This window comes from Cucumis melo, chromosome 12 (genome assembly GCF_025177605.1).
Source record: "Cucumis melo cultivar AY chromosome 12, USDA_Cmelo_AY_1.0, whole genome shotgun sequence".
NCBI lineage: Eukaryota > Viridiplantae > Streptophyta > Magnoliopsida > Cucurbitales > Cucurbitaceae > Cucumis > Cucumis melo.
In genome coordinates this window covers 14,620,413-14,692,501 of record NC_066868.1, presented here as the reverse complement: position 1 = coordinate 14,692,501, position 72,089 = coordinate 14,620,413, and the positions used below count along the sequence as shown (strand labels likewise).

Here is a 72,089-nt window from a genome sequence, read left to right as displayed (position 1 = left end):
ATTAAATTTGATGGATAGTTGTTATCGTTTAGACATTAGATATATAAACGATCGCTTAATATTTTTTATGTTTATTAAGAAGATCGTTTAGACTTTGCTAAACGATCGCTTAATATTTTTCACCTATACGTTAGGAAATCGCTTAATATTCTTTTAGATATTAATGTGGTTTATATAAATGATCGCTTAATATTTTTTTATGTTTATTAAGAAGATCGTTTAGACTTTATTAAACGATCGCTTAAAGATATATGTGCGATGAGTATTTCTGTACGCGAACGTTTTTATATTTTTATACAATTGTTTTGTGATATATATCTAAACGAATACAAACATTAACTCAAAAATACAAGAACGAAAAAATATATATATTTACCAAAAGTATTTATTTGCCCAAAGTTCTAGTACATACTATTGTCTAAAAAGTTTCATGTTTTTTACAATTAGACAATCATGGTCAGCATTTTTTAGAAGACATTCGATAAATTTAGAACAGAAAATGCCACAATTCAATGAACGTCCTTTCTGTAAAATGGTAGTTGATCTAAGCACTAGCCAAGGGCCATATTTGAATCGTTTTGAATGGAGGTCCACTCCAATTGCAATTGCGAGTGAGGCGATGCATCGTGCATGCATTTCAAGAGCTTGATCAACAAGTTTCTTATCAACATAATTTGGCATCGAGTTGAACACGTAGATCTTACATTTTCTCGTATTAGCTGCAACAGCCAACCAGTGTTCTTTTATGTTGATGCAGCCAATCACATAGTTGACATCTCCCCACCCTGGCTTTTCTTGGAAATCACCAACAGCTGTATTGAAATAGTATTCCAAATCTTCTTTTGTCCATAGATTTAAGTGTGTTGTTGTGTCTTTCCAATAAGCTTTTTTATTGTCCACTATCAGCAGATGAGTATCAAAAAGACGTTGCTAAGCTATGCAATGTGGCTTATTGATTCCAGTATTAAAGAACAAGTAAAAAAATTTAGTCAGAATATAATTATGCAGTATAACTTCTATACAAAAAAAATTAAAGAATAACAACTTACTATAAACGCGGAATCTATTGCTCTAAAAGTATACTTGCAAAGTTTCTTGATATACAATATTTTTTTCTGCAAGTGGGATAATATCAACTCCATGGTCTACAAAGAAAATTAAAGGATCGTTTAGTGAATGAAAGAAGAGTATAAGCGATCGTTTAGAAAATATAAGTGATCGTTTACTTACTAAGCAATCGTTTAATATATATAAATGATCGTTTAGTGAATAGAAGCGATCGTTTAGAAAATACGAGTGATCATTTACAACATTTTTTTTCTTACTAAGCGATCGTGTAATGTATATAAACGATCGTTTGGTTTAGTTAAAGTATGTTGTATTCGATCATGTATTTTTATATATAAAATGAAATTTGGAAAGAGTACTTACGTCTCCTATTATTCATGTGTTTTCTTCAAGTTTTTTGAAAAAATCTTTCTTTCTGGTTGTGGAGACTACTTTCCTTTCTTCATGAGTTGTTTTTTTTTTTTATCTTTTCCATTCCAAGTATTCGTTCCATAAATTTTCATCCACTTGCCACATGGGATTATATGTATCTACATCAATAATTTCGACATCTGGTACAGGTATTGTCGGTTCTGATATGATCTCAGTAGATGTTGTGGGTGGATTAACTTGTTGATCTTGATCAGGCAAGTTTTTATTTGCTATTTTACATAGCTTTCTTCTCTTCATTGGTTTTTGTTGATCTTCATTTGTTTCCTATAATGTACAATGTTGTTAACTAAGGAAAAAATAAAAAACAATAATAATTGATGCAAAGTACTTTAAAGTTCTTTTATATACATACCGATATAGGTTCTAAATCAATTGTAGAACTTTCTTTCTGCGTTACTGGTTCATTTTTAACCAAAGTAACTGCTTCATTATTTTTTTGAATCTCAACTTTTTTTTTTCTTTTTTTGTTTCATGTAATGTATGCTATTAGACAAGTAACAAACTATTAATTTAAAGTACTATACATTTTATTGTGTATACATACCAATTGAGATTCTATTTTTTCAATTGAGGTAGATTGTTGCACATTTCCAATTATTTGATCCTCAGTTACTTGTTCATTTTCTTTTTCTTTTTCTATCTCAACCAAAGTAACTGGTTGATCATTTTTTTGTATTTCCTACAGTGCATAATATTAGATAAGAAACAAACTCTTAATTCAAAGGACTACATAGTTGTTGTGTATACATACCAGTTGAGATTCTTCATTTACAATTGAAATTGATGGTGACACCTCATGAATTTGTACAGTTTGATCCAATGAAGCCATTGCAGGTTGGTTGAGAGTACTACTTGATGATGGTAGTATCTCACAAAGCGGAAGAGGTTGGCTCACAAGTGGAAGGGTAGTAATCATTTATGACAGGTATTTTCCTTTCTGAATTTGAGCATTTAGATTATCCGATATATCTCTTATAGTAAGTAGCAAGTCTGCATCCCTGCCGTCTATGCTTATATCACTACCAAATTTCTCTTTATGTTCCCTAAACAAAATGAGAAAAAAATGAGAATAAGAAAAAATACAATTGTTACTTATTCAAAATGTAAGCAAATTTAAACATTATAAAGCAGTAAACAATGAATGAAATGTTAACCTTTGAGTTTCCACTTTATGATCTTGAATGTGTTGTTCTTCAACATATGGCTGGTCATTGCTCATCATATCTTCTCTATTCTGATGATCATCATTTTTGTCCATATTGTCTTGATTAATTCCATCATGAAGATCATCTTGGAAGTGATGAGTATCATCACTGCCTTGATTTTCATTTTGATTTTGATTCTAATAAATAAAGAAAAATGAAAATAAAATTAAAAAAATGATTGCTAAACGATCGTGTATAAAAAAGTAAACGATGATGTATAATACCTAAACGATCGTGTAACTATGATAAATGATTGTTGAAATTTGATAAGTGATCGGATATTTTAGTTGCACGATCGTTTATTTAAACAACTGATAAACGAAATACTTTCTGAAAACGAAGTTTACCTGGAGCAATCTCTCCAGTATTTTCTTCATTTCAGACAGCTCCAATGGCTGCTTTCTGATTGTGTCATCCATCCTACAGACTATAGAAGTTAACACGGATACATCCTTATGAACTTCTTTAATGTTCTTTTTCAGTCTTTTGTAGGATTTTGAATGACTTTGTTGTTCTTTGTCATTGGATTTACGACTTTTCTTCTTGGTCATTGAATGCATGTCAGACTCATCAACCACTGTTTGTCTTTTTTTCTTTCGTGGTGACAGTTGTGGAGATGAGGTTGACTGTAAGTTGTTGTTATCCAATGATTGATTGTTTGTTGTATCATCAGGAGTAGCGTTATCACTGTTGTTAATATCTGGCATGGATTCATCGTCATCCATTTCCATGTTATCATCCCTTCAAATCGACTTTCTATGAAAACTTTCTCTTGGGTTGTAACGCCCCAAATTTTCGAGGTAAACTTTTACCGCCTTATTTAATTTTTAGGGAATTTTAAATTTTGGATTAATTTCTGAAATTCTGGAATTTATAGTTGTAAATTTATATAATAATAATATAATAGTAACTATATTATTATTATTATTGTTTATTATAATCTTTATATATAAATCAATATTAATATTATCTTTTATTTATTATTATTTTTTTTTTTATATATTATTATTATTATTAATTTCCTTAACTTAATATATATATATATATATATATATATATATATATATATATATATATATATATATATATATATATATTTTTAAAAAAAAAAAAAAAAAGAAGGGGAACCCTACTGCCGTGCGCGAGCCCCCCCCATCCATCTTCTTCTTCGTTTCATCTCCCTCCCGCGCCGCAGCCGTCTCTCTCTCTCTCTCTCCTTTTCGTCTTGCGCCGCCGCTCGCCATCTCTTCTCCGTGCACGCCGCCGCCCGTTTTTCTCTTCTTTTCCTTCCGTCGCGCACGTCTCCGTCTCTGTCCACGTCGTCGAAGCTGTCCGCCGCGGCCTCCCTCTATTTCGGATCTCCTCTAGGACTCACGACGCCAGCCACCGACGTGCGCCCCACCTTCCGCCGACGCCCAGTCGCTCTCCGTCGCGTTGAGGCGAAGCTTTTCCGTCGTCGAACGCCGGAGGCCGATGTTCGTGGTCGCCCCGGTTCCAAGCTGACCCGACCCGAGCCATAAACAAATCCAGCCGAGCCGCGAGTCACCAGCAGATCCAGCCGAGCCGCGACCCACAAGCCGAGCCGAGCCGTAAGTTGACTTGAGCCGAGCCGCGAGCCGAGTCAAGCCGAAGACCTAGCCGAGCCGCCGAGCCGCGAGCCACAAGCCGAGCCGAGCCGAGTTGAGCCGAGCTGAGCCGAGGCCAAGCCGAGCCGAGCCGAGTTGAGCCAAGCTGTGAGCCGAGGCCGAGCCGAGCCGAGCCGAGAGTGAGCCGAGCTGTGAGCCGAGGTCAAGCCGAGCCAAGCCGAGAGTGAGCCAAGACCGAGCCGAGCCACCTAAGCCTTCCTTCCTCCACCCCGGGTCACGGTGAGTTTTCGGTAAGGATTGTTTTGATGAATTCCCTAATGTTGCTGCATCCGATGCGAGTTTGAATATTGGAATAAGCTTTGGTCCTATCTTTCATCCCTTTGAAGGTATTAAGGATTGACGTTTAAGTTCTCGGGTTCTGCGGCAGGCTTGGTTGGAGATAGCTTCCTTCTCCTTGGGTAAGTCAACGAATGTTGCTTAGGACCATTTAAAATGAATTCTACTAGTATTATCGATTAAAAACCTTCGTGTCTTCGTTAGGTGGATCCGTTGAGCGTGGACTCGATCGAGGGGCATAACCAAGTTTCAGGTAAGGGTTTTTCCTACTATTGGACCTCGGAGCGAGGCTGGAACGTAGTAGTCCGCAGGGGATTACACGTTAGTAATTGTACCGAATAAATATATATATGTGTTTGACTTTTAAGCATTGTTATTATATTCTTGTTTGATGTAAGAGAAATGCGACCGCTAGTTGTAACTTGAGCGCTATCGGGTATAAGGAGCTTCTTGGTAGTAGATCCCGATGTTAGATGTCCGGTATAGTGTGGTTACGTTAACGGACTACGTGGTAGATTGGAATTGCATGTCGATGGACCTTGAAGTTACGGTTACGCGTATGGCAACTGAGGATGTAGTTGTTTAAACCTGTACTATCTGACTGGCAAAGCCTATGGCGAAATTGTATTATGAGTGTTGATGGGGTATGACTGTTGTAGACGGTTTAGTATGGACTGAGGGGTAACGGTTAGCTTCATCTATAGGGTAGTGTGCCTTACTGATATGTGCATCCTTCGGGAGCACTAGACTGATGTGTGCATCCTTCGGGAGCACTAGACTGATATGTGCATCCTTCGGGAGCACTAGACTGATATGTGCATCCTTCGGGAGCACTAGACTGATATGTGCGTTCTACGGAACCACTAGACTGTTATGTAGGGTACCCCTGAATATGAAGTTAACTGTTGTTCCCTAACGGGCCCAGTAGTGGGTCCCTTACTGGGTATGTTTATACTCACCCTTTTCTCTTCTTAAACTTTTCAGGTAAGGGCACAGCGAGGGGCAGACCGACGAGAGGCAGGAAGGACGCGTGAAGGCCATATGGACGCGTCTGGTTTTCTTATTGCTTCCGCTATGTATTTTTGTTAGAGTATTTGGTTTGTGATTTTGAACTGACGACTTGAGTTTTTATTTGAGACTTTTATGATTGATTTAAAATAGGGCCTGAAACTGTCTTTTGTAATGTTTCTAACGTTTTTAATGAATCGTAACCGGTCCGTTTTAAATTTTATGTTGTATGGTCGAGTTTTGGTATTTAGTAGTGACCTCAGCTTAGTCCGGAAAGTTGGGTCGTTACATGGGTTGATAGCTTGAGTTTAGCTTGAACAACAGTCTGCAATGTTACAATAAAAGAATTGTTAATACGTTGTATATCAAACAAGCTAGTAAATGATCGTTTATAAAATAATATGATACTCAATATGGTATTTGACATAAACAATATTGCATTAAGCTAAACTATCGTTTAACAAATGTAAACAATCATGTAATTGGTTTACACGATCATTTAATTTTTGTTAAACGATCGCTGAAAAGTTTTACTTACATTCTTATTATCGAATATGTTCTTCTGCAACATTTTGTAAGATGAAGCTTGTGTGCAATTCCATCTTAATATTCTAGAGATTGATCCCTTGCTATTTTTTGTGGCTAGGTGATCACTTGCAGGTTAGAGTATTTCATAAGCCCATACCTAAAATATTTAAACAAATATGTTAAACTTTGATGTTTAATTTGTATTTAATTAAAGTGTATAAACAAATAAAAATTACCTGAAAAGCAAGTACGTAGCCTTTTATGTTGTAGTATGCCACGACTTTGGAACTTTTTGCCCTCTTTAACTCGTATGCTTCTTTTTTCCCTTGTAGAATTTTCTTCAAACTGTTGAGCAAACGAGTGTAGAAGAAAGTTGACTAATAAAAGTTCTTGAAAACTTCATCATCATCAACTTTTCCCAAAATATCCATATCAAACTGTGTTTTTTTTATCCTTCCCAACCATCACAGTTTCTATAAAAAGGGTCAGGGAAACCTTCACAGCATCTTCATCATTTGTAAACTCAAAGTTTTTGAAAATTTCTTCAAGTTTCAAGCATGTTATTATTTTCTTATTCTCTGATCCAAATAGAAGGGTTTGTAGGCGCTTATTATCAGTCTTTCTCCAATGTTACTCTGGTTGGCCACAACCCGGTTATGATGTTAAAATTCATTTTGGGTGAAACAGACATTCTTCCCCAAAACAGAAAAACAGATTCCAATTGCATTGGCTTCTTCAGGTATCTGCCTTAGCAAGAAGTGATGGATCAACTGACCGTTGAAGACCATGTTGACATTCAGTAGTGGACCGAAAATTGATTTATGGAACATCTGCAACTGTTCCTTGGTCAGTTTATCTTTAATAAGATAGCCAATCTTGTGCACTTGGCATGAGACAGTGGCAGGAAAGTATTTGTTGATAGGTACAGTCATCCTGAAAATAATGATCATAATATACTTTTGTTATGTACACGATCTTTATAAAAAACTAAACCATAAGCCCTAAAATTAAACTATTGTTTACTTTATGTAACAGATTGTTTAATCCAAACAGAAAGTAATAATAAATTGAAACATTTATCAATATGGAGAATAGAAGTTTAAACGAATCCTAAAACCTAATCGATAGTAAGAACAGAACGATAGTTTTTCAAGACAGAAGTCGAAATGTTTGAAATATAAAGAAGGAAAATTATAACATTATAGTAGGAAAAGTTCAGCAAAATACCTTTTGACATTGAAGAGAAAAATGTATTGAGAGAAGAATGAAATTGGAAATCTTTGAGACGATATGTTGAGTGATCAGTACGTTTATGTATTGCGAAGTGACTGAAAATGAAGAAGGCGGAACGTATATATTGGTTGTCCTTATCAAAGGGGTAATATTGTAAATTTGCTTACATTTTTAAAATGTTTAATCGTATTCTTTAGTGTTTAATATGTATATATAAACGATCGTTTAATTAAGTCAAAACGATCTTTTAAAAAAATGTAATTGATCGCGTTGTTAAACGATTGGAAAAACATATAATGTTAAACGATGATGTCGTACAACTAAATGATTGTGTAGGATATCATTTATAAGATGTACTATTTACGCGATCATGTAGTATATTATTTAAGCGAATATGTATGTATGCGGTTAAACAATGGTATTGTTGAATATGAACGATCGTGGTAATAAATGTAATTGATCCCTTTATATGTGTTACAAGATAGTGTAGGATATAAAGAGTGAAATGGAATACGAATTTCTCGAGTATAAAATAAAGAAAATTTTTTAAGTTAAATTTAATGATTTGAGGTTTTACAAAGATTATAAATCATCTCTAAAATATTGAGAAATTTGTAGGTTGAAGGATGGAGTAGTATCGATGTATTCTTGAGTTGACATTCTTTTTTCGTTTCTTTTTCTACTTTCTCCTTGTGTTGAGACTTTTGTCTTTTTTTTGCTGACTAACATTATTTTCCTTTTTCATTTCTTTAATTTCTCTCTTGTTTCCTTTTGTTTCAACTTGATTTTCTGGTTCTTCACTGCTGTCAGTGTCAATTTCTTCTTGTGGTTATTAACTGCTATCAATGTCAATTTCTTCTTCAGTTTCAGTTTCATTGTTATCAAATTCATCTTCATCAATTAACTTTTGTTTTTCTTTTGTTGTATCTTTTGTATTTTCTTCCCCTTGTTTTTCTATATTTTTTTCTTCAACGATTATAATATTTCCCAATTGAATTTGGCTTCGTTTTGTTTTGTCTTCTTAGCTCCTCCTATTTTCCACTTCTTCTTTTTCTCCATCTTTAAATTCAATTATTTGAATGTAAAAAGAGAATGTGCTGTCAAAATGATCGTGCAACAAAATGTAGACAGGCATGCAATATAAAGATCGTTTAGTTATATTAAACAATCATTTAGTTATGTTAAACGATTTTTTAATTATGTAAAATGATCGTTTAGTTATGTTAAACGATCGTGAAACCAGTTGTATATTAAACAAATTAAAATTTGTGTCAATACATGTGTTTTAGTGTTCCTAAATGAATAAGTCAGTTGTTGTTTTCGTCTTCTTCATCTAGCTGCAAGCACATAAAGTAAGACTATTCAGATACATCATGAAGAAAACACATCCAGACAGATAAATTATATCTTTCTATACGAGTTATTTTTATTGTTTGGAAAAGAGTTAAACCTGCGGCAATATTTGTGTTTTGGGTGTTTTTAAATTTGTAGTTGCTATTGTTTCCAAGCTACTTTGTGTTTCCAAACCAGCAGTTTCTTGTAAAGAAAAAGAAACGACATAATTGTGTTTTATTTTATTTGGAAAGTGAGGAACATTAAACAAAACAAAGGAGTGGAAAATGAATAAGGCACTAACCATAGGGCAATTTGTTGTTTCATACTTCACCATTGTATTAACTTGTTCATCATCATCAAGAAGATCAAGACTACAAGTAGGTGGTCTATTTTTCTCCATGACTTTTGTATATGCAACTTTTTTATCATTATGTTGTTGTTGAAGTTTGGCTGATGGTGGTGGAACATATTACTTCTTTTATTCCTTGTCTTAATAATATTTGTTTTGTTTCTATTTTTTCTTGATTTTTTCTGATTTCACTTCTTTCATTTAAGATTTTATTTGTTTCATTGTTTTTTTTTCATTTCTTTCTCTTTTTTTGTTGTTGCTCCGCTTTTTCTTTTCTTTTCTGCTTCTCAATATTTTTGAAATATCTCAAAATTGTTTGAGACTCTTCTTCTGATGAGTCTAGAGGTGTCATGGAGAACTACAAATAAAATGATATTACATTATTAGTGAAAAAGTAGTGGCAAAGGTATTGATAAACAGTGATAGATTTATATCATCATCTATTCAAGATAGAGATGGATAGAAAATCTTTCATTGTCTATCTAGATAGACATATATATAAGCATGCTCTAAGTTTACTTACATTTTCAGATTAAAAAATGTCGATGTTTAGAGTCCTCCAGTCACTTGTTTCCAAACATTCCCATGTTACAATTGGTGGCCCTTCCTTTACAAGCTTTCTTCCAAACCCAACATCTAAATTGGAAAGTCTTGGTATTTTCTCAAAAGCCCAATAGACTAAAGCTAGGGGAAATCCTTGAAGGTATACAACATCCTTGTCACTGTAGGATGCTTTTTTCAAGAACTGATATGTTGGGATGTATGATGACCTCCCCCATGGATAGCCTTCGAAGATTTCTTCATTATCTAATATGTCTAGATGTAGGAGATTTATGTGGTTGTGTTACTGTTTAGGAATTAAAAATGCTTCTAAGACATAGAGGTTAACTAGTTTTTCTTTCAACGAGTCTTCCTCATTGCACAAGACTTTGAAAGTTCTTTCTATATCTCTTCTTGTTATAAAGTCATCATAACGGAAAAGCGCATTTTTCAGACCATTTTCTTTTCTTTCTCCTAGATTTAACTCAGGGAATTTGTGACCTTTTAGTCTAGTCACAAAAAAAAGTCTTTCAGCACAAATTCTACTATATGTCCATTGAAGTTGAAATCAAGAACATTAGTTTTTTTTTTTTTGTATGACATTGTTTTCTTAATAGAAAATTCAGGAATTATGTTGGTATTTTGGCCATTTTAATGTTAAGGAACTGGCCAAAAGGGTTGTTTGTCAAAACTCGAGACAGAATCTTTTGTCTATTTTTGACTTGATCTGATTCGATGTTTCTAAGCTGTAGTATACAGTAATTCTAAGGTTTTTTTTTTTGTTTATCTTCCATAATAATGTCATTTGGATAGTGTTTCACGTGTTGAATGACATAATAAATGGTATGTTTCAAACAAGGGCAAGTTTAAACAAATTTACAAATACAGAGCTCTATAAAGAAAAAGATACAAAAATATACAATGCTATACCGACAGATATTCACATTCTAGTTTGTTACCTTTCTTTTCTTTTTCTTTCTTTATTTTTCTTTCTTCTGTCTTTGCTTTACACCTTATTGATTTGCTACATGATGCTTGTTGATTCTTGCTCACCATCTATTTGTAAAAAAGAAGACTAATATAAATTATACAAACAATATAGAAACAGACATGTTTGTATGTGGCATAGATCGCGATAGATATAGATTGAACGAAATGAATATAGATTAAGGCATGTTTGTATGCGATATAAATCGTGGTACATATATGTGGATGGTGAGATAGATCGAAATGAATATAGACTGAAACCTTTTTGTATTCGATATAGATGGTGCTAGATATATGTGGATGATGGAGATAGATCGAAATGAAAATAGATTCAAACCTTTTTGTATGCAAGGCATATCGTTGATCGGGACAGTTTTGTTGAAGTAGTTACCAGGATGTAAACGATTGAGGACGAAGACGATGAAAGAAAAAGTCTGAGCAAGTTCCTTCACCTTTTTATAGCCTCTTTGTTTGGATGGCATTTTTGTAATTACGATTTATTGGAGTTTCTGTAAATTTTCGTTTATAAACGATCGTTGAAATTTCTCTACACGATCGTGTATACTTAAACTTTTTCGTCAACTTTTACTATTTATTACCTTATTGTTTATATATATGATTATCATTTATATAATGTACAGAATCGTGTATGCTTATTGTTTATATTTACAAATGTGATCGGATGTACAATCGTTAAAGTATATTGAAAAGATAAATTTGAAGTCCAAATACAAGCATTTTTTTTGTTCAATTTGACATATCAAATTAATCAAACTATGAACTTAGTGCATGAGTTTTATTTAAATTTGAAATAAAGGTTGGAATATGGCCAATTCTTAATTTGAGAAAAGTTTAAGGTTTTATCCTCAACTTACTTTGATTTGAGAATAAAAATTTAAATTTGTTGATTCTGTTTTTATAAAATTTGGAACCATGTTTTAATTTGAGGCAAAGATGAGGTTTCTACCATACCCTAATTTGTCTTGAGGATGCACAAGAATATGGAATTACCAATTTTAATTTTGGGATAAATAAGAAGATCTCAATCTTGGGATAAAGTTAGATTTATGACTCCAATTTAAATAAGAGACCTCAAGTCAAATTTAAAATCATTACAAATCCTCTTAGGAATTGGACTTGTTAGCCTTATAAATAGACCCATACCTTATCTTTTATTCCTCATTTAAGCATAACAAAGGTGTGAGAAAAAAAAAACATATATTCTCCCTCTTTTTTTCTTTCTTTTTTTCCTTCTTTTTTAATATTTTTTTTTAACTTTCTATCTTTCTTTTATAAGACATAAAGTTGTCGTATCTTTCTTTGCTTCCCCAATGCGTCTTTAAAAGGTGAGGATGTTTTATATTCTTCTTCTTTTTTTTTTTCGTAATCGTTTGCAGAGGTGACTCTATCGTCAACAATCCAACTTCTACCAGGGGACGATCGGGCATTTACTGTGGATCTACCGCCCTGGTAGGAGCAGAAATCTTTGTCGTACTTTGCCATTAACGATCCAACTTCTATTGGAGAACGATAGGGCATTTGCCATCAGATCCACTGCCCTAGTACGAGCAATTATGCATCTTTTTCATTTGGAAAGGTGACTCCACCATCAGCGATCCAACTTCTTTTAAGAGACGATCAGATATTTACCGTCAGATCCATTGGTTTAGTAGGAGCAATGGGACATTTTCATCGTTTGAAGAGCTAACTCCACCGTCAAGGATCCAACTTCTTCTACGGGATGATCAGACATTTGCCGTCAAATCCACTGCCCTAGTAGGAACGATCAGGCATCTTCGTTGTTTGAAGAGGTGACTCCGTCGTAAACAATCCAATTTCTTCTGAGGGACGATCGAGCATTTACCGTCAGATCCACCGTCCTAGTAGAAGCGACTGGGCATAAAAGGTGAGGATTTTTTCCTTCTTTTTTTTATTCTTCTTTTTTTTTTTTGCAATCATTTGCAAAGGTGACTCCGTCATCAGCGATCCAACTACTACTAAGGGACGATCAGATATTTGTCCTCAGATCCACCACCTTAGTAGGAGCGATCAGACATCTTCATCGTTTGGAGAGGTGACTCTACTGTCAGCGATCCAACTTCTTCTAGGAGAGGATCGGACATTTACCATTAGATCCATCGTCCTAATAAGAGTGATTGGACATCTTCATCGTTTAAAGAGGTGACTTCGCCGTCAGTGATCCAACTTCTTCTGGGAGACGTCGGGCATTTGCCATCAGATCCATCATCCTAGTAGGAGCAATTGGACATCTTTGTCATTTGGAGAGGTGACTCCGCCGTCAACGATCCAACTTCTTTTAGGGGATAATCAGGCATTTGCCATCAGAGCCACCACTTTAGTAGAAGCGATCAGGCATCTTTGTCATTTGAAGAGGTGACTCCGCCATCAGCGATCCAACTTCTTCTGGAGGACGATCGGACATTTGCTGTCAGATCCATCGCCCTTGTAGAAGCGATTAGATATCTTCGTCGTTTGGAGAGGTGACTCCGCCGTGAGTGATCCAACTTCTTCTGGGGGACAATCGAGCATTTACTGTTAGATCCACTGTTCTAATAGGAGCGACCAGACATCTTAGAGAGACGGAGGCGAAGCTGCACCATCATCATCATTTGGAGAGATAGAGGCAAAGTTGTATCGTCGTCATCTTAGAGAGAGGGAGGATAAACTGCACCATTATCATCCTCTCAGGGCTACAACATATTGGAGATAAGGTAGAGTTTTTCTTTTCTTTTTTTTTTTTTTTTTTTTGCATCGACATTTTTTAGAGTAGCCAAAGTCACATCTATAGCGATGAAGCCTAAAGTCTTCAAACTTTCTTGAAGAAGCAATGATGAAGGGTTTTTATTTTTTTGCTTAAAGAAGACAAAACTTTTGAATTTAAATATGAGAGCGTCGATGAAGCCTTCGAGCTTGAATATGAGGAAGCATTAATGACACCTTCGAACTTGGACATAGAAAAGTAATAGTGCAATCTTCAAAGTCGGTGGAGCATTGGTGAAGTCTCTAGTCTTGCATTTGAATGAGCCTTTATGAAATACTAAGGTATGAATAAGCTAACCCTAGTTTACCCGGTCTTCTACTCGATAGGTAGAGATATAGTTAATGATTAGGGGAAAGCTTTGGGCTCACCCTTACGTAGTAGGATGTAGGAGGTTCCAGTAAGGAATAAGACACATTCTATTCTTTATGGTCTTTCAAACCCATAGATTCAAGCCTATCCTTCAGTTTCCTTATAGAAATAGAATAAAAAACCTCAAAATTTGAAGAAACATCAACAAAACCTCATAATTTGATTTCGAGGAACTTCTAAACTTGTGTGAACTTAAATTTCAAGAAACATTAACGAAGCTTTAGAATTTGATTATGAGGAACTTCTAAACTTAACGATGGAGTGTTGAACTTCAGAGGAGTGACACCACCTTATAAGCATCTAACTTTGCAGCATATTGCTCCTAGTGCAACACCTTTTAATTTTATTATATTGCCTTCAGCAGGACATCTTCAATTTTAAGTTGATATTCTTTAATGAGAATGAAAACCATCAATTGCTAGTGTAATGCTTTATGTGATCATGACACTACTCTTGTTTTCCATTTTTCTCAACTGAGTTTTTTTTTCTTTTTACTGGACTGAACTTAAAGTTTCCCTTAAGCTGCCTACGTACTCTTTATAATATAGGGATCAAGTCATAACGTAGTTCAATTATTTTTTTTTCAGACTGAACTTAAAGTTTCTCTTAAGCCGCCTACGAACAATTTATAATATAGGGATCAAGTCATAACGTAGTCAAATTGATTTTTTTTAACTTCTTTGACAATGTACGGTCCATCCCATTTAGGTGTGAATTTATTTCCTATATGCCTTGTTGTGATGATCGATCTTCTTACAGCCAGTACTAGATCACCAACCTAAAAGGAGTGAGGTTTGACGTGTTTATCAAAAGCTTTATACATTCTCGCTTGGTAACATTCCAATGCTTGCTGAGCTTCTAATTGCTTTTCATCAAGTGCTTCTAATTTTTGAAGAAGTAACTTGACATTGTCTTTGGTAGTCAACCCCTCTTGCACTGCCATTCTTAATGATGAGATTTCTCTTTCGAGGGGAAGGGCAACCTCTACATCGTAAACAAGTGAATATGGTGTAACCTCTGTATGAGTGTGATGAATGGTTCAATAAGCCCACAACGCTTCACCGATCCTTTCTTGCCAATCCCTCTTTGGCTTGGAGATAATTTTCTTCAAAAGATTGCACAATGTTTTGTTAAATGCTTCTGCTAGGCCATTCACAACTGCGTTGTACATGGATGACTTGTATTGCTTAAACTTGAATTTTTCACATAATTTTTCTATCATACTATTGAAAAATTGTCTTCCATTATCTGTCATAATCCGATGAGGAATACCGTATCGATAGACGATGTGGGTACAAATAAAGTCCACCACGTTCTCTTTCTTGGCCTCTCTCAAGGGAATGACCTCAGTCCACTTTGAGAAATAATATGTTGCTGCAAGGATATAAGAATGTTCTACTGCTGATTTTGGTGTAATAGGGCCAACCAGATCAAGTCCCCAAGCCTCGAACGGCCAGGAAGCCACAGTTAGAAGTAGAGGCTCTTGAGGTTGATGTATGAAATTTGCATGGTATTGACAAGCCTCACACTTCTTTGCATAGCCTATTGAATCTTGAACCATCTTTGGCTAATAATAGTTCATTCTTCTCAACTGAAATTGAAGCTTTGGTCCCGATTAATGTGCTCCACAGACGTCTGCATGTGCTTCATTTAGAGCTTTTATGGACTCTTTCTTTCCAAGACATCGAAGGAAGAGCCCTTCAAGAGAATGACGATATAAGGTTCCCTTGTAATAAATGAAGTGTGCAGTCCCTTTTCGTACCTCAATTTTATGACGAGAATCCTTTGGAAGCATTCCATGTTCAAGATAATCTATGATAGATTGATGCCAATCTTCTTTATCAATCAAATGGGGTGTTGTCACGTTCACTTATTGACATTCAGACAAAATTGAAGGCATAATCCATTGTTGACAAAGTGGTATATTCAAAGTTATATCCTCTGGCGTCAAGGCAGTGGCCAAATTTGCTAATGTGCCCGCCCTCTTGTTCTCTATTCTAAAGACATGCTTCAACATCACACTGTCAAATCTTTCCATCAATTGTTCGAGCATAAGTGAAGTATCGCTTCAAGTCTTCATGCTTCACATCATACTGAAGCGAGAGCTGATTGATTATCAACTTTGAATCACCATAAATTTCTATAAATGATACTTCAATCTTCAATGCCATTTGAAGGCCAATTATCAAAGCCTGATATTCAGCTACATTGTTCGAGCACAGTTCAGCAAGCCCAAAGATATAAGGTAACATATGTTTCTCAAGAGAAATAAGGACGATGTCTGCCCCCGAACCACCTCTTCTCACTGCGACATCAAAATACATAGTCTAAGATTCCATAACTTCAGTGAATAAAACTTCATCGTCTGGAAAGTCTTCACATAACTTCCAATCTGAAGGAATTGGGTTGTCTGCTAGAAAGTCTGTCAGTGCTTATCCTTTTATCGCCTTTTGGCGAATATAAACAATGTCATATTGCTGGAGTAGAACCGTCCATTTGGCTAAAGCGTCCAGAGATAATTGGCCTAGATAGAACATACTTTATAAGGTCTGCCTTTGCTACTAGATGAACTGTAAAGGCCTGCATATAATGCCTCAACTTATCGATGACAAAGAAAAGTGCAAGGCACATTTTTTTCAATGAAAGAATAATTAACTTCGGCCCCAACTAAGGTTCTGCTTAGATAGTAGAGAACACGTTCCTTTCCCTTCTCCTCCTCTTGCGCCAACAATGTGCCTAAAGACCTTTCTTGTACAACAATGTACAATATTAATGGCTTGCCAGGTACTGGAGCTCTTAATACTAGGGGATTAAGCAAGTATTTCTTTATGCTATCAAAAGCATTATGACAAGCCTTATCCCACACTAAATTTTCTCCTTTTCTCATCAACTTTTGAAAAGGTTGGCACCGACCGATCAGGTTGGAGATGAACCTTCGAATGTAACCCAATCATCCCTAAAAATTTCTTAAGTCATGCAAACTCTTTGGTCTTGGCATCTTCTGAATGGCATCAATCTTAGACTGGTCTATCTCGATACCTTAGTGCCTTACAATGAAGCCAAGAAACTTTCCTGAAGTCACACCGAATGAACATTTGAGAGGGTTCATCCTCAACTGATATTTTTGCAAGCAATCAAACACAATTTTTAGATCCTTCAAATGGTCTTGTCATCTCTTGGATTTGACCACAAGGTCATCAACATAGCACTTGACATACTTATGTAGCATATCGTCAAACACTTTTTGCATAGCATGTTAATAAGTGATACCAACATTTTTCAATCTAAATGACATCACCTTGTAACAATATACTCCCTTTAGAGTCCTGAAAGTTGTCATTTCTTCATCTGAAAGGACTATTCGTATTTGGTTATATCCAGAGAACCCATCTATAAAGGACAGTGTCTCGTATCCAGTAGTTGCATCAACCACGATTTCTGTGATGGGCAAAGGAAAATCATCCTTAGGGCATGCATTATTTAGGTCATGAAAGTTTACACAAATGCGAAGCTGCCCGTTCTTTTTTCTGACAGGGATAATGTTCGCTATTCATGTTGGATATTTGACCTCATGAATAAATTCTGCTTCAATCAGCTTGTTGACTTCAACATTAATCTAGGGAATAAGCTGGTTGAAAACATCGTTGCGCTTACTTAATCGACCAATACCCTGGTTTGATTGTGAGATGATGGACTGTTACTTTTGGATCAAGTCTTGACACCTTCTTGTATAACCAAGCAAAAATGTCCCTGTATTCTATGAGCAAACTCGTGTACTTATCCTCCTCTTCATTAGAGAGAGATATACTAATGAAACTTGGACGTGGTTCCTCTATTATACCAAGGTTTACCTCTTTTAACTCATCTACGGTAGATTGGCCTCCATCCTCTAAACTCTGTAGGACATCTTCCGCATCTTCTTCAAGAGTTTCAATCTCTGATTCCTCAATAATGGTGATGTGATGACATTAGGTTTCACTTTCTCCTTGTTCTGAGCCTTCCTTTTCAGGATTAGTTAGTATAACATCGTGTCTTTTCACTTTCAACAAACCTTGACTTGTATTGAGAGTAACAAAAGTTTTTCTTTTCATTCGGGAAGGAACCTTGCTATGAATTTCTCCCTCTCCCTTTACCTTACAAGGAAACTCCTTACCATGGTAATTCTCGACGACTGTATGCTTAATTCGGTGCCAAACCGATGCGCGAGATGTTGATTCCTTCCTTGTATCTATGCTAGAACAAGTCTTTTTAGTCACACTTAGCCTTTCAAAGGTTGATGGACTTGTAGTCGTCGAGGCCTGACATGTGCTTTTCTCTTTTTTAAAGGTCTAGCCTTTGAAAGGTTGATTGTCGGTCAAGGTTAGATGTTAACTGATGAGCTTTTCTTTTTGTCTCTATCATGCTTAGTCTTTCAAATAAAATCTTGCATCTGCAAAGTGAGACTCAGCCTCTGAGAACGGGTTAGAGTTGGCTTCAACCTTCTTTACGCCATCTTAATAAAATTTAAAGCACTGATGTAGTGTCAAAGTTACTACTCTATTTCCATGAATCCAAAGACGATCGAGTAACAACTTATAAATGGTCCTTGAGTCTATAACATGAAACAATGCAGTAGCCTTTAGGTCACCAATTGTGAGTTCTAAGTGTATCATACCTGTTACTCTTTGGTTGCCCTGGTTGAAACCTTGGATTATCAGCTTCATATTTGAGAGTTTGTCCATCAAGATGCCTAATTGCCTCATGGTCAACTTCGACATTATGTTAACAGTTGATCCATTATCGATGAGAATCCAATCTACTCTCCATTCTCGAACATATCCAGAAACATACAAGGATCTATTATGAAGTTTGTATCTAAATAGTAAATCCTCATCTGAGAAGTCTATAAACATGCAATAAGGAGTACTCTTGTATGTCGCTGTTGGAGCACTCGAACTTGATGCTCCTGAATTTAACAATGCATTAATAAGGATGGCTTTGGTTTCTTGAGGAAGTGATAACATACCATCCACATTGAACCTCGATAGGTCTTTTGACACTCTCTCTTCCTCTAGTGATCTTAATGGGATGCTTTCCTCCTCCATTGCATTAATAGCATGACACGCAATGACTTCTGGTTTTAATCTTGATGATCATAAATGAATCTTATTGGAAAGAAGTCTACCAAGTTTACTCAGCTTTGAGGTCGACGAAAATCCTTGTCTTCCTCGTGCATGAGCTTAAGTTTTTGAGTCTTCGTCTTATTATTATTATTATTTTGAGCCTTATTCCCTTTTTTATAATTTCTGTAAAAGCGGGACTCTTTTTAGGTCCGAGTTGACTTTCTTTTCTTTTGACGGGTCACAATGATCCACCATTCATCATCTTCTTCAATCGATCTTTCTTTTCCTTAAGAATCCTCATGTGCAACTTCCTGATAAAATTGGATACCTATAAGCTTAAAGGTCCCAAACTAGATCAAGTTTTCCCTTTGCTAAAAAATCAATCTTGACGAAGGAGCCTCTAACATTATCATCACTGCAACATGGTTTGTTTGAGCTATCTCTAAGTCTAGCTCGATCTTTTTCTCACGAGCTAACCTTAGAATTAGCTCCTTTAACATAAAACATTTTTCTACTGAGTGACTGATGACTTGATGATACTTGCAGTAGTTGGGATCATCCATCATTCCTGCTTGCTCATGTTGCTTACATTTCAACAGCTGGATCAGTTGCTTCTCTAATAGTTGCTCTAACATGTCTACAATATCTGAATCAGGAAATTGGTAAACTTTTTTTGTCTTTCTTTTAAAGTCAGATGTTGTCTCTCGCTTCCATCATCTTTCTTTTCATCCCTTACTTCTTTTCTTTTGAAGAACTTTAGTGGGGTCATGTTTACAACCATGAATTCCTTCACGGTGCTTTTCACTATCTTTTCAGCACCCTTCATCTCTTTCTTATCTTTTCTTACTTTAGGAACAAGAAAATCTTTAGCTCCTCTACTGGCGATGCTTAACTCCATATCATGAGCACGAGTTGCTAACTCTTCAACTGTGCGTGGCTTTACTCCTTATAGAATGTAAAAGAGTCCTTATTGCATGCCTTGGATGCACATTTCTACAACTGTTAATTCGGTGAGTCGATATTTGCAGTCAAGACTTAGAGCCCTCCATCGGTTGATGTAGTCGATCATTGACTCTCTCTTTCGATGTTTCATGTTTGTAAGCTCCATGATGCCTACGGTGCATCTGGTTCTGTAGAAGCTGTTGAGGAATTCCTTTTCTAGCTGTTCCCAACTGTCAATGACTTTCGACTCCAGATCAGTATAACACTCAAAAGCATTTCCTTTTAGGCTTCAAACAAACTGCCTGACAAGCTACTCTCCTGTTGATCCTGCATTCTTGCATGTTTCGAAGAAGTAGGTGATGTGCTACTTTGGGTTGCCTTTTTCATCAAACTGTTGGAATTTTAGAGGTTGGTACCCAAGCGACATTCTTAAGTTGTTGATTCTCTTGGTGTACGGCTTAGAGTACATGAAAGAAATTTACGATGGTCCTCCATACTGAGCTCTAATGGAATTCACGATCATATCCTGTAGCTGCTGAACTGAGAGAGAAGCAACAGAAGCTAATTGTTGTTGTGGTTGATTTTCTTGCACCACATTCTTCTCATTATCACTAACTTTGACAATAGGAGTTTGACTTGACTCAGCAGTTTCATGAATCTGCATTTGCTCTCTCAAAGCTGTGATTTCGTGATCTCGTTCCTCCACAACCTTCATCAAGAGGTTAATTTTTCTCTCCATCTCCGCCATGGTAGCCTCGATCGTTATATCAGCCATTATGACAGACATCACGTCAGGGTGTGCTTCCTTCTTTAACTTGCTAGAGGAAGAATCAAAATTATTGTACAAAGGATTTTCCTTAATGACAATCCCAACTTTAGGAGACTCTATCAATTTCTTAAGAATACTCTGCACAATGTCAGAACCTTGATCCTACTCTAAGTGATTCATTTAGAATGACTGTGGGTGATAGGTCATGTGTAAGCGTCGCTTGCAACAGAAGATTTGGATGCAACCTTCTTTGATGCCATTGATTTTCTTGTAGATTTGGATGACGAGAGAGAGATGAGAGGTAGAGATGTCCCACTGGATGTGTGTAGAGATGTCCCACTGGATGTGCAAATTTATTCACACGAGATTTTTGGAGAAATTTGATTCATGGAGTTGAACTTGTGTTGGTGTTGTATTTATGTTGATTTGATGTGATGTGGTTTGATCTCTAGAATTTAATCCTCTGATTCTCTCTCGGTTGGATGCTTACGCTTGATTTGAGGAAGTGAAGCACGTGATGTTCTTGAAGTTGGAGTCTTGGAAGAAAGCTTGTATCTTCAAAGGAGCTTCAATCTTCGAGGGCAATCGACTTTAGAAGTTAGGGAGTCTTCTAGCTCTCAGGAGAATTCTCTCTAGACCTTCTAGAGTAAAAAATTTTCAACACCACAAATGAAGAGAACTCCTTTATTTATAGAGTTCCCTGGTGAGCTTTTATAGACTTAAGCCTAGTTGGTCCATGGACCAGACCCATGAACTCAATCACATGGATTTTGGTCATATTTAACTTTGGGCTAAATTAAGCTTATTTTTTAGCTCAATTGAATTTTAGCCCAAGTAAATAATATTTAATTGAACCAAAATAACTAATTTGATCCAATTGTCATAATAAAGACATGTGACATCATTAGAATATTCCAATTTGTCTTTAAATTTAATTTGGGACACATGTCAATTTTTAGTTAATCCCAAATACAATTATTTTAGTAAATGACATGGCAATTTGTGATTGGCTCCAAAATTTCTTATTCAACAATAACAAACTGGCAAAATATTTAATTGTATAGAACAATTTCAAAAATGGAAAAATCCACTATGGAAAATACAAAAATGCCTCAGTCAACACGTGATTAATCGGTTACACGCACGCATGTAATTCTTTTTCTAAACGATCATGATACGCGATCATGTAGAAAATGACACACGATCGTGTAGGAAATGATATATGATCACATAGGTATTATCAACACTGACCACATGAGCGCATGTAAATGTGTACTAAGATCTTTTATATTTGGTACAATATCTTGTACCAATATTGTTTAGATTTTTACACGATCGTGTACCAAGATCTAAACAATTTTTGTCTAAAATCGAGTACCAAAATCTTTTATATTTGGTACACGATCTTCAACCAAGATCAATCATTTAGCTTTGGTACACGATTGTTTAGATCTAAAAGAGGAAATATACGAGAGATGACAAAGATCGTTTACCAAGTGAGAATTTAAAGAAGTGAAAAAAGAATAATAATAATAACTGTAGAACAATGATCATGATTTCAAAAGAATATAAAAGAACAATTGAAGAAGAAGAAGAGGAAAAAGACGGAAATGAGGCAGGAAGAAATGGGAGCTACGCGAAATTCAAAAGTGGCAAGAGAAAACCTAGAATATTTTTAGAAAAATGGTCGACTACATGAACTTTTCGATTTTGTTACAAGCCGGAAATATTTTAGTGTTTTGTTATATTTATGAAAATTAATCTTTTTAATATTTTAAATTAGAAAGAGAATATTAAGAATAAAAAATTAATTTAATGGAAAGTTACTAGTTTTTAGTCCAAAGTTTGGAAGAATTAGTCTCTTGATTCCTAAGTGTTTATAATATATCTTTTTTTTCTTTTTTGGATCTTTTAATATGGGTTAAGTAATTTTTTAGTTGTTTTCATAAAAGTTCGTTTGGACAATGCCACGTATGATTGTCATGTGAGAAAATTTGGTGTGGCAAATATATTTAAACATGTAGTATTGTTTGTCCTTGTGATTTGTTAATTGTCATTGAAAAACATAATCTCTTGAAAAAAAATTTATTCTAAAATGGAATGGATATCCTTCACCATTTGTTGGACTTAAAAGAGAATTCTTCGTAAAAAAAACATATACAACATTTTTCTAGATGGAAATGTATTATTTGCTTGATATTTTTCGATTATGCAAATTATTATTATTAACTAAATATAGGAGATTTAAGATAGGAGTTTTTAAAAAATACAACAAAGCGGCAAAATATTTACACTGTATAGAACAATTTCGAAAACGAGAAAAGCTCACAGGCCACCGTGAAAAATACCAAAAATGGTCTTCAACCACGCCGTCAATAACGCGCGCGTAATATATTTGGTACATGATCGTTTAGATTTGACTATTATTTGGTACACGATCATTTAGATTTGGTAGCTTAGATTTGGCTACAATTTATTTTTTTCAATTTTATCGTTTAATTTGGTTACATTTTAATTTGGTTACACGATCGTTTAGATTTGGACCCAAATCTAAATGATTTTTTTTTTCAAAATTTGGTACACGGTCGTTTAGATTTGGTTCAAAATTTGGTACACGATCGTTTAGATTTATCTACATGATCATTTATATTTTTTACACGATCGTTTACATTTGGCTACTTCAATCTAAATGATTTTTTTCAAGATTCTTTATACACGATCTTTTAAATTTTACTATTTTTTTGTACACGATAGTTTTGATTTGGTTACTCAAATTTAAACAACATAAAAAAAGAAGAGGAAAAGAAAATTCTTTATACACGATCTTTTACATTTTGCTATTTTTTGTACACGGTAGTTTAGATTTGAGTAATCAAATTTAAACGACGTAAAAAAAGAAAAGGAAAAAAGAAAGACAGAAGGGAAAATCTGGAATATTTAAAAAATTGCTAACTTCATGGCTTTTTTACACAGGCCATAAATAGTTTGGTGTTTTGTTACATTTATGAAAAGAAAGATTTAGACGAAAGGCCTAATTTCCATACGAAATTTAACAAGTATCCTAAATTAAGATTTGATTACTTAAATAGGAATTCACTTATTTCTAGGACGATTTTATCTTTATGATTATCATTAATTATATAGAAAATTTCAAATTAACTATTAATTAATTCCTTAATTACATTATTCTTATCATTATTATCTAAATTATAATTTTCTTAATTATGTTTTTAATTAATATGCAATATTCTTGTTTTTATGAAGAAATGTTTCCTTGTATAAATGATTTTAAATTATAATCAAATAATATATGTTTTAATATAAAAATATTCTTCAAAAATAGATTTATTAATTCAAAAATATATTTCTTGATTATTCCTGTCTTTTCGTCCGTCGTCTTCTTCTCATTAATCTCTTTTGCTGACTCATGTGTATCAAATCCTTCACTAATTCCGTTTGATCATCCGCTGGAAATTTTATTGATTTCTTTACCTTCAAAAAATCCTCCACCAATTCGATTTCTTCACCGTCGTATATTTCTTCCACTACCGAAAATTTCTCCCATCGTCGGAAATCCTCCACTGCCGGAAAGTTCTTCCATCACTGTATTCAAAGCTTCACCCTTGAAAATCAATTCAATTTCTTCAACGATTCCATCCGTCTTCACATATATCCAGTTAGTTTTCTTCCTCAATTCCTTATATGTTTTGTACTCCATTAAATCATAGTATTCTGAGAATTTATTTATCTTTTAACGTTATATTCCCAAAGATGTATTTTAGACATATAAGTTCAGATATAGTAGTTATTTATCTTCTCTGATTTTGTAAATATATACCCCTTATTATTTACCATATACATGCATTTGGACATACAGTAATAGTTACATATATTTGTAATATGTTTGTTAGGATGACCAGAATTGCAGTCTACTTCGATGGGTTTTTCAATGAATCGCATAATTACGTTAGTTTTAGTGTGTCCGAGATTACAGTTAATGAACATATATGCTATAAAGAATTGTACACTAGCCTTAGATCCAAGTTAGGCATTATTATATAAACGAATATTGATATATACCTTTGCCTAGGTCCTATAGAATGTGTTAAGAATGATGAATGATAATGATGTTAAATAGGTTTACCATATAATAACATCTAATGTTGAGCGTCATATTGTCCTTATTGTTCATTCTGTTGTCCCTTTATCTATTTCTTTGTGTTCATCGTCGTCGAGTTCTTTTCAAACTCAAATCCATGATGATGGTGGTTGATTTTTTGAAAACATATATATGTATAAGGTAGATTCCAATTTTGCACTGAAAGTCCAAGATATGTTTTCAACCAAATCTTTGTTCAAATAGTGCGTTCAAGCCATTGCTCTTAGAGACAATTTTCAATACTTACTGTGAAATAAAACAAGGAAGTTATGATTTTGCAGTGCGCCATTGAAAATTACAAATGATCCTTGTGTGTTTCTTGTTGTATACATAGGGATAAGTCATTATAGGTTCTTACTAGGTTTGATTCTGAACATACATGTTCAGTCGATGTTCCATTAACAGATCATAGACAGGTCACTTTTACTGCTATGAAAGACCTAATTAAGAACAAAAAATCTTTAGCTGGTTTTGAATTGTCAACTCCTAAAAATATAGTTCATTACATTCGTGCTGAACATGGTTTAAGTATATCTTACCAAAAAGCGTGGCATGCTCGTGAGGCTGGATTGAACTTAGTCTATTATTTTACAAATTTACCATAATTATTTCATTAACACGTTTTCATCATATGTTCTGATTTTTTTTATGTTGATAGGTTCTGTTGTTGAATATAAAGTTGATACTGATGGTAGATTTCTTTACTTCTTCATGGTATTATCTGCTTCCATTTCAGGTTGGCAACATTGTCGTCCAGTCATTTCTATTGATGGAACAAGTCTGAAGAATAAATATGGTAGTACTTTGTCATCTGCTTTAACACTTGATGCCAATGACCAGATTTTTCCACTAGCCTTTTGTGTTGTGGATTCTAAGAATGATTCCTCATGGATCTGATTTTGCAACTAATTGAAGAGAATCATAGGTGGTCGGAATGAGATTATCATAGTATTTGTGTAACGACCCAACTTTCTGGACTAAGCTGAGGTCACTACTCAGTACTAAGACTCGACCACAAAACACAAAAACTCATAAAGGACCGGTTACGATTCATTAAAAACGTTAGAAATATTACAAAAGCAGTTTCGGGCCCTATTTTAAATCACAGTCACGAGAGTTTCAAATACAATACTCAAGTCATCAAACTCAAATCACAAAACCAAATATCCTAACAAAATATATCAGCGGAAGCATAAAGAAAACCAGACGCGTCCATATGGCCTTCACGCATCCTTCCTGCCTCTTGTCGGTCTGCCCCTCGCTGTACCCTTACCTGAAAAGTTAAAGAAGAGAAAGGGTGAGTATAAATATACCCAGTAAGGGACCCACTACTGGGCCCGTTAGGGAACAACAATTAACTTCCTATTCAGGGGTACCCTACATAACAGTCTAGTGGTTCCGTAGAACGCACATATCAGTCTCGTGATCCCAAAGGATGCATGTATCAGTCTAGTGATCCCGAAAGATACACCTATCAGTCTAGTGATCCCGAGGGATGCACATTTCAGTCTAGTACTTCCGAAGGATGCACATATAAGTCTAGTGCTCCCGAAGGATGCACATATCAGTCTAGTGCTCTCGAAGGATGCACATATCAGTCTAGTGCTCCCGAAGGATACACCTATCCGTAAGGTACACTACCTCATAGATGAAGCTAACCGTTACCCCTCAGTCCATACTAAACCGTCTACAATAGTCATACCCTAACAACATTCATATTACAATTTCGCCATAGGCTTCGCCAGTCAGATAGTATAGGTTTAAACAACTACATCCTCAGTTGCTATATGCGTTTCCAATTCACACACCATTGTGATATCTCTAGATCCAGTCAACTAGTCAATCAAAATCGGACTCACCGTCCTTCCACGACCAAACTCCATGGTCAATGTCCAGACAAAAGACTACCATGTACCTAACCGTAAAACTTTAAGGTCCATCGACATACCATTCCAATCCACAACGTAGCCTATTAACATAACTACAATATACCGAACATCCGGCATCGCTGTCTATCCGTAAACAACTCCTTACACCTGATGGCACACAAGCTATAGCTAGCGGTCACGTTACCCTTACATCAGACAAGAGCATAGCAACGATACTTGAAAGTCAAACATACATACATTTATTCAGTACAGTTACTAACGTGTAATCCCCTGTGGATTACTACGTTTCCAGCCTCGATTCGAGGTCCAGTAGTAGGAAAACCCTTACCTGATACTTGGTTATGCCCCTCGATCGAGTCCACGCTCAACAGATCCACCTAAACGAAAACACAAGGGTTGAAACGATGACACCAGTAAAAGTCACCTTTTTAAATCATTCGAAACAACAACGTCGGCTTACCCGAGTAAAGGGAGCTATTCTCAAATGAACTTGCCGTGGGACCCAAGAACTTGAGCGTCAAACCCCTATTACCTTCAAGGAACGAAAGATAGGACCCAGTCTTACTCCAATATTCAAACTCGAAACGGTCATGGCAACATTGGGTAAATTACCAAAATGATCCTTACCGAAGACTCACCGTGACCCGAAGTGGAGGGAGAAAAATATGGCTTAGGTGGCTCGGCTCGACTTGGCTCACCCTCGGCTCGGCTCGGCTCGGCCTCGACTCGCGGCTCGGCTCAACTCGACTCGCGGCTCGGCTCGACTCGGCTCAACTCGGCTTGCAGCTTGAATCGCGGGTCGGACTGGAAACGGGTTCTCAGGTCGGGTCGACTTGAAACCGGGGCAACCACGAACGACGATCTTCGGGCGTTCGACGACGGAGACGCGTCGCGGCTTGGTGAAGTTCGACGACCAGCTCTGCTTCAACGCGGCGGAGGGCGACTGGTTGTCGGCGGACACGATTGGACGAAGGACGCACGGCGGCGTCCGAGTGCGTGAGACCGGGAGGGGGTTCGGAAAATGGATGGGCCGCGGCGGACGAAGGCTGGAGTGGTGAGATTGCCGTCGACGGAGACGGAAACGGAACCACCACAGAGAAAGGGAGACGGAGAGGAGGGATGGCGTTCGACGGGTGCAGAAGAGAGATGGTGGGAGGCGGCGGCGGTACCCGTTGGGTGAAGATGGAGGAAGAAGAAGATGAAGTCGATGAAGGGGGGGCGCGCCTTAGGGTTATTTAAAAAAAATATATTATTATATATATATATATATATATATTAAATAAATAAAAATAAAAATAATAAAAATATTAAATAATAACAATAAAATTAATAATACAATATTAATATTAATTAATTATAATAATAATATTATTATCAAATAATGAATATAATATTAAATAAAAATAAATGTATTAATATTAAATTATAATGATAATAATAAATAATAATAATAATATAAATAATATTATATTATTATTTTATCATTTACAAAATTTTAAAATCCCGAAAAAAATTCACATATAATGCTAAAATTTTACCTCGAAAATTCGGGGCGTTACAATTTGATAGACATAAAAGTATATGCAAAGCCATAGAGGTAGTATTTCTCAACGTTTTACATTGCATGTACCTTGTTCATTTACTTAGGAACCTAAAATTGAAGTATAAGAGAATAGTCGATACTATATTTCATGCATGTGGGAAGGCTTTTAATATTGTAGACTTCAAACACGAAATGTATTTGTTGGAATCTTCTGTCCCTAGAATACGTGAAGAGCTTAAATCCATTGGTTTTGCTAAGTGGTCTCGTACCTACTCACCACGTAAGAGATATAATGTCATGACCACTAATATATTTGAGAGTTTGAATTCTGCTATACTGAGGGCTAGGAAGTTACCAATATGTTTAATGCTTGAGGTTTTGAGAAGTTGCAAATATGGTTTTTTAAACGAAGAAATGAAGCTGATTATTTGTAACGCCCCAAAAATTAAGATAATTTTGGAGTTAATTATCTTAATTTTGTTTAATTAGATTTAATTTATTGGGCGTTATTTTGATTTTATTTAATGAGAATTATTTGATTTATGTGGGAATTGAAATTAATTAAATATTTGTTGGATGAATATTTAATTAATTAGAGGTTTTGACATGTGGTGTTTGTGGAGATTTTGATTAAATGGTAAGTTAAGAGAATTAAGTAAAGTTGTAGATTTTTAGCGTTATTGAAGTTGAATTAAATTAAATAATTATGAATGTTATTTAATTAGATTGTAGAGTGGAAAGTTTGTTGAAGATTTGATAATTATATAGATAATTATATGTATATGTGGAAATATATATATATAATTATTATGTGAAAGGAAAAGATAATTATATTTGTCGAAATATAATTATTTAAAGAAAAGATAATTGTATTTTGGAGAAAAGATATGTAGTAAGGGAGAAAAAGTAAAATAATTATATTTTGGGAAAATATAATTATTTGTAAAAGGATAATTATTTTGGAGAAAGATAAATAATAATTATTTATTGTGGAAGATAATTAATTCTTTTTGGAGAAAGATAAATAATAATTAATTATTGTGGAAGATAATTAATTATTTTAGATAAAGATAAATAATAATTAATTATTGTGGAAGATAATTAATTGTTCTGCAGAAAGATAAATATTGTTCCTGGAGTGGAGTTGTTATGGTTGAGTTAAGATAATTCATGTTGGAAGTTATAAGTGATTTATTGAAAAAGATTTGATTGATTAAATTAATTGAGAATTTAAGTTAATTTGAGATTTTGGAGGAAAAAGTTGTTTTGATGGAATTGGATTTAATTGAGTATATATATATATTGATATATATATTTAATTAATAATTTGGAAAAGTGAAGTTAATTATACGATGGAATATAATTATATTTTTGTTTGGAAAAGAAGATAATTCATGAGGAGAGAGATGATTGATTTGATTGGACAAGAAAAGATATATATTTATGATGATTTAAATAAATATATATGTTTATTGCAGATTTTGGTGAGAGAAAAATAATAATAATAAAGAAGTATTATTATTATTATTATTATTATTATTATTAGTTATAAATGCCTAAGATTTTGTGCATTTAAGGCATTTATTGAGGAAAGATAATGAGAATAAAGATATATGTACATTTTTTGGTATTATATATATATCCTAAAAGGAAAAGAAAATAATAATAATAAATATTATTGTTATTATTTGGGTCTATAAATAGCATTGGAATGCTTAAGTCAGAAAGTAAAGGAAAAAGAAAAAAGGTTCTTCATCTTATTCTCTAAGATAACCCTCCGTTGTTGTCGCCTCACCAGTTTTAGTTTTAATTTGGTCTCTTTAGAAAGCTTGAGGATTTAAAGTGATGAATTTTTTCATCAAGGATAAGAGAATTTTTCAACCTCCATTTGAGTAACCCTGGGAAGCTAATGAAATTAAATTAATATTTTACTAATTTAATTTTGGATCTTTTTTAAGTTTCTTTAAAGGTTCAATTGGCTAATTTTTTTAGAATTAATTTTGGATTTTTTCCAATCAAGGTTGAATTGGTTTCAACCCCAATTTTTAGAAAGTTAATTAATTTGGGAAAATTTTTGGATGTTAGCCAATTGCTAATTTTATTAATTAAGATACTAAATTATCCTTTTATGATTAGGATCAAGTTAATTGGAGAATTTTAACTGTCAGCTAGGGAGTACTTTGTTTGACTAAAATCTTTAGGTAAAGATTCTTCTACTAGACCTTCGAACTGAATTTAAGAGACCGCATGTAATTATGATTATGCATTGATGGTAGCTAAAATGCATAACTTGATGCTATTGATAATGACTTTCCTTCATGTTGACATCGATGCCTCATTCCGCCGTCGTCGATCATCGAGCCACAACGATCTTTCCGCATCAGTCGTCTAGCCCAACCATCGTCGGCTGTTCGTCATGCGCCAACCCACTTACGACCTTTGAGCTCTAGCCGACGGATTTGTTGAGCCATGTACCGAAGGGTCGCAACACAGCCGTAGAGTTGCTGCTTCTTGTCGCGTTGTGCCACTTTCTACCACCTCTAGCCTCACCAAATCCAAAAGATGAGGTTAGTTTTGGGTTGTTCAATGAATTTTGTGTTTCTTTTAATTGAAGATGTATATTACCCAACAGTCTTTGGCTTCGAATGACTAATTTCTGTCATGTCTTAGTGTTAGATTGAAGAGATGTGATGTTGTTTAGTTGTTGTCCAGCGGATTCCATAAGGTTTTTATCGAGATTTAGGTGATTAATAAAGGTGGAATTATTAAGATGTGAAAGAGAGTTTTGGGTAAAGATTTGTTTATGTTAGTTGTATGTTTTGAAGAGTTTCAACTACCCATTCAGTTTCAGCTTTGATTTTGCTTTTCCCATTATAATTCATTGTTAGATGTGGAGTTTTGGAAGATTTCTTAGCTGTAAAGTTGAGAAAAGAAAAGAAGTCTGGAAGTTTAGTGCGAGAGAAAACAAGGAAATTGCAAGAAAAAGCTTCGACATGGCAGATTTTTGGTTCATTTAATAAATCTCTGGTTTTCTGTTGATTTTGAGCTACACAAAAAGAATTAGAAGGTAAGGTTTATCAGGTTTGAAAGCTAATCCAGTTTATAATAAAGATTATGAAGCATCCTTGAGCAGATTTCGATGAGAAATTTATGAAAATAAAAAGAGAAGACAGATTACAGGTTTCGTGCGTAAATCTACGAAGACTCTGTTGTGTTGAGTAGTTAGAAGTGTAGAAGTGGAGTTATGATCTCTATTTGATATGGTTGAAAAACTTATTCAATGTACTATAACTTTTATGAAGAAACTGTAAGCTAAATATAATTGGAAGTAAGCTTAATTTCATAAACAAGTCAGGGGATAGCAAAAGACTCCGTTTTTAAACTCTCTCTATTTTGGGCTATTTTTTAGCAATCTATTAGGAATCATATTTTCCTTCCTTCAGATAAATTATAGAGGACATCAAAATAAAGATTTTGACATAAATAACACTCATTTTGGTTAAGTATCGAAAGAGTTATGATCATTTGAAGTTCATGTTGCCAATCTGAAAAATTTTAAGAAATGTGTTATCGAGGTGATTTTGATATGGTTTTAGATAAATTTTAGTGGGTTCTCTCATTTGGGTGCTTGTGGCGTTAAGAGATTAATGTGATGCTAAGGGTCAAAAGTTGGAATTTTTGGAATAGATTAAAGCATGAAGGGATAATTCAATTTAAGTCTTGGAAGAGAGAAATTGGAGTCTTTGGAACATAAAATAGTTTGAATTGACTTTATAAAGTATGTTGAAGATTGTTGTGTTGTCTTGCTTTGTAAAGTTAATTGATAAACCTTAATCTTTGTTTCAGGCTAAATTGAAGTCGGGAAAGCGTAAAATCCCGGGGGATCGAGTAATTGATTGTGAGTGGTTTATTTTCAAGTATTTTTCCTATAAATCTAGTATGATGGTTTCTAGTACGAAAATTTAGAATATGATTGCTTAATGAATTATGTGTTAGAATGGCTTTCAAATATGATTTTCAGTTTTCCATGAACCCTTGTATTTCGGAACTGTGGTTGAACCCAAACTTACTAAGCAAGTTTTAGATGACAACTAGTTTCTAAACATTTATTGATTTATAACTAGACTTTAAGGGTTTCTTAAAGTACGTATTGATGGCAAAAAAATCGAAAATGATTTGAAAATGTGTTTCTAACCATGTTTGGTTTTTAAACTCGAAAGATGTGATTTCTATGAATGTTAGTGATTACCCTTAAGGCTACGAGAATGTGTTTCTGTAGCGCCACCTACGGTTTTCAGGGGATTCTGGAGCTGAAAGAGGCCATGACCAGAGATCCGAGAACCTGGCCTAGGTGAGGACATGGATGGAGAATTGTGATATGGCTTCGGGCCTAGCTTAACCCATGGCGGGTGGCTCTATGTGCACATAGGAGCGGTATGTTGCTACCATGGTATGTGCTAAGTATGCGTGAGCTCCGTTTGGTCGCATGTTTCTTTGTGGATATGGAGCACGTGTGAGCTATCCTTGGGCCGTATGCTTAGTATGCTATCATGGTTAGGTTGGATTGGTTGGATCAGATTGAATGGAGGTTGTTATCCTGGCGTGTACTAAATATGTGTGAGCTAGTTTTGCCCGCATGTTTTTTGGTCATGTGCGAGCTATCTTTGGCCGTATAGTTAGATGTCTTGCCATGGTTGGTTTGGATACAAGTTTGTTGGCCTTACTTATGGTTTATGGTAATATATGATTCTAATGTTTTAATTATCATTTCGGTGTTGATTTTATAACTAAACCGTTAAATGTATGTTTTATAAGTTTTTAAGAAAAATAAACAAAATTGCCACTCACTGAGTTTCAACTCATGTTTTCAATATTTTCTCCCATTCAGGTAACGGTCAAGGACCAAGCATTGGTTGTACTTTCCTGTCAGTGATTATAGTATCTCGTTTTATTGTATGTATATACTTTATGTATTCTATTCCATTATTGGGTGATTAGAAGAAGCGGTAGTCACGATGAAAATTTGAGTATGTGATGTCTCTTATTAGACAGTTTTTCCTTTGCAACTAATTCGTAGTTGAATATAAACTTTGTTTGTGACTCTGGATTATGTTGGATGAGTGTTTGGTGAGACACACTCAAGGATATTTGAGTTTTTGAAAAGTATAGAAGTGTGTCTTTCTTCTATTTTCCAGGTATGGTTAGTTCGCTTTTCAGGGGAGGCTCTGCCGAAATTTTTATAGAATTTCTTGAAAAAGGTTTTACTAATCCTATTTATGAAATGAATGAATTTAAGGAGTAGATTCACACCACGATCTAGGTTAGAGGGGAAAACTTAGAACGGGGAGTGATATTTTGTATCATAATAATTAAGAGATGTTGAAATTAATGTCATATCTTTAGGGATTGTTGAAACAATATAATATTTTTTTTATTTAGTTAAGAATTATTATAAGTGAGTGTGTTTACAAATACACTGTATTCGTGATATGTGATATTTTGTTTGATTTTTTTATCTCAACAAATACATTGTATTTGTCTAAATTGCCATCCGTGGAGGGGTAAATTCGGGCAAAAAAAAATGAAAAAAATATTCTGATAGTTAGTTTTGCTATAAATCAAATTTATCGGTTTTCCCTTTTTTTTTCTTCACTTAAAACAAGAAAAAAAGAAAAAAAAATCTTTCTAGGCCCAATTTTTTCCATCTATTTCTCTCTCCTGTTTTCTTCATCCAGGGTTCCACAATCTTGTTTTGAGTCCAGAGGATAGCAGGTCAATCTTAGTGGTAGTTCGAACATCAATCGGAGCTTTGAACGTAAGTATTTAAAAAAACCATAATATCAAAGTTTTTTCGGATTAGGGCTTCTTACTAATTAATTGCAATTAGGGTAGAATTTTGATCATGTTTCAGTCATGCATGTTTTATTTCTGTCACATACTGCAGGGTCATTCTCCACAATAACCTATGATTGTTTATTCGCTTTCACCGCATGAATTGTATTTTTGGTTTTGGTGTTATCTCGGATTGTTCTTTTTTCCTACTTTGCATTATCATCATCTACCATGAAATTGGCGTTCACTATTTAACTGCATTCTCTAAAAAAAAACATTTGATCCCTTTCTCCCATTTCGTTTCAATCTTATTATGCTCTATTTGTCATTCTTTTAAATCGATTTTTAACAATACGCAGTTTCCCGACATTGCATGTACATAACAATTAATTTTTATTGGCAACGGAAATGTTAAGTACTCGACATTCAAAATTGACGTCTTTTTTAAATAGCTAATGGAACATGATTTACGATAGAAATTTCAAATTTCGGTAAATAAAATACAAATTAAAAATGATTTTTTATTTTAAAAAAATTTGTACAAATTAAAAAAAAAAAAAAAAAAAGTTGTTTTGGTCTTAATCCTTCCCAAAACAAGGATTATCATAATCCCCACATAATTCTTCCCACTTATTCTTTCCCCCAAACAAGGATTATAAATAATCTCTCATAATGCTCCCATTCCCCCAAACAATGATTATTATAATCATTTCCTTTTCATAATCCCCAATTTCCTTATTCCTTTTCCCCTTATTTCTTTCCTTCCCCCAAACGACCCCTAAGGATTGAATATATGACCTATCAACTAATTGAATCGCAACAATAGTCCTCTGCATCTCATTTTTTATTTAAGGTTCAAATAAACATGATAAGACATAACATTAATACATACACCCAAGTCAAACATGACATGAATTACTGTCTCACCCATCACACATGTGTGATGGAAGAGTAAACATATTTGGGTTCGGTATTTTTCAAGAATGTTATGCTTGAGCAAGGCATGCACATTTTTACTTACCACTATCCTTTTTCTACTGTTCTTGTTCATTTTGTTTGTACAAAGTTCCTAAAGGAACTCGATATACCTCCGAATTTATTGCACAACCTTTAAAAATGAAATGCTTATTTGTATCTTCTCGAACATTTCGAAAATTACTCTTTTTCCTTATTTATTTAAAATTAATGTTTCCTTCATTTTAGGAAATAGTGCTACTGTGTATATGTATAAATATAGGGAGAGCTGAAAAAGTAAATTAGATCACATTTTTGTGTAAAATAATAGCTAATTAGAATTCTAATTAAGTATGTTTATTTAGACTCTACATGTCGAAATTCCTAATTTAGTTTAATAACATTTTTATTTTTTCATTGGTCAATTTAAGTGACTTGAAGACTTAAAATTATCTTTTAAACTTAAAAATTACCATGTTCAAAAAAACTAAGGCCAAATAAAATTTAAAACTCAAATTTTTTTATTTTCTATTCCCCAAATATATTTTGATTAAAAATTTATTTTTAATTATGTACTAGTTTATTTCAATTTGAAGTTAACATATTATGATAAAAAAAGAAAATTATGATTTTTTTTATAAATTAGTTAAAGGGACAAAAGTCTATAAAATTTTATTTTAAAACATAGCAAAAATCAAAATATTAAATAATTATGAGTTATATGTTTTATTTATGAACCAATCATGTACCTCGAAAAAGGAAGTGTTATGAAGACATAAATTACATATGTATAGAACATTTTTAACCATTTTATATTAATTACAAAAGTATTTCTCAACATAAAAAAAAATTGATTTTTAACTTAAATTAAACTCTAGTTAATTTTTGTACAAATTGGTGGAACATTAGTTTTAATTATATTTTCAAAAAATAATATTTCACGTAGGTAAACATTTGTAAGATAAAGTATAATAATATAGAAAAATTATACACAATCTAAAATAACCTACACTAATTGTACATAATTTTATAATTCAAACTATAGTAATATATACTCAATACAGAAAATATTATAACACATACTAAAATAATCAGTATTTCAAACACAGACTATAATAGTATGCATTTCAAACACAAATTGTAATAACACATATTATGACCACTCACAGACTATAATAACCTACTACGCCCAACGAAAAGGATGATAAGGATATATTCATATGGGGAAGATCAAACCCTTCTCCAAGATTTTCACACCACATATAATTAACTAATTAACATATCAATTAATCATATTTATCATTAATTATTAATTAACAATCTAATTAATCATATCATATCAATTAAATAATCTTAAAATAAATCATACTTATCATAGAGTTAATTAATTAACATATAAATACCATATATTTAAATTCATATATCTGTTGGAAAAAAAAACATCAGAGAAGCATACAACGGAAGACTAAGGATCATGCTCTACTCTATATGCATCTAAACGATTTAGAAATTAACATGCAACTTCTAAACGAAAGACCTAAACGATGAGTGAAAAAAGGTAAACGATGAGCTTATTTTTGAAGTTCTCAACTTCTACTTCGTTTTAAAACTTCTTCTCTGCCTTCAGATCACGAGCAAGGACAACCACTAAGTTGACCTATTAATCTCAGGACTAAGAACTGAGTTGTGGGATTCGTTTCTATGAAGGAAATCGTTTTGAGAGAAGGAAGGAGGTAGGTGAACCGTTTAGAGTTTTTTTTTATATGAGAATCATCATCCTTTTCTCATTCTGAAATGAGAAGTTTTTATAGAAAAATTACATGCAATTTGCATGCAATTTATTTCATATTACTCAACACCTAATTAATCCATTAACTATTTAATGGAATTAGTGGCTTCTAATTCATAATAATCTGCCACATTTCCCACTAACATTTAGTTAAAGAAATTAGTCAAAGGGCAATTTGATCTTTTAACCAATTTAAGTCAAAGTCAAACTTTGACTTTTCTTAGTCAAAAGTCAACTTTTATAATATTTTTAAGTCAAAGGGCAATTTAAGTCAAAGGGCAATTTGACTATTTTACCTGTCTTGACTAATTCTAACCTCCCGAGTATGAATTTGCATTCATTTTTCTAAAACTCAAATCATATTTGAATATAAATTCGGTCAAATTTTTGTTTTTTCAAAGTCAAAAGTCAACATGTTGACTTTTACAACTTTGACCGTTTCAAAACTTTCCAAGCTTTTCAATATGAATCTACATTCATATTTATTTAAATCATATTTAAACACAAAGCTTAAAGTTTATATCTACCGACTTATATACTTGTCAATTTCTCTCTCTTTTCCTAATTCGAACAATTCGAATTATTCCAACATACTGTTCTTAGTTGAATCCATATGAGCTAGTAGGGAAACCTAATGGACCTATAGATCATGGGCTCCAACGATTCGAGATTAACTAGCTAAACTCTTTTAAACCAAGCTTAATCAACATTCGTTAACTAATGAGTCATTCCACTAAAGACTCATAGTTGCACTCCCCTCACTATAGATATATTTTTGTCCACCTGATATAACCATGATGAGTAAGTTAATCCTTCACAGGTTGTTCATAATCTTGGCTGGGTCAAAATACCGTTTTACCCCCAAGATTACATCTTTCTCCTTAAGACTCACTGATCCACTATTGAACAATTGGTTTAAGGTCCAACCTATAAACCTGAATTCTTCTTGGGCCAATGAGAAGGTGGGGCTCCTTGTTCAAGACTTGGATTCAGTCATTAAGGGAACAACCTATCTACTATCCCAGAAGTGGGTAGGAGTGAATTCCATCTTGCATCCTATGTCCCTAGCTATCCACTCAATTTTATCCCTGAAATGGGAGGCTTATTGAGCCAGCGATGATGAGTTGCCCTCACATATGCAAATCTAAGGATATCACTGAATGAACATAAGTTCATAGTTAGCTCAGGATTAAGATCAAGTTACCTAGGCCATCATAATTGAAATAGTCAGTTTATATAGTTTACGGCATTATAACTAAAAAGTGACTATTTCGTAGTTTCAATCTTATGCAAACTATTTACATAGGATGCCCCCACTCCCATGTCTCTACATAAACGATTCACGATTACATCATTTGTACTAACTGCGGATCGGACCGCATCCATAGTGTTTTTTCAGAATAAGGCGCCCAACCTTATTCATACACTATAGACTATTTATGTCTCTACATAAAGTTCAAGTATATTGACAAACTCAGTAAAATAGCCTCGGGACCTTAATACTTATTGTTTTAAGATTATAGCATTCAATAATAAACTTTATTGAATCAAATAACAAAGTACAAGTTTTAGGACATAAATTCCAACAATATCTCCCTTAAGCTACAAGAATCAAATTCACATAAAATTAATATTTGAAATCTAATTTATATCAATATTCGAATCTTATTCGAATATATACCTCCAAATACTATAATTCCATATGAATCCAATTCATATGAATTTAATATTTGAATCTCATTCAAATATATATTTCTCTCATAATATAGTCTAGATTATAGATCGTATTTATAATTAACTACATCTTATAATGTGTATCAAAATACATTATACTTTGTATTAATCATATTAATATAAAATTTTCTTAAATAATTTGAACAATTCAAATCATTCCCATCACATTTGTGAGCTAACAAGGACCTAACAAACCTATAAATTAGAAGCTCCAATGATATGAGATTAGTTAGTTAAACTTTCTTAGCTCAATTAATCAATATTCATTAACTACTAGTCACTCTACTAAACACCAATAGTTGGACTCTTCACATTCTAGATATATTCATGGATATAGTTAATCAATGGAGAGTTAACCTTAACAAATTGCTCATAACTATAGCTTGCTTGATTAATTATCATTTTACTTGGTAGTTACATCTAGCTCCTTAAACACCACCGATTCCTCTAATGAACAAATATCTTATAGTCTAACTATAAACTGATACCTATCGGGCCAATGAGAGGTTGAGACCTCATTTTCCAAGATCCAAAATCAACTATAAAGAAGCAATTTATCTACTTTCCTAAGGAATAGGAAGAAGTGAGTTCCATCTTATGTATTTTTGTTCTCAACTCCTCACTCAGAAAAATCCTCAAAATGGTAGTTTTGTTGAGTTGGATATCATGACCACTCTCACTCATACATATCAAAAAACTGCCATCATGAATAGGAGTTCACAACTCATTTAAGATTAAGTTCAAGTCTTCTATAGTCATCCTATTGAAATATTAGTTTCTTCAAGTAACGATGTTATAAAGAGAAACTAATTATTTCAAAGAAAAAACTCCTTTATACAGGATACACCTATTCACATGTCTCCACATGAACATTATGGTTCATATTAGCTATAACACTTATATCTCATGTAACAATTACAAAAATATGTCATATCCATAGTGTTATAACCAAGATAAGGCACCCAAAATTATCTATTTATTGTTGACCTTTTAGGTTATAACTTGAACATGAACCACTTATATGTCAAACAAGTGAAAATAGAAACAAGAAATAGGAAACAGTTATCAACAAGTTTGTTTCTTACCAAAGTAGAAACAAAAAACAAGAAACATGAAACAAGAACGCTATCAAACTGATCCTTAGCTACTGTTTGAATGATGTATTGCTTGAGAGAAAAAATTAGATTCGAACTAGCATGTCAATTCATTAATCAACCGTGTATGAAGTTGATAGAGAATTAATAGAGATCAACAATGAAGAACCTTAATATCACAGCTTATCAATTAATTGCATGAAAATGAAACAATTAATTGAGTTAATCTATCCATAAAAGTCATTACCCTACGACAATGTCTTAGCTTGCTTTTGCCTTGTTGTCTATCTTTTTTATTCGAGTTCTATGATTAATTTAGAATAAATTTCCATCACAGTTGGCTACTTAGATAAGATTAGAAGAATCTCTGTGTAGGTAAGAGTGGGTCCAAGCAATTTTCTAGAGGACGATACTAGATCTTATCTGCGTTTAAAACTACACAATAACTTGGCGCATTGCGCTTACGTGCTATCATAGGCCAATAAGAGTGTTGGCCCCTTGTTCAAGAGCCAAAATCAACACTTTAAGGGAACTATTCATTACTTACTTTATATGGGAAATAGTGAATTCCATTTTGTAAAGTAATATTCTCAACTCTCTATTTATTCAAGTTCTTAAAATTTTTATACTACTCTCATCCGTGCAATCACTACAAGAAATTGCATTTTCAGTGATGCACCAAAAATGTCACTAAAACGAAAAAAACACGGCGCTAAAAGTATTAGCAATGTAGGCTGCCATTTGTCGCTAGACCTGTCGCTAAATCCGCATAGCTAAATGTTTTAGCAATGCAACAATTACGCGCCGAAAAATATATACTTTTAGTGACATTTCCACGTACTTTTAGTAACTACGTTATGTCACTATTTATTTTTATAGTAACGTATTGCACTTGTCACTAAAGGTGATGTTTTAGTGACAAATAATAATGTTGCTAAAGGTTAATTTAGGACCATTACAAATATCTTTTGCGAAGTACTGAAGTGCGTCACTAAAAATTTCTACAGTTTTTTTTAAAAAACAAATGCTTTTGTGACGTTATTGAAAACACCCACAAAAGTATTTTATTACATAAAAAAATAATATCCAATTTATTGTATGAGATATAGTGATACTTTTATTCTCGAAAAAAACCTACAAAGTTTCCAAAAAGTGTTTAAGTCAATCTTTAATTATCAAAAGAAACTTATGAAACAACCACAACATTTGTCAAAGTAATAAAACCTAACACTAAACATGTATAACCATAACAACTAAACTATAGAAAATGCTTAAAGACCCTACACATCATCAAAGTTTAAAATCTTACTGTTCATTTTTCATTCTCTTTTTCCTCAAAGTTTCCTCCCATAGCCTTGGCCTTGATTTAATTTTCTAATTTGAACAAACAAAAATCAATCAAATGCTTCATTGAGGCATTTGATCAAACACATTGTAACATACCCAAAATGCTTCATCACATATCTAACCATGGAGAAGAAATGTAGATTCACATTAGGAAGATGATCATAAACAAAAAAAAAAAAAAATCTTCTTTAGCATAGCAAAAATCTTTCTCTTAGCATACCATAAATGATTTGTGAGTTCCTTTTTGAAAAATTGAAGAAAATGAAAAAGAGATTAAATTCATATAGAAAATTGATATTACCTGTTAGATTTGGTTACGATCACCGATGAACAACCAACATTGATGGCCAAGGGAGTCTTGGAATGCAGTGTAGTGACGTCAAATGCCAGCATGTGAAAGGTCCAAGTCGCACACAAAGTGCCATTGCTCTTCTCCTTGATTGCCTTGGCAACAACAAAGGGTGAAAGTCCAAAGCTGCACACAAAACACTAGCGGAGTCGAACAACAAAGTGGCAGAGGGTGGAACGAATCAATGAAGGCCTTCGCAAGAGAGGTTTGGGGGTTTTGCCATGAGTTGGGTTTGTGTCCGTGAGATAGAGAAAAAGTGGGGAGGGAGTTATTTTTTTGTTTTATTAATTATTTAATGAAAGGGGTTGGAGGGAAATTAAAAAAATAAAAGGGAAAAATTTGGAAGTTCGGTAAAGTTTTAGTAACATGTTTGTTGCTAAAACTATTTAATGTTTAGTGACATTATCGTTGTGTTACTAATTCTTTTAGTGGCGCAGATTAAAAACGTGTTGTGAATAGTAATATTTTGTGATACTTTTTTTTTTGCATTGTTATAAACGATCTTTTACTGACAAAAATTACTTATTCCACTAAAATTTTGTTATTGAATAATGAATTTCTTGTAGTGAATTCAAAGGACTGACCTCACAGGCAAGAGTTCATAAATGACTCAAGATTAACATCAAGTTGCTCGTAATCATCATTTGAAATATTTATCTCATCAACTAATAGATTACAAAGATTATTTCGCAGTCCGATCTTATACGAACTCTTTGTATAGAATACCCTCACTCACATGACTCCACATGAATAGTTGGATTAAAACATTTGTAACTATTACAAAATGGGTCATATCCATAGTTTCACGAGGATAAGACACCCAACTGTATCCATATGCCACAAGGTCTTATGACATGAACAATCAACTAATAAATTACGTGGGTTTAGGGCATAAATATTCCCAAACTCATTTAGGTTAGATTGAGTTGGATTCAAATGAATGAAAATGTTATGGGTTAGGTTGGTTCATATATTCATCTAATATAACCCAACCTAAGGTTGAACTAATCCAAAGATGCTATTTATGTACATATGTTAGTTTCATCTATTTAATTAATATTTTTAATAATTTATTATTTAACATCTAAAAATAATGTTTTAACACTTTGAAATTAATTTTCATTATATAAATTGAAATTGATGGGTTAATCTTAATTTAATATAAAAAATATAATTAAATCAAACTTTTATGTATTAACATTTTACTTCTTTTATACTAAAAAAGATTAAATAAACAACCTAATCTGAAACAATCCAATCCAAATGTTTACTTTGGATAAATGATAAATTTTTATTAAAATTGATAAAATAGCAAAATAAAAAAAATATGGAAAACTAATTATTGGAATAATGTCTTCAATACCCATACCTAGCTGAAAAAATTGAATCATAAATACAATTATTCAAGAAACTACAAATACCCTATAATTAAAATCAAACTCCCAACACATGATTTACACATCAAAATCAAAACTTCCATCAGTTGCAGAAACTATTGGAGCTTCCAGCTTGCCTCCTTCAAACCTTTTAAAGTATTCATACTTGGATTTTCTTCTTGTCGGCTCCTCTGACCGGAGATTTTGGGATTTTCGTCTTGCTTACGGCTAAACCTGTGAAAGTCGACTAACTCTGACTCCAATAAACGTCGAAACGTTAGAACCCGCTGCAAACCCACAACCAACATCGAGCCGTCAAACGCTGCTAAAAAGAGCCAGTTGTTGTTGACGTCAAAACTCCAACGTCTTCCTCTGATGGCTAAACCAACCTCTAACCGCTCCAAAACCATAGTTAAACCAGCCGTTAAACACATTATGAAGTTGTTGAAACGAACGTCGGAGTTGCCGTAAATAGCACAAAACCGTCATCTTCTGTCTGCTTCGAAACCTATGACTAAACCTTTAACATCTTCCTCTCCATTGACCAACGTCTCTCTTCCTGTTGGAACGCCGAAAACCGTCACACCACACTCTTCTCTATTAATCTTTTTTGCTAGAAAAAACTCTCTTTACTATGTTTTTTCAACTTGTGGCTGCCCCTCTTCCTATTTTTCATGTTTCTTTTTTCTTTTCTCTAATTTAATTTAAAAGACATAAGGAAGAAGATTCAATTAATTGCAAAAACGCCATTAAGGCATATTTAAAGTCATTTAAGACATTGTAATAATTACCAATATTATTAATAAATGGTTTAAAATATAACAAACCCTAGAGTCTTGTAGATATATTTTCATCATTTTAGAGATAATATATAAATTTTGAACTCAAAATAAAAATTAGGTATTATGTATTATTTATGAAATTATTGTTAAATCAGCAAAATTTGGGGATAAAAATGCTCTAAATAAAGTTTGTTATTTTAGCATTATTTCAGGGATGATAATCTAACTCAGATTTAAGTTTAGTTTCTTTAGCATAATTTTAGGGATTCAAACTAACTATTTAAAATTAAAGTGTAAAAATTGGATTTAAAAATAAGGTTAAAAATTGAGATTAAAACTAATTATTTTAGGATGAGATATATATTTCTAAACTCAAAAGGTTAATAAATATCAAATATGTATTATGTATTATTTAAGAATATTTTTTGATAAATAGTTTGAAGAATAAAAAATGCGAAATCGCTGATTTTATCTTTTTGTTATTTTAGGGATGCGAGGTAAAATTTTAATTCAAATTGACAATTTTAGGGAATGATATAAATTGTAGAATCAAATTGTTATTAAAATTTTGTAACATGTATTATTTAATAAATTGTTGATATTCATATAAAAAATTATGAATTAATTGATTTAATTCTTAATAATCAAGGGATGTTGAAACTAAAGTCATATGGGATGTTGGTGAAATATTCTGTGATAATATTTTTTGATTTAGTTAAGATTTAGCAAGAGTGAATGTGTTTACAAATACACTGTATGTATTCATACTCCGTGCTATTTTGTTTGATTTTTTGACCTATACAAATACACTATGCGTGTAATTGCCCTTCGTAAAAAGTATACTCAGGCAAAAAAATTGAAAAAAATATGCATAGGATTTTGCCATAAATCAAAATATTTTTGGGATTTGCAATTTTTCTATTTGCAATCCAATATTTTGCTGGTTAATTTTGATGGAAATAGCAAATTGAAACTAATGACATATCTTTAGGGATTGTTCGAACAATATAATATTTTTTTGATTTAATTAAGAATTATCACAAGTGAGTGTGTCTACGAATATATTGTATTCGTGATATATGATATTTTGTTTGATTTTTTGATCTCAACATATATAGACAATTGTCATTCGTAGAGGTAAATTCGAGCAAAAAAAAAATGAAAAAATTATTATGACGGTTAGTTTTGCCATAAATCAAAATAATTTAACAGTTTGGTATTTTTCTTTTCACTATCAATAAATTTGCTATTTCCATGCTTTTCCCTTTTTAATAATGATTTGTAACCTAATAGTTAAGTGGTTCTAAAAAGTATTTCAACCCAATGCACATATGCGCCACTTGTTTGGGTTGAAACCTAAAATTATCTATTTTGAAATTTTGTTTGGTTTTTAGAGTTTGTCTAAGAATTCAAATATATTTAAAACTAAAAATTGATATTTCTACATTTTAGTAGGTTCAATATTATTGATATAAATTAACCTTTTTATTATGATTCTTAAATATTTTCAACCATTTTTTTATTTAGGATAACTAACTGATTGTTTATTAATTAATTTATTAAAAAGTTATAAAAAACATGATTAATTTTATAAATTGAAAACGAACACAATTTGTTTCTAGAAAAATTAGGATGTAAATATGGTGGAGGAATTTTATTCTCATACTTGGTTATTAGTATCTTTAATTTCAATGATATCTCTAAAATCTCAATCCAAACTATCCTAAAATTTAAAGATTAAAATAGAATTATTATTATATTATATTGTTTAAAAAGTAAAAATAGAAAATGAAAAATGATCTCCACACTATGACCATTTATTTAAAAGAAGTATGGTGTAAAACAAAAAAGATTCTCTGCTGATTCTAGAGCTTTTGGCTTCCATTGTACTTACCCCCGACACAGTTCCTCATCCTGAACCGACTTCGTCTTCTCTTCTAGCCACCACCACCGCCACCACCACCACCACCACCACCACCACCACCACCACCACCCTTCTCTTTCACCCAATTCTCTCTTTCCTTCCCTTTTCCCGTTTCTCCTGATCGCCGGCACTTTGCCCAGCACCTCCTCTTCAACCTCTTTCCCTTCGTTGGTGCGCCGCCAACCACCAAACCGCTGTTCTACGATATCTTTCTAGTATTTTCTCCCTTGGACCCTTCTCCTATTTCCCTGATTGGGATCGTTTTCATTAGCTGCCGGTGATTTCACCGTCCTGAGTTCCCGGTATAATCACCGACTCGGATTCTGATTGATCGGCTTAAGTCTCTTCTTGTCTCTATCTCTCTTTCCCTTTGAAGGGGTTTGCGTGCTTTGAAACCCTAAATTTCATTTGAAGGTTTGCTTTCTTGTATTGATGCAGTTGTGATTCGTTTTGTGTGCGTAGCTATTGGTTTCTTCTTTATTTGTTTCGTTAACTCCGACTTGGGTGTTTAGGAGATGTCTGAGAAATTCTCGGCAACATTGAGGATAGGGGATCTGAATGATTTCATAGCACCTTCTCAGGCATGCATAGTTTCTCTCAAGGGGCTTAAAGCCACTACCACGAAGCCGGATAAAGTTGAGGTACTCTTTCGATTTGTTGTGCCTATTGCTGCTAAAGTTGCAGCTCATTATATGCTTTTAGTAATCTCTAGTAATTGGCACGTATAAAAACTGAGTGGTTCTTTAGGAATTCTCTGTTTGTTGATATGTTGCTTTTCTCTTTTTGTTACCTTTTCTTTCATTTCTGCATATCTAGGTTTCGGCTTCTAGGATGCAATTGAAAGCAGAGCCAGTTAAGATTTCACTGAAGGATTGCTTAGCATGCAGGTAACTTTGACTATCTATGTTGTGAACTATTTTTGAAAGTCAAAGTGGTTTTTGGCTGAACAAATTTTTTTAAATGAATTTTTAAGTATTTTCGATGTTATATATTTTCTCTCTCTATGTATTGTTTTCCGTTGATATAACCTGCTTGTTCTTTATGGATAAAAAAATCAAAGGAACTTCAGAAACCTTTTAGATCTGAGGTGAAGTATTTGAAAAGCTGTGAATTTCTGATCAACCACTGATAGACCCCTAATTAGATTTGTTTACAGCAGAAGGAAAAGTTAGTTATACCAGCTGGAGTTTGTTACATTAGTTTGTTATATTAGTTGTAATAACACTCACATGTGAGTTAGTTAGAGGCTGGCAAGATTAGTATAAATACTAATAGAATTTAGGAGGAAGGATATGAGAATTTTGTAAGAAGATTTACTGTAATTTCTTGAAAGAGAGAAAGGCAGTAGAGAGAGAAAGGAATTGAGTTACTCAATTCCAGAATGTACCCCTTATCAAAATCTAAATAGAAGAGGAAATTCATACCAAAAGGTGGTGTTCCATCAAATTGGTATCAGAGCGGTGAATCTTGGGAAGGAAATCAACAATGGAGCAAACGCAAATTGAAGAAAAACTGGAAGCCTTTGAACAAGAAGTGATTGGGATGAAGAAAGAATTAAGCAAAATTCCGGCAATTGAAGAAAATCTGAGATCCTTAACAAAGAGCCTTCGGCTGTTAAGAATTCAAGCCGAAAAAAATCAACAATTGTTGTTACAATGCATTGAAACCATGGTGAAAGAAAAATCGATAGTGAGTGAACAAACAGTGAGTGAAAGAATCACAACAAATCTACCAGTGATGAAGAGTATAGTTGAAGGAGGAAGTACACCTATGAAAAGAATCGAGACCGAAGAACAAAGGAAGGAAATCGAAACTGAAGAGAAGGTGGGCGAAGAACAAACAAAGAAGATAGGAATTGAAGAAGATATAAGTGATCAAAACAAATTCAAGAAGGTAGAGTTACAGAGGTTTAGCGGCAAGAAGTTCAATTCATTTATTTTTTGGATCGAACGGAATTTCCAAAAATATGAACTGATCAATTCTGAGAGAGTAAACGTTGTTGTAATCAAATTCGATGGAACCACATTAGATTGGTCTCGGTCGAAGGATGAACACGATGCATTCAAGGATTGGTTGAGATTAAAACAGAGGTTGTTACTTCCTTTCCAATCAGTGAGGGAAGAACTTAGCCGCGGGCGATTTCTAGCAAACAAATCGGAAATCGTGGAAGATCGGCGAGAATTACCGGCGAGACCCAAAACGAAGATCCAAGTGAAAAAAAAGTTGCAGTTCGGAGACGCTGGAAGTGACTGGTTTCGATGGAAAAAAAAGAGACCGGAAGTTGACTGGTTTCGATGGAAAAAGAAGACGGCAGCAGTCGTGTGGATGAGAAGGAGGAAGAAAATGCTGGCAAATAGTGGTTGTCCGAGAAGGCGATACGGAAAGCGGGAGAGTTGCGAAAAGAAGGAGATGTTGCCGTGATGCTGATGACGTGGCAGAAAGGGATAGAAAAGGAGGTTAGAGGAAAGAAAACTAAACCCTAAAATTGTCGATAACAAACCAAAAAAAAAAAAAGGAAAGAAAGCTGTAAACACACCTTGAGGACAAGGTGAATCTGAAAGGGGGGAGTAATGATAGACCCCTAATTAGATTTGTTTACAGCAGAAGGAAAAGTTAGTTATACCAGCTGGAGTTTGTTACATTAGTTTGTTATGTTAGTTGTAATAACACTCACACGTGAGTTAGTTAGAGGCTGGCAAGATTAGTATAAATACTAATAGAATTTAGGAGGAAGGATATGAGAATTTTGTAAGAAGATTTACTGTAATTTCTTGAAAGAGAGAAAGGCAGTAGAGAGAGAAAGGAATTGAGTACAATTCCAGAATGTACCCCTTATCAAAATCTAAATAGAAGAGGAAATTCATACCAAAAGGTGGTGTTCCATCATGAAGTATTTGAAAAGCTGTGAATTTCTGATCAACCACTTATGAGATTATTTGGTAAAAACTTAATTTGGGAACTCCCAGTTTTCATGATATTGTGTTGGAAAGTTTGAATATTCTATTTGAATTCATTTTCTTTTTCAATGATTTATTGCTCTTTTGATTTGCTTTATATTTCTCATCTTTTACTTTGTGATGATGTGTAACAGACCTGCTTTTATGTATGACTGTAGTGGTTGTGTAACATCAGCTGAGACTGTCATGCTGGAGAAGCAAAGTTTGGATGAATTTCTATCCAACATAAACAAAGGAAAGGTTGTTATTGTCTCATTATCACCACAATCCAGAGCTTCACTTGCTGTCCATTTTGGTATCTCTCCCTTGAAGGTAAAATTCAAGTTTTGTTATATATATCTTTGCTTGTCCCATGATTGTAATTAGTTTACTGCATATATTCTTTTTGAGAGGGCGGTGGCTAGAGGGGAAATCTAATTTACCGAGGTGCTGCCTCTCGATGTTGTATTTATGTCATTAAATGCTTGTAGTGCCTTTCTCTATTAAGGCAACTAACTACGAAGTGCTTGGGGTTGGTCAGGTTTTCAAGAAACTAACGACATTTTTTAAGTCCATGGGAGTGAAAGCTATATTTGATACAAGTTGCAGTAGAGATTTAACCTTAATTGAAGCTTGCAATGAGTTCATAGCAAGGTATAGAAACAGCCAGCTAGACAATGAAGAAAAATGCAATTCATCAGTTCCTATGATATCATCAGCATGCCCAGGTATTTTCTTTTGTTTGGACGTTTGGCTATTATACTTCAATGGTAATTGTGCAAATCCCACTTTCTTTTTCGAAATAACTTGTATAGTTGAGGGTGAATGTCTTTTCTTTTCTGGTAGGACAGAGTTAGTAGGGAAATGCCACTTGTCTTTAAATGGGCCAGTTGGTCAATGATAGAACACTGACGTAGTGTCTATACTTTATTGATATCTCAAAGGAAAATTACAATATATGAAAGCAAAAGGTAGTTCTCAGACAATGAACTACGTTAATAATCCTCCCTTAACCACGATACCCCTTCTAATCCAAAACACAGAATAGAAGAAAAGAAAAACGAAATAACAAGAATAGCAAGAAAGGATGAAACCTGATCCTTCTGCTTCTCCTATCTCTCAAGGAGTAAGGCATCCCTTTCATTCACCAAATCTTCCTCCCTTCCTCTCTTTCTTTCCCGGCTTTTAATTTCCCCTTCTAACTAACTGCTGGTCCCACCTGAGTGGTCCCCTTTCTCCCTCCCGCACTGCCTAAGTTTCCTTTCACATGTGCTTCCTCTTTCTTACCCATTCTACTATATTGTATAATAATAGGATGTCTATCAGTCAATTTGGATAGTTTTGACTCCAATGTATAACGATGTTTGGGTTGTTGTGCGACTTATAATTTTCACTTTTCTAACTTCTCTGCGATTTCAAATTGATCGTGTGCAACTTCATATGCTAGGAAATCCAATTTCACTATAGATGGTTTTGGTTGGATGGCCAAGAACATAAATAAATAACAATAACAGTGCTTTTAAAGTTTGGTAAGAGGGAGAAACAAAATGGTATTTTGCAAGCAATGAAAAGAAGAAGAAATAAATAGAAAGAGATAGAGTTGAAGCTTATTTTGCAACCAATGAAAAGAGGAATAAGAGTTTTTCAACACCCTTAATTTTGCAATGCGTGAGTGGAGGAAAGGAGGGTGTCAGCTGAATATTAGGATAAGTAGAATGTAATTCCCCATTTGGAATTGGGATATTCATGCTGACGAGATTCATGAGTTTATAATGAATATTTTCGTATTGTTATTATGTTGAAGTTCCTTTCCCCTGCACTCAGAAAAATCCAACAAAAATAGCCACAAACAGAGCGACAAGCTCTGGAATAACGATATTGATTGAAAATATGACCAAGATCGGAATGTAGCAATAGAAGAAAATAGTTCAGTCTTATTAACTCAAAAAACAGCCACAAAGGAAATAAAGATCAAGAAAAGAAATATATGACCAACACTTTCAAGAGTGCTGGTGATCCTCTCCTCCAAAAAGCTTCTCTCAGCTTTTCTTTACCCAAAATAAAGCCCGCCTTCACAGATCCCCAAAACATTCCCATCTGTAACAGCTTCTGTGCCCCCTTAATATCGCTTTCCTTACCAACGTCTTTTTATCTTCTGTTTTCTGTGCATTTCCCTTCTTGCCCCTCCTTGTATGTATGAAGGATTGGGGGTTTAACATATTACAACAAGAGATTTCAAAATTGATAAGATACACAAAGGAAAGGCTAGAAAAGTAAACTAATCTAATTAAAACCTAAACTTTGGGAATGAAATAATATCATAAAAAGATGTAATGAAGGAAACTTTCTCTAAAAGGTTATGTACAAGTATTCTCTTCTTTGATACTCATTTTATACAACAATCATATCATGAATAGTGGCACTAGGGTGAATTGTAGGGCCTCTGATGTATTCTGACGTAATTCAAGTAGAATTATATTCAAAAATGAATTCTCTCTTACCTAATTGCTGGGAGATGGGGGTATTTATTGAGGTTCCTTGTGAGTAGTTACAAGTAACTGTTTTAGAAACAGTTGAGAGGTCTAACTAATTACAATTTTAACAGCTCTAACTGATTACAGCTGTTTACAGCTTAACAGCTTAACTAACAGCAGCTTAACTAACCTATTACAGCCTTTGTTCTTATTACATCATTCCACCCCCTAGCATTGAGCTCGTCTCGAGTGATTTAGGTGGCCAAGTTGAAATCATCTGGAGCATAATACTGTTTTAGGTCTGCCACATTAAAAACAGGATGAATGTGTAAGTCTGGTGGTAGTTCTATTTTGTAGGCATTATCTCCAATTTTCTTTATGATACGGAATGGCCCTAGTTGTCTATCCTTTAGCTTATTGTATGTTCCAGTTGGGAATCGATTTTTTCTGAGGTGAATCATCACTAAATCCCCTTCAGTAAAGGTAGCTTGTCTTCTCTTGTTGTTTGCTGCTTCTTTGTAGCATTGAGTTGTTTCTTTTAGGTGTTTGTGCACTTCGTCATGTAAGTTTTGGATCTTTTCTATCATCTTTTCTGCTTCTAAGCTGGTGTCCACAGTTGTGGGGAGTGATGCTAGGTCAAAGGTAGTCTTGGTTGTTTTGTATATACAACCTCAAATGGGCATTTGCCGGTCGATCTATTCTTCATATTGTTGAAGGCAAATTCTGCCTGAGCAAGAACCAAGTCCCATTGCTTCGGTTTTGTTCCACTGAGGCAACGTATCAAGTTGCCTAAGGTTCTGTTTGTCACTTCTGTCTGGCCATCTATTTGGGGATGTGCTGTTGAGCTGTATTTAAGTGTCGGTGTCAAGTTTTTTCCATAGTGTTTTCCAGAAGTGGCTTAGAAATTTCACATCTCGGTCAGAGACAATAGTCTTTGGTACTCCATGCAATCGAACTATTTCTCTAAAGAAGAGATTTGCTATGTAGATGGCGTCATTTGTCTTTTTGCAAGGTATAAAGTGTGTCATTTTGCTGAATCTGTCGACCATAACCATGACTGAGTCATGTTGTCTTTGAGTTTTGGGCAGTCCAAGCACAAAATCAATTGATAAATCTTCCCAAATGGAAGTTGAGGTAGGTAGTGGTGAGTATAGGCCTGCGTTTGTGCTTGTACCCTTGGCTCTTTGACAAGTAGGGCATCTTTTGACGAAGTTATTGCAGTCTCTTCTCAATTGAGGCCAATAGTATCTCTTAGAGATTATTTCAAAGGTCTTATCTTGCCTGAAGTGTCCAGCCAATCCTCCTGAATGGGCTTCTTTTAGTAGGACTTCTCGAAGTGATGTGTGTGGAATACACAGCTGATTTCCTTTGAATAAGATACCTTCCATTATGTGAAAGTCTCCAGCTTTGATAAAGTTGCTACATTTAAGCTATGTCTCAGAAAAATCAACATCTTCTTCATATAGGCTAGGAAGGGGTTTGAATGCTTCGATTTCCATGGATAGGAGAGTGAGTGAGGAGCTTTTTCTGGATAGGGCATCTGCCACTTTATTCCCTTTACCACATTGATGTTTTATGACAAAGTCAAATCTCTGTAAGAAAGAGATCCATCGAGCATGCATCCGGCTGATGCTCTTTTGTGATTGGAGATATTTTAAAGAGAAGTGGTCTGTTAGAAGTACAAATTCCTTACATAGGAGATAGTGTTCCCACTGCTTGAGTGCTCGAACAAGGGCATAAAGCTCTTGTTCATATGTGCTCCAAGACTGCCTTGATGTACTCAATTTCTCGCTGAAATACTCAATTGGATGACCTTGTTGGGATAATACAGCTCCAATTCCAGTTCCGCAAGCATTAACAGCCACTTCAAATGGTGATGCGAAATCTGGCAATTGAAGAATTGAGCTAGAACTTAATCTCCTTTTAATTTCTTCAAAACTCTACTGCCGCATATGCTCCCATTTGAAATTTCCTTTCTTTAAACAGTCGGTTAGGGGGGCCACTATTAAGCTAAAATTCCTGATGAATCTTCTGTAGAAAGATGCCAAGCCAAGAAAAGCTTGCACTTCTTTGATGGATGTTGGTGTTGGCCGAGATTGTATAGCTTCTATTTTCTTAGGTTCCATCCTTATCTTTCCTTCTTTGATCAAGAATCCAAGAAAGACGATTTCCTTGGTGAGATATGTGCACTTCTTTGGATTTATATATAATTCTATTTCAGTCAAAACTCGAAACAGTTTCCTTAGGTACTGTAGATGGTCTTCACGGCTGCTGCTACACACAAGGATATCATCAAAGAAAACCACTATAAACTGGTTTAAGAATGGATGTAGTACTTGATTCATCAACCTCATAAAAGTGCTTGGCGCATTGGATATAAGCTAAAAAGCATTACCAACCATTCAAACAATCCTTCATTTGTCTTGAAGGCTGTCTTCCACTCATCTCCTGGTCTGATTTGTATTTGATGATAGCCGTTCCTTAAATCAATTTTTGAGAAAATTGTAGCCTTGCCTAGTTGGTCCAAAAGATCTCCAATCCGAGGGATAGGAAACCGATACTTCCCAGTAACTCGGTTAATAGCTCTGCTGTCTACACACATCCTCCAACTTCCATCTTTATTTGGTGTGAGTACTGCTGGTACAGCGCATGGACTTAGACTTGGCTTGATGTGGCCCTTTTTTAGTAAGTCTTCAATATGATCGTGTAAGACTTGGTATTCTTCGGGGCTCATTCTGTAATGGGGTAGATTAGGTAGTGATGCTCTTGGAACGAGATCAATTTGATGCTGAATGTCACGAAGTGGTGGCAGTCCTTGTGGCTCCTTTTTTAAATGAGGGAATTCTGCAAATAATTCCTTTAGCCTTGGTTCAACAATCTCACTATTTCCTCCTTGGGATTTGTCAGTGACTAATAATCCCAAAAGATCTTGCTCCCTTTCTTTTAATAGGTTTTTTCCACTTACTGTGATGAAAAGCTGCCTTTTATTCTTTTGCCTTATGCTTTCTGTGTTTTTCTTTGCTAATGGGAGTAAGATAACTTTCTTTCCCATCCACTGGAACTCGTAGGTATTTTCTCTCCCCCTATGTAGGGTTTGAGTATCATGTTGCCAAGGTCTGCCTAGTAGTAAGTGACACACATCCATCTCAATTACATCACACACAATCTGATCCTTATAGCTATTACCGATGGAGAGTGGTATAGTGCAGATTTCGTTGATTAAGGTTTCTCCTCCCTTCTTTACCCATCCAATTTTATATGGATCAGGGTGTGGATCTGTCTTCAGATTCAAAGCAGTCACAAGTTTTCTTGCCACGAAGTTCTCACTGCTCCCACTGTCAATTATAAACATCACAGACTTTTCCATTGATAGTGCACCTCGTTTTGAATAGGCTGTGATGTTGGGGATTCGTTTCTTCTTTAGGAGTAATGAGGACTCTTTGAACAATGCAGGAGATGCGATCTCCATCATCGGCTTCAATTAGCTCTGTTTCTTCTTCTTCTTCTCTATCTGTTCCGCTCATGTAGGTGTCTTCATCTTCAGCTAGTGCTATGGTCTTCCTTTGCGAACAGTTGTTGGATAAGTGACCGGGCTCTCCACATCGAAAACACTTGCCCAAAGATGGGCGTGTGTAGTTGTTTTGGGTCTTTCCTCTGACTAAACTTTCCTTCTTCTTGTTTGTCTCTTGGATATCAATAGCTTTACCCTTATCTACCATTGACGTTGAAGGTTGTTCATCTGTCTTCTTACCATAAGATTGTTTCTTGGAGGGGTTCGTCTCCCATGCTGTCCTTCTGTTGGAGTTCTTCAGGCGTACAGTCATCATTTCTTCAACAGTTTCTGCAAGGGAGATGGCCTCAGACAAAACACGAAAAGAATGTAATTTCACCTTTTCCTTAATGTCGAATCGTAGTCCTCCAATGAATCTTGCAATTTGATGTTGCTCATTTTCACTCAGGTTGATTCTTGCGCCCAGTCTATGGAATTCTTCGATGTATTCAGCCACCAATTGACTTCCTTGACGACAGTTTTGATACTGACTGTAGTGTCTGTTCATAATTTGGGGGTAGGAAACGGGCCTTTAGTAGTGTCTTCATTTTTTTCCATGAACAAATAGGAGGCTTACCACTCTTCTGCCTATTTACTTCCAGCTGATCTCACCATGCTGAAGCTCCTCCTTTTAGCTTTAAAGCCACTAGGTGTACCTTCTTTCTGTCCGGAGTAACCATATATTTAAAGAAGTTTTCGGTGTTTTTAATCCAATCTAGGAAAGACTCAATATCGCGTTTACCATTGTAAGTTGGTAGGTCGATTTTCATCTTGTAATCATGATAAGTTTCTCTCCGTGCTTCTTGTCCTCTATAGTCTTGGGCCATTCGAAATTCTCCATCATCATTCCAAATGTTTCCTTGTTCGTCACCGATGGAAGAATCATGATCTTGCGTGTTCTGCCAATGTTCGTACTCTTCTTGACTATTATCGTCGGCATATTGCAGTGGTATATCCGTTGGTCTCCTTCTTTGGTTAGGAAAATTTTTGTAGTTCCTTCGTGCCCGTCGGCCCCCTCTATTTTCATCATTTCGAGCATAGGCTTCAATCCTCGCCGGGCTGGTAGTTCATCCATCCTTCGAGTTAGTGCGTCCAGGCAATCCATCACTCTATCGACCTTTCCGTGCAAATCTCCCAAGGAGTCTTCGACGGCCAGCAAGCGTACCGTAGATGTCCTTGGAGAGAGGGTGGCAATTTCCTCCACCTCTTCTTGCTCGCGGCCCCTGCGGTTGGGTTGTTTCCTCTCCGGCCAGCCATTCGTCCAAGGATCGGGGCTGTTTTGATACCACTTGACGTAATTCAAGTAGAATTATATTCAAAAATGAATTCTCTCTTACCTAATTGCTGAGAGATGGGGGTATTTATTGAGGTTCCTTGTGAGTAGTTACAAGTAACTGTTTTAGAAACAGTTGAGAGGTCTAACTAATTACAGTTTTAACAACTCTAACTGATTACAGCTGTTTACAGCTTAACTAACCTATTACAGCCTTTGTTCTTATTACATTATATTCTAAGTAGCCTCAAGGAGTAATCTTCCAAGAACCAAGATCGTAAATATTAAAATGATAATATTTTTCATATAAAAGAGGAGACTCCTAACCAGTTGCCAGAGGGCCTTACATTTCCCTTTTTACCCCACGACTAGTCTCACAAGTGAGTGTATTTCAAAGGGGAGGGATGCAGAGACAGGTAGATGTTCCTCTGCATCAACTTCTTTTATTTGTCTTTTTCTTTTGTGCGTCCAGAGGCTAGTGTGTTGTGGTTCTTAAGCAGATGACTTTTTTTTTTTTTTTTTGGAACTAAACTATTGAAGACTCATTTTCTTTGTTAGCAAACATAATCATTTCCTTGATAAGATGAAATTACACAATGTTGTGGACATCCCAAGGGTTTACAAAAAAGATCTCCAATTGGACAAAAGATTAGACAAACTACAATTACGAAAGGTAGGAATCAATTTACACCAGTTAAGTGCTAAATAGATGTGGATGTAAGAAAAGATTCAGTGTCCTGCTCCTTATCTGTTCAGATACAAGAATTGTGCATCAATCTTGTTGACCACCAAAATAAAGCCAGAGTGAAATTCATAGTATCAATCTTTCTTGAACGGATGGCCTTCGAAAATAAGTGGAGATTATCCAAACATCTTGAGGAAAGTGTTCTTCCATGTGAATTCTTGAAAGATGAAGTCCAGTTTTGGTAAAGTGACACCGAAAGAAGAGGTGGATGTGCAATCTCCCCTCATTTTTGCACATAATACAGCAGTTTGGTGAGATGTTTATACAAGGGAGTGCCTGTGGAGTTTGTGTTAAACATCGGAAAGAATCTCATCTTTTGGGATACTATCCTTTTCAAATGGATACGTATAGATCTTTAAAGGCCATGTAACCCATCGACGACAAGGATTTTGTGAGGGATTTCGTAGAGAAAACCCCATTCTCCTCTAAACTCCAGAGCCAAGTGTCTAAAGACTCGGGGAGAGAGAGAGAGAGAGGACCATTCTTCAATTTCACTTTCGGTCTGTCAGATTTATCCTAGGATGGGAAACTATTGAAGACGCCATGATTAACTGCTATTAGTTTGTTCTTCTTTTGGGGGCTGGTGGGTTGTGTTGATCAATTGTCCGTGTTAGTGATCTACAATTAAATTTGCCTTCAACCACTAGCTTCAGCTTCGGGGTGAATTGGTAATTTAATATGGTATTAGAGTAGGTGGTCCAGGGAAGTCTTGTGTTCAAGTCCCTACATTGTTGTTTCCTCCCTAATTAAAATTGATTTTCACTTGTTGGGCCTTTCAAATATTTCAAGCCAACAAGTGAAGGTGAGTGTTAATGATGTATAATTAAATTTGTCTTCAACCACCAGTTTAAACTTTTGGGTGAATTGGTGGTTTAATAGTTCAGTCTTGCACCTTCATAATTATTCAACTCACGGTGATTTAAAGTGATATATTTTGATTTATTACTTTAAATATTTTCAATGAGTTGATTTGATTCCATAATGTTTTTGGGGATGTCTGTTGGCTGCCTTTTATCAATGTTTTCAATAAGATGCCAAAAAATTATATGGACAAAATGCCAACAATTTGCGTATAGTTACTATTAATATGTTTTCAAGTGATTTATTTTTATTTATCTATTGAAATAATTTTATGAGAATTTAATTCTTTTTTTTTTTTTTTTTTGGGAATACCTGTTGGCATTTGTGGTTTATCATTTTTTGACAAATTTAAGAGTACCTCCTTTTTACATGTCAGCATCTTTTCTTCTTAAACGCTCACATCTCTATGATTTCAGGATGGATATGCTATGCTGAGAAGCAACATGGATCCTACATTTTGCCTTACATATCATCAGTGAAGAGTCCTCAGCAAATGATTGGATCAATAGTCAAACATCATATTTGCCAAAAGTTGGGTATTAGGTAATTGCATTGTTTCTTTTTTCTTTTCTTTTTTTCCCTAAAAAATGGAAACAACGCTTTTCATTGATAAAAATCACAAAATAAGAAGATACTATTGGTTAAATTACAATGAGATATGATAAACATAAGAAACTTGAAAATTAGAGAATAGTAGATGGACCTGGGTATCTCAACTAGGTTGACACCTATATCATCCTCGTTGTATCTCCCTTGATACTTAATAACAAAGTTACCCTAAGAAATGAAAGTGTTCCGATTTAAACAAGTATCCTGAATAGAATTATCAATAAAAAGCTTTGATTAAGCATGCCAAGAAGAAGCTGGAAGACGAGCTCAAATCAATTAGACCATTTTATAGACTTGTCATGGAAAACTCTCTGGTTCAACCAAATTTCTGACATGCCTTGACTGAATTAGATCATAGTAGAGTAGCTGAGCTTTAGGTGATAATGATAGACCAACCAACACTGAGAAATATTTTCCTGAATCGAAGCCCAAAAGTCCAATGTAGATTAAAAGAGAATAGTTTCATCCAACTTCTGCGTGAATATCAGCAATCAAATAGTAAATGCTGTAAATATTCACTATTTGCTAAATATAGGGGACAAATGGAGGGAGATAAATCTATGATGGCCACCTACCTTGGATTAACTTCCTACGAGTTTCCTTGACACCCAAATGTTGTAGGGTCAGATGGGTTATTGCGTGAAATTAGTCAAGATGCACTTAACTAGGCCTAGAAACTCACGGATATAAAAACAAAAAAATGGAGGGAGATAAATAGTGAGATTGAAGCTTGTGTTGTAGGGTATCCAGACAATTAAGGGATCCAAAAGCAGTTATCCAAATCAGAAAATCGATTCTCTTAGGGGTCTTAGATTTCCATACAACTTTGTAAAAAAACTCCTTTGCAAGATGAGATGAAGCTGTCAAATGCTTTGACAAGGACTTAACTGTATACCTCCCAGATGAGTCCAAAGTCCATAGTGCCATTTGTAAGAGGGGCAATGCCGAAGAGTGCTGATGAAATATAATTGCATTGATACATCTATTATTCCTGATCTTTCTGATGTACTTGTTTGTAAATTGTGATGGTATGTGAAGATGCTATTCACAGTGGAGCGATGAGTTTGAGTTAGACTGATAAAATATGGTAATGGTATTTATGAAATGAATAAGTAGAAGCTTTTTGATTGTTACATATTGGCATTTCCCAAAATATTTTCTTATACAGTCAACTACTTAGTTGGACTTGGAGATAATATAGACAAGCTATATCTGACTCTTCCATGCTCTTGAACAATGCTTCGAAGGTTCTTTTAGAGAGAAACTTTCTTTGCAATGACATTAGGGTAGCGCTTGAATAGTTGAGATTTCGATCTTTCTTTATGGTTCATGTCTATTTGGCAGGTCAGATGATGTTTACCATGTTACTGTGATGCCCTGTTATGATAAGAAACTGGAGGCAGCCAGGGAGGATTTTGTTTTTCAGTTGGACTCAGCCAACAAAACTCCGGAGGATGAGGCCCACAGAATTACAGAAGTAGATTCAGTATTGACATCTGGTGAAGTTCTAGAATTGATACAGGTTCACCTTTTCTCATTTTGTTTGTGTGCGTGTTTTTCTATTTGGTAGTATGCCTGCGTCTTTAGTTTTGGCTTCCCAAAACCCTTTATTTATCTATTTATTTTTGTTTGCTTATCAACGCTTGAAGATGAAAGAGGTGGATTTTAAGAGCTTAGAAGAATCCCCTTTGGATAGAATGTAAGGCTAAATGACTTACTTTCTTAAGCCTTTCCAAATTTAGAGTTTAGTTATGTAATGATATCTAAGGCTGTCATGTTGGCTATTTTCGTGCAGGCTGACTAATGTTAATGAAGAAGGGCATCTTTTTGGAGTTAGTGGAAGTTCTGGTGGTTATGCAGAAACAATCTTCAGGCATGCTGCAAAGATACTCTTTGGCAAAGATATTGAAGGCTCTTTGGAATTCAAACCTATTAGAAATTCAGATTTCCAGGAGCTCACGCTTGAGGTGAGCTAGGCACCTAGGGGCTTATAATTATTGAGTATTTGAAATACCAAGCATTGCTAGCTAGGGGTCTAAGCATAAATATTAAGATGATTTTTATGTGGTGTTTTGGATGGGTGACGAGCCAAATTTTGCCTGAAATCTCTCTCTCCCTCCCCCCCACCCCCCACAGTTATTGGTAAAAATTGCTCCACCTGTCGTGCGTATTTAAAATTGCATCATCGGACTCACAGTTTTAACAATTATTGAAGTTGTGGGGCTTATCGCATATGATTATTTACCTTCATCTTGTTTCCTCTCCTTTTAGTCCTTGTGAATGAAGTGTTATCTTATGCATGTCTGTCCATGTATGTTTATTATAGGTGGAAGGGAAGACTTTGTTGAAGTTTGCACTATGTTATGGATTCCGAAATCTACAAAATGTTGTCAGAAAAATAAAAACAGGAAAATGTGACTACCATTTTCTGGAGATTATGGCTTGCCCTTCAGGTGAATTTCTGCAATCTGATAAACTGTGATCGAACGAAGTTGTTTGAATGGTAAATAGATCTTATATTTAATGTCAATTATTGTGAAAAACAGGTTGTCTAAATGGAGGGGGTCAAATTAAACCCAAGCCTGGACAATCTCCAAAGGACTTGATTGAGTTATTAGAAGCTGCATATCAGGAAAACGTAAGTACATTCATGTAGAATTTATTGTTTATGGCGTACTATGTTCAATCTGGAACATTTTTTGGTAGTTCCTTCTAAACAATGTTAGTGTTCTTATATATCTAGATCTAATGTTAGTGTTCTGAGGCGCGCGCCTAGGCCCAAGGCGTACACCTTGCGCTTATTTGTGGAGAGGCGAGGCGCAGACGAAGAGGCCTTCCTCCATGTGCAGTAGGCGCAAAAGCCCCAAAGGCGCGGGCTTTATTATTTGGGCTAGGCTGTCATTGAAAAAAAAAACACTATTATACCTATTACGTGTTTTACATATGGCTATAAGTCCAACGAAGAAGATACCGATGGCTATAAGTCCAACGAAGGATTGAATGAAGATGAGGATCAATTTAGTGATGATGAGTTTGATCTTTAGGAATGAACTTTTATTTTGATTGTTGTTGAAGTCTGACTAGTTTTCTATTGTGTTTTGTTTTTTGGGTAGAAAACTAATATTATAATATTTTATACATTAGAGTTAATTCTCATTTCCACATTGGTTATTTATTTATATTTTATATATTATTGTTCCTTTCAATTTTGTATGTATATATATATATATATATATAATTTTTTTTTTTATATAGTGCGCCTCATGAAAAAAAGCCTGCTCCTTTTTGTGTGCCTTGCGCCTAGGCCCTAGAGGACCATTGCGCCTTAGTGCGCCTTGAGCCTTTAAAAACACTGAGTGTTCTTATATATCTAGATCTACTTATCAAGTCATAAGTAGATAGGGAACCATTTGTCTGAAAGCCAACTTGATAAAATTTGAAAACCAAACTATAAATAATAGCAGTGGCAATATGCTGGTAGACATAGAACGTATGAAATGATAAGCTACTGCTAGGCTCCCAGCAGTTAACACTTATGTTGGGATGGCAGGAAGGGAAATGTTCCAAGAGTTGGTTACGTGGGATTTGAGTTGAGCTTGCATATGTTCCATTCCGTCTGGAAGGTAGGAGTGAGGTAATCAGTTTTGGTTAGGGAATGGTAGGGAGAGAAGCTGATTGTTTTTTCCTGGCTTGGCATTCTGCAATCAAACTTGGAGCTCTTTTACGTTTTCACTCCGTTATTGGGATGTGGAACGGTCTGTTAGATGGGGTAGGGTGGTTTAGCAGCTATTTAAGTTGTGAGGAAGTCTTTTGTTTATGAAGATGCAGATACTTTATTTTGTAATATAGCTCAATTTTCTTAATTAGCCCCTATTCCTATCTTCGATGTCCATTTGAGCTACTTCTGTTATATAACTCGATCGGGTCATGCCGTTGATGTTGTGGCAGGTTTTAGTGAGGGATCCGTTTAATAATCCGGTGGTGAAAGAAATATACAAGGAGTGGCTGGAGCAACCAGGTTCAGAGAAGGCAAAGAAGCATATGCACACCGAATACCACCCAGTGGTAAAAAGCATTACTGCTCAACTCCACAACTGGTAACAACATACCACTCTTAACCATAGAATTTTGTAGCCCAAAAGCTGAAAACTAGATGAATTATAACCGAGTTTTGGAGAGATTTATGCCTCATGCTTTGCTGTGAATGTGATAGTCACCGGTGGTTCACTCCTGGAAAGAGAAGGCCCAATTTTGATAGGATTTAACACTTGAAAATGTAATTCTTGTTCATCCACCTCACCTAAATTGGCCTCTTCAGGTCTTCATCCTGTACATGATCTGTATTTATGTTGTAAGATAGAAGAAGAAAAAGGAAATAGCTTGATTTCTTGTTAAATTTTTTATGATGAGTGTTGTTTTGGGTATTTATTATTGTTTTGTTTTTCTTCTTTCTGAATAAACATACTCTCTGTTGATGAAGATTCAGCCGTTTAAATATATTGTTGGGCGAATGCTCTATTTCTTTGTGCCTCTCTGCTTCTTTTATGGAATTGTAATGCCAGCAGGTATTAAATTTTTGTCATGTTGATATTTGTGTCTCATGTATCAACTCAGGTTCGATTGTATCCTTAAAAATGAAGTCATAAACCATAAAGAAGAAACAAATTTGATGATTTTACAGGAGTATAATCTACCATATTAGTAGAATTAAGGGCAAAATTTATGGGCTAGGCTCTAGGTTTAGTTTTAGTTTCAATTTGGTTGGAAGATTTTAAAATGTTTTCACATTTAGTTCTAATTTTGGAGTTTGGTTTCAATGGATTAAAATGTTTACTATTTAATTTTAAAACTATTTTAGTTTTGCTTCAATTTGGTATTTGATTCTAATTCTAAGATAACTTTCAAAAGTGTCCATCCACATTCGACACATTTGGGTACACTGTTTGGTGGCATTTTGACTTAAAAAAGTCGCTTTTCTTAATAGATTTAAAAGAACTATAATAAAAATTTCATTATTTTTCATCAGTAACAAAATTAAATTTAACACAAATGATATTGAATTTTAGGAACGGGAGTCGGAGATTAAATAAATTTGTAATATTTTATGGATAAAATTGTAGGAGGCTGAAATTTATGGATTAATTTAATAAATAAATTTATAAGATGAGATGAAAGATCTGAAAAAAGACATAATTTGATCATGAAATTTCGTACCTAGAAGTATATTTTTCCTTATTTATATTATATTTATCATAATAAATTATAATTTTCTTAATTATTATCAACGAAAAAATGTTATTTTATATAATTTATTTTAAATTATCGTCAAATAATATGCCATTGAATATATAAATAATTTTTAAATTTATCTTTATTAGTTATTCATTAGTTGCATAATTCTTACATCATCATCTTAATCGTCAACAGTCATTCTTTTCTGTTACATCTGTCATTTGCAATTCATCTAATTTCCACACCAAGTTTGGTGTATTCTCCATCAGAAAGTTATTGAATCTTTTTACCAATTCCATCTAGTTTCATTCTTCATCTACTTATATTTCGTACTTCATCGATTTCGATTCCATTATTTATAGAATCTCAATTTATTTCGTCCTTTCGTTTTCCTCGTGCATCCGATTAATTATCTTTCTTAATTCATTATATTTTTCTGTACTCCATTAAATCATCATTTTCTTAAAATGTATACAATTTCATATATATAACAATACATATATTTATTACATACAATGCTCAAAGAATTTTAACTGTCTGTTACGTGAATTAGTTTATATAAACCCCTTCATATATACAATAATGCATATAAATTGAGATACAATAACCGATTAATATAATATGTGTGTTCTATTATTTTTTAAATATATACCCCTTCATATATACAATAGTATACATAAATTGACATACAATAATTGACGAATATGATCTGTGTGTTATGTTTTTTTTATAGATATATACCCCTCCTTATTTACCCTAATACATATATATAGACATCCAGTAACCATAGAATATCATATGTTTCTTCAAGTAAGCCCGATTCTGTCATCGAAAAATCATAACATTCTTTCAATTCTGATACATCCAGTTTCCTTACACGTAACCTTATTTCCTCCATCATCGATTACGGTTTCGTTCTTCGTTGATTCTCAGTTTTTTTTTTTTGTTATTCTCGTACTTTCGGTTAGTTGTTTTCTTCAGTTCCTCATATTTTTCCTTGCTCCATTATATTGTAGATTTTCTAAAACGTTTTAAATTTTGATTCCGTAATATTGCATTTAGATATATACCATTCAATATATACAATTTATAAATATATGTTGATATACAGTTTTCAAAAAATATGATATATCGATTATGTTATTTAGTGTATATATATCCATTCATAAATTCGTCAATTTTTTTTTTTTGTAAAAAATGGTAGCCATTTAGGACTTTTTGTAATAGATTAGAAAAAAAAGGCTCATTATGTAATATCATACAACAATTTAGGCTATTTTGATTGGAAAAAAAAAGAGATTGCTCTAGAATTGACATAGCATCGATGAATAATAAATACAAAGACTATAGTCTCTTTTCCTGATATGTTTTATGTTATTATTGCACAAGAAATGGTTGATTTTATTGCAATGTTTAATGATGTTTGTAGAGGGCCTTGAACAACACCTCCGGTTTGGGCGGAAATTGATATCCTTACTTGTTAGGCTTTTGGATTGAAAACTTAGTTATGCTAAGTAAGTTTGGTCTAATTATTAGAGTAATTTTGTTGGTCTAATTATTAGAATACTTGTTGGAGGTTCAAAATTTTGGTCTAATTATTAGAGTAATTTTATTGGTCATGAGTCCAATCACCAAGTTTCGTTTTCTTATAATAGGTTATGTATTCAATTTCAGGTAAAGATGATTTTTGTAAAACAAAATTTAGGTTAAGATAAATTTTTGTAAAACAGGGTGATAGCGTCCTCCAGTCTTTCTACATCTATGGGAACTCTATTCATTCTTTCTCCTCTTTTTTCTTTTTTTCTTTTCTTTATTTTAGTTTGTTTTATGTTTGCATGCGAACAAATCAAGTAAAACTAAACTATTAATGTTTTTCTTTTTTCTTTATCTGCTTTTGATTTTTTTTTTTTCTTAATTTTTCATTTAACAACGTTTGCAAATTTTAAATATTAATCGAATAAGTTAACATTCTAAAACTAAATATATTAAAATATTTATAAGCTATAACATATTTCTTGGAAATGGTAAATTATCTTTTTTATTATTATACGCAATTTTATTTGTTATTAAAATAATGAATAACTATTAAAATAAGCTATTACAACGTAAGAGTAAAATTGGCCTTGCTTACATTTTTTCTTTTTCCATTTCTTGTGGATATTCAAACAAGAAATTTGTAATTTCAATTCACTTCCATTTAAAATGATTTCAAATAAATCATTTCTAAAGCCAAACGCAGCATTAATTAGTACCTTTAAGTGAGGTTCATTACTTAGTGGCTGTTGATGTTGAAGTGCATTTGGGTGTAGAAGAGCTCTCACTGATATTATGGCCCTTTCAGACTCTCTGTCTATCATTCAATGCTTAGGGGTAATTAAATCCCTATCTAGAACTGCCTAGTCAACATCTTATAACCAAATGGTGCATTGGTGTGCTCGAGAGGATCCATCAATTCAAAACTTTACATTAATCATTCTTAAATCTAAGTTTCTTACTTAGCTCTACTCCTACTTTGGCTTCTACACCAGCAGGTTTAAATTCGTCTATTCTAATTGCGTTTCCAAACTGGATTTCTCTCTCTTTTATTTAGTACACACCCAATATGCATTGAACAATCCTTGATTTTGAGCCACATTTATCTTCAGCTACATGCACTTTTTGAAGTAAAAGGACAAAATTTTCATAAATACAAGTTTATGCCTCAACTTGTAAATTTATTACTGAAGAAGGATGTACCATTGTTTTTCAAGAGAATTGAACACTTTTAACATACATTTCTTTTAGAAAATCCCAACATTTCCTCATAGAAAGCTCAGATTGGCGATCGGGCTATGGAGGTTGGAATGTTTTCTTATGAACTCTAAAGACTTACCATCTTGAGTTGCTCTTGTTCTTGCCTCCATTGTAGAGGCGGAAGAGACTGGAGGCTGAAATGCAAGATAGAACCACCATGCTCAAGCTGACCACCACTGCGCTTGCAAGTCCCTCCCCTACTTGGTTGCAGAACTTCTTGTACAGATCGCATATTTTCATCCATTGCAACTCAGGCTGCCCCAGCTTCCCGAACACTGCTGACTGGGCTGCCGATGCCACTGCTGCCACTGTCACATACGCCATGATCTACACCACTAACACTACTTATTAAACTTCAACATTCTCTTCTCTTACTTGCTAAAAACTCTCTTAAAAAATGTATCTAAAATGTTTATAACAAAATTTTAATATTGTGTCGAAGATATCCTGAAATTTTCAAAACTTTTAAAATTTAAGTGATCCATTCGATTTAAAATTGAATTTCACTCCTAGGAGGATCTCAAACTTAAAAATTGTGTCCGGCATGTTTGAATTTTAGGAAATGATGGATAAGAGGTCATGGACACAAAATTGAAGCTCAGGAATCAATCAGACTTTTTAAATTTAAGAAAAAACATCGAAAATGTAGAGACCAATAGACACAAACAAATTGTTCAGTTACAAAATTTGTAAGTGGTTTAGAATGTGGACAATCCTTTGTCTAGAATCTGGACCACTCTTCATGGCAATAAGTTATTATTAATGAATATGACATAGGTAAACTTCAAGTATTATATTAACGTGGGGTCTAACAAGTTAATATCGGTTAATAAACAAGTATTTGCGCAGAGTTTTAATTCTTTACATTCAAAAAGAAAATTTTAAGACTAGAAATAATCTGATTCTGCAGTGCCACTATAATCCGCAATAAATTTCTCTCCTTTTGGAGTCAACAACAAATAACAACAATTAATCTATGATACTTTTAAGTAAAAACAAGGCTGTGGGATAAGTTTAATTGAATAATAGGGGCAATAATGGAACTTCTGCAGCTATGAGGAGTCAAGAACTACAGTAAATACCGTTGAGCTTAAGTTTAAAGGATATGGAGATAGAAAAAAAGGAATTTTGATTTAACCAAAACTAAAATATAATATGTAAAATTGTATGGACAGAAAGCAAGATAGGAAGATAAGAAGATACTGAAGTCCAGAAGAATACTTATTGTAGGCTACATAAACTTTTTGGACAGAGGTTGGTAGAACTAAATTTCAAATGGAACTTGCATTTATTACTTTAGCCATACAACAAGTGCTTTGTTCTTTAGATTATGATAATAGAATCCTCAGACAATACCAACCAAAGTCATAAATCCATTTATTCACGGCCAGAATCAGATATTACCCGTAGCAAGAGAGAAAAAAAAAAGGAAGCAAAAAGCATATAAAGAACAATTTCCTAGTGTAATATGGTCATCTATTTATCTCAGTAAAAATAGAAAAGGGGCTAAGAAATTTGGATTTTTAGAGGGAATCTCCCAGATCTAAAATTTACCTGATCGCCAGAGAAAATGATCCAAGCTAAAGGCTTGCTGAAGAGCACTTTTCCCCTCAGCATGCACACCACACATCGTAATCCTTGCACCAAAGAGTAAGCCGCTGCTACAGCATTTGCTACCACTAAAAACCTGCGGTATATGATAGCATCAGAGAAGCTTGTGTCAATACTAAGAGGTAACCTCTGTAATGAATTGCGTGCCAACTTTTCTAGCCTACGAGTAAAAGGAGTGAAAATAATATGTACGTTACAGCCCATCATTTTAATCTTGTTTAATTAAGCCTTGAGTCTACCAATATTTTAATTTGTAAAACCAAACCAAACCAAACCATGAAACAGGATAAAAGAGAGAAAGACCAAGTAGTAGTTAATAGGTAGGACCAAAATCCGACCCGCTAAAGAAACAAAATACGCAATAACAAGATTCAAACAAACGCAGAGAGAGAATGAGAGAATACACAAGAGCTTTCATGTCTGTGAATTTGGCCCTCTTTCGAATGGCAAATATAGTTCTAACTTCAGTATCAGTCCCCACAAGAACAGCAGCAAGAACACCAAGGCCACAAATCACAAACCTCAACACCAATTCAACCACCCTCACCCTCTTATCAAAGACCTTCAAATTGGAGCCATGATACACAGGGACATTCCCAGGACTAATACCGATTCCAGCGTAGCTCATTTTCTCCAACCCAACACCCAAAATCAAAAAGAGAAGCAAGAATTTAGAAAGAAGAATCTCAATTTTGAGTCGGACAATTCATCAAACACTTGCTGGGCATGCAGGATGGTAGTCCTCTTATAAGCACTCTGCACCAAGGCAGTGCCAATTAAATTAGTGACATGAATAGGTAAAATTAAACAATATGTTATACAAAATAGAGAAAAATGTGGAGGTGGGGAAATCTCTTAAAAGGGGTAGGAAAGCAAGAAAGTAGGGGACAAGTGGCGAAAGCAGAAAGAGTAGAAGGGGGTTGATGATTTTTACTGAAGAACGCAGCAGATGGTGAGAAATAAAGAGGGTGTTAAATGGAGTCTGATCCGCATCTGGTTCAGCATTCAATGGGTCTACTAGGAAGAGCCATTTGTATTTGGAAATCAACACTGAAAGCGATGGATTAGAAGACTCATAATTCTTTTATTTTTCTCTAATGAATTTTTGGTTTCCATTTCCGTGTGTTTTTGTAGAAAGAAAGAAGCAGTTTTTTAGTCCCAAGAAAGCATGTCGTCAGATAAGGTGGGGTTCCCTCCGCCAATGCTCTTAAATTTGTCCTCTCCTTTTTTCCTCAATTAATTAATTTTGTGAATTTGTTAACCACATCTCCCACCTCAACCCTTATTTTATAGACTTTAAATTTTTTGTTTTTTTGTTTTTTATTCTTCATGATCTATCTTTCGATAATTACTGTTTTTTTTTTTCTATCAAGCGATTCTATTCATCTTTGTTTGAATAAAATATGAACCGTACTTTTTTTTCTTTCGATTGTTTGTTTTTCGTGATAAACAACAATTAATTAACTACGTCATTCCTTGAACACTAAGGCCCAAGATGAGTTAATTTATAGTCAAAACTATAAATCGTTTGCTTATTAGATGAATTATCTAATAAACAAATAGTAATTTGATCCAATTGTAGTTATGTGTATTTGTGAAGGGTCGATTTATATCTACTTAATCTTTTAATCCGTAGATCTATTAGATTCTTTTGCCAGCTCAATAAGAATTAAATAAGAATTAATTGCTTTTGAACTAATTTAAATTGTTCAAATTAAATTAGAAAATTAATTGTGTATGATACAATTAATATGATAAATACAGATACATTACATTATAAGATTCAAACTTATATTATAAAAGAGATGAATATTTTAATAAGATTCAAATATTAATTAATTATGGATAAGATTCATATTAGATTTAGAGTTTTCTCAAATTTTTTTAATATGATTCAATTTAAATCAAATGTATAATATCTGATTTATTAATTATTTTTATATATTATATAATTTAAATAAAATTAATTTAATTATATTAAAATTATTTAATAAATAAATTAATTGTATTTTTTTTAAAAAAAAGAGTTACACTTGAGGTTGATACGCCGTTAGACAAACAACACTATCGACTTATTCAAAAGACATCAACAAGCATTTCCTAATTGGTTCAAAGATCAGATATGTATGTGGAATACATAAATCCATTATGAATTTACTTAGACTTATTTCAGACTTATATATTCATCAACAAAATAATTTCAGGTCATCAAAACGCGTGAAAGGGACAACCTTTCGCACGATTTCTTCTCACTTGCGATGTGACCTTCACTTGATGTTCAATCCTACAGTGGATGCATCGTGGGTGGGGTACAATTTTACACGATAGATCGTGATTTTCGACGCACAACACAAAATAGTGGAGTCATGGTAGTCGGTGAAAGTAGTGCCAGTGGAAGCGACGACAACAATTGTTACGGTGTATTAGATGAAGTTCTTTCCATTCAATATCCGATGGGACGTCGTATTTGGCTATTCGAGTGTAGATGATTTGACATAGACAAGAGCAAAAACCATAGGACACATGTGGAATTGGGGTACAAATCAATCAACACGTCTCGTTTTTTGTTTCTTAAAGAATCAGTCATTCTCGCAATCTAGGCACATCAAGTCTTTTACATTGACGACCTAAATATGGTGTCAATTGAAAGGTTATTCAAAAGTATATGGTATGTGCCTGAAGTGGATGATGTTGAGGATCAACAACTAAACATACCCGAAATCGTTGTTGAACATCGTGTAGCTAATCACATTGAGGATGACACCCTGTGTAGACTTGATGTTGATCCTACAATAGTGGAAAGATCGATTGTGCATCATGTCGTTGACGACTTTATAAACGATGATGATGACTAATTATCTGTTTAAGGCGAATCAGGCGATCACAAATAATAATAACCGATGAATCATGTATTCACATATATTTCAATTTTTATATATATTCAGTTAGTACTCTCATATGTTTAATTAATTTTGGTTTATATGTCCTTAGGTACTATGTCTAATTTTCCTGTCGGTTTTGATGAGAGTGGTTCTCTATTTGATTTTAACATCGAGGAGTTTAATAACGTAGGAGGCACATCATCGGTGGGCGACACATCAGGTTAGTCACCGTTACATAAGTAATTAATTGCATAAGTTTGGAGTTCTATTTCTAAAATTATTTTGTTCTTGTAGATGCCTCTCAACCTACTACTCGCACTCCTAGGAGACGGGAGCACTCAAGGAGCCTGGAGTAGGATAGATATATTGCACAAAACGGGAAGATCCCCACATCTATCGCTCCAAGACAAGATAAGTCGATCTCGCCACATGTCGTTCGCTTCAGCAATACCATTGACATGTTAATTCGGGATTTTTTCCAATTCGTTTTTTTAAGTGGAATGACGTTACACAGGAGTACATTGAGCTCATGAAAGGTGGTTTACAGGTAAGTTTTTAAATCACCCGTACATATATGTTACCTATATGTATATATATAGATTCCTAATCCATGTGTACTTTTCTTTTGTGGCAATGGTTCGTGCTAAATTGCACAGATCCAACACTTACTCAGTTTGTTAAGCATTAAATGCTCACCTGCTAGAAGGAGTTTAGAAGATAGAACCACTGCCATTTTAAGAAGTTCAATGATCTTGAAATGGCTCGTGCCACCCACCCCCTAGATTGAGGATGCGTATGCAAGATTGACACTTCCTATGCAACCACTACCTTAGTCAACAGTTTTAGGTGATTTAAAACTTTAATGTTCTCAAACGGTAGTTCAGTTTTTTTATGTAACATTTCGATTGTTTGCATGTAAGAGCAATCATCGATGAATAAGGCTGCTAAAGCGAATTGGTCCTACAACCACAATAGCGGTGCTAAGTCGTTTCTGCAATGTCAGCAAGAGCTCGTTGAACGACGAGGTCATCTAATCGATTGTGTGGAATTATTCAAGGAAATAATGCTAGGGTGGCCAACTAGTTTTGCCGGCGACTACAGATGCTCAAGTAAGTTTCTGCAATACTTTTGTCTTATTTTACACAACATTTAATTTACATGTTTTACTTAATTAATAAAAAAATTTATTGCAAAATCAAATGCTGGAACTCCAGTCTCAACCTATCCAAAGGATTCTCAATCACTCTCTGGGTTCCTTTACGACCTATATATGTGTAGACGATCGGGCTACTCAAAAGGGGTCTTGGTTGGGGCCCCAGGCGAAAGTTCTGACAATCTGCTAACGGTTCTTCGTCTACATTCCACAAGGGAGAGATGCATGCCAGGAAGGTTAACAAGCTAAAAGCTCGTCTTCGAAAAGTAGAAGAAGAAAGTAACTGGAAGCACAAAGAAAATGGTAGCCAGATGGAAGAAATGAAGAAAATGATTGAAGAACTCACTCGGACTTTGAGAGGACCTTGATTTCATTGAGGTAAGTAATTTTCAACTTTTACCTTCTTAATTTCTTATTGGTGATATATATTTAAACTTAATTTCATGTAATTGTAGGTACGTAGGCATGGGGAACTTTCTGAACGGCGCTTAGATTATGTTTTTGGTTCTCTGTTTTTAGTTTTCATAATTCATGTACTTTTTGAACTACAAACATGTATTTTTGATATATTTGAATTAATTTTAATATAAATTTCATTTGTTATTTTATTAAATTTACGTTAATTAT

General features: G+C 34.3%; 2 protein-coding genes across 5 annotated transcripts; one reads left to right on the top strand and one right to left on the bottom strand.

Annotated features, from left to right (window-relative positions):
- The first annotated feature begins 45,242 nt into the window (after positions 1-45,242).
- Positions 45,243-62,321, top strand: LOC103501713 (protein NAR1). Of its 3 annotated transcripts, none has more exons than XM_051080651.1 (12): positions 45,243-45,757; positions 45,856-45,984; positions 46,160-46,230; positions 48,459-48,612; positions 48,821-49,007; positions 57,599-57,725; positions 59,136-59,313; positions 59,441-59,490; positions 59,587-59,758; positions 60,118-60,244; positions 60,338-60,429; positions 61,740-62,321. In XM_051080651.1, the coding sequence occupies exons 2-12, from the start codon at positions 45,859-45,861 to the stop codon at positions 61,890-61,892; spliced, it is 1,437 nt and encodes a 478-aa protein (XP_050936608.1). In that variant the 5' UTR covers positions 45,243-45,757; positions 45,856-45,858; the 3' UTR covers positions 61,893-62,321. The 3 variants fall into 3 exon arrangements, with proteins under 3 accessions (XP_050936608.1, XP_050936609.1, XP_050936607.1); XM_051080652.1 differs by lacking the exon at positions 61,740-62,321 and adding an exon at positions 61,342-61,702 and having other exon boundaries at positions 45,300-45,757; positions 48,435-48,612; XM_051080650.1 differs by having other exon boundaries at positions 45,309-45,757; positions 48,435-48,612.
- A 3,379-nt stretch (positions 62,322-65,700) lies between these two features.
- Positions 65,701-68,676, bottom strand: LOC103501714 (CASP-like protein 2B1). Of its 2 annotated transcripts, XM_008465382.3 has the most exons (4): positions 68,362-68,676; positions 67,832-68,183; positions 67,371-67,503; positions 65,701-66,143 (listed from the first exon to the last, which is right to left on the bottom strand). In XM_008465382.3, exons 2-4 carry the CDS (start codon positions 68,053-68,055, stop codon positions 65,892-65,894), a joined length of 609 nt encoding a protein of 202 aa, XP_008463604.1. In that variant the 5' UTR covers positions 68,056-68,183; positions 68,362-68,676; the 3' UTR covers positions 65,701-65,891. The 2 variants fall into 2 exon arrangements, with proteins under 2 accessions (XP_008463604.1, XP_008463603.1); XM_008465381.3 differs by having other exon boundaries at positions 67,832-68,597.
- Between the last annotated feature and the right edge of the window lie 3,413 nt (positions 68,677-72,089).

Bases quoted from the DNA above. Each gene is read 5' to 3' on its own strand.
- LOC103501714 (XM_008465382.3), bottom strand. From the start codon at position 68,055: ATGAGCTACGCTGGAATCGGTATTAGTCCTGGGAATGTCCCTGTGTAT. The intron at 67,504-67,831 runs GTATTCTCTCAT...CATATACCGCAG, and splicing joins ACAGACATGAAAGCTCTTGT to GTTTTTAGTGGTAGCAAATG. The intron at 66,144-67,370 runs GTAAATTTTAGA...TTAGTGGTGTAG, and splicing joins TCATTTTCTCTGGCGATCAG to ATCATGGCGTATGTGACAGT.
- LOC103501713 (XM_051080650.1), top strand. From the start codon at position 45,859: ATGTCTGAGAAATTCTCGGCAACATTGAGGATAGGGGATCTGAATGAT. The intron at 48,613-48,820 runs GTAAAATTCAAG...GGGGTTGGTCAG, and splicing joins TTGGTATCTCTCCCTTGAAG to GTTTTCAAGAAACTAACGAC. The intron at 60,245-60,337 runs GTGAATTTCTGC...TGTGAAAAACAG, and splicing joins GATTATGGCTTGCCCTTCAG to GTTGTCTAAATGGAGGGGGT.